The sequence below is a fragment of the Sturnus vulgaris genome, chromosome 17 (assembly GCF_052056855.1).
Source record: "Sturnus vulgaris isolate bStuVul1 chromosome 17, bStuVul1.hap1, whole genome shotgun sequence".
NCBI lineage: Eukaryota > Metazoa > Chordata > Aves > Passeriformes > Sturnidae > Sturnus > Sturnus vulgaris.
This window is the reverse complement of record NC_142259.1, coordinates 2,762,697-2,834,785: the sequence shown is the minus strand read 5'-3', so window position 1 is coordinate 2,834,785 and position 72,089 is coordinate 2,762,697. Positions and strand designations below refer to the sequence as shown.

The 72,089-nt window shown below is 43.7% G+C and overlaps 1 protein-coding gene across 1 annotated transcript; it reads left to right on the top strand.

Annotated features, from left to right (window-relative positions):
* The first annotated feature begins 19,815 nt into the window (after positions 1-19,815).
* Positions 19,816-58,714, top strand: BMP7 (bone morphogenetic protein 7). The gene is made up of 7 exons (XM_014873772.2): positions 19,816-20,329; positions 43,425-43,617; positions 53,469-53,617; positions 55,392-55,589; positions 56,798-56,874; positions 57,503-57,613; positions 58,118-58,714. Exons 1-7 carry the CDS (start codon positions 19,816-19,818, stop codon positions 58,265-58,267), a joined length of 1,392 nt encoding a protein of 463 aa, XP_014729258.1. The 3' UTR covers positions 58,268-58,714.
* Positions 58,715-72,089: the final 13,375 nt, after the last annotated feature.

The window sequence follows — 72,089 nt, the reverse complement described above, 5'->3', positions numbered from 1 at the left end:
ATCATGATGCAATTGATTAAGATCCTTTATTTAATTTACTAATGTAAGATATATTATTATAATTTACTATGATTACTTACATACTAAAAACATTTCTACATCTGCAAGGTTATGTCCATTACAGGATGTTGCATCAGTTTAACTAAATCATTAAAAAACCCCCTCATTTCTAATTAAGTCAGTGCAAAAATATTAACAAAATTACTTGTCGTAGTCTCTGATTGCTGGGTCTCACATCTCATTCATCAGTCTTGTGGTAACATTATACACATTGTTAGAAATATACAACAGTTCTGTGCTTCTGCAAAATCCAGGCTTTTTTGGTGTTAGCACATTCATTTTAATAAACAATAAATTAACAAGAAACAGCCATTTGCTGCCAGCAGTACCTTTGCTAGGCTAAGAATTCCTGTTTGTGCCTTAGGAACAGATGGATGACAAGTGGGTCTAGCACTTGTTAACAGAGTTCCTTTCTAAAAATCTGATGCAGTGTTAATTTATTATTTCAACATTTTTCTGCGTGTCCTCTACTCTGTAATGTTACAGGGTCTCTCATGCATTGTACTGGATTGCTTCCATGTTTGGATCCATTCATGAGGAGCTCTGAGTGCCAGGAATGCAAGATTGGGACCCTAATATGTCAAGAAGAAATAAAAAATATAGAAATGACATTGCTGAAGATACCATCAACCATCCATTAGTCCTAAGAAAAGAGTATCTAAAGCTTTCTTTATAAATTAAACTGAAAGTTATCTTTCAGCCCTTGAGTGAAGTTTGATACTTCATCAGAAGGGAAATTAACATGCTCATCAACCAGCCCAGATTCTTAGGTGGTGTGGAGAGCTGGATGAGATCATATCCTCGGCAAAATTATGGAATGCTAGGAAGCAAATCAGGAGAGCCAATTCCTAACTCGCATTTTAACGATGGGGTGCCTCATATTAGTCATGAAATGTAAGCAAATAATAGGTGTTGCTGGACAGCTGTTTTACACTATACTGGCTCTTCCCTCGGAAAGATTCAAGCAGGAGAGAATCATTCCTTTAAGTCTTAAATATATTGATTTTCTAGGTATTTCAGCTGTTTTGTGATGGCAAATACATAAAAATCTTCATTTTTCGATTGTATTTTGAAGAAAAAGGGCATAACCTTCAAATTCAGAGACTGGAGAAGGATGACTGACCAGGTTTTGGTAACACTCTGCTCCCATCTTTTCATCTCAATAGCATCCATCTCTCAGAAATTTGTTTCACCTTCATATTTCACTTACTCTCCTTGTGCGGAGAGGAAAACACCACAACACAAACCAAAGAGGTCACTGTGCTCCTATAAGGGTGTTTAGTCACTGAGAATGTAGAATAAATTTTTTAAATTATGCAAAACCCAAGATTTATGGAGATTTAAACTGATTTCCAATCCTAGTGGAAAACTTTTCATAACCTCTATAGTGTCTGCTTTATAAGAAATGTTCTTGCAGAATATTCAGTCATTATTCTCACTCATATTAATTTTCTGCTACTATGGGGTAACAACAACAGTCTTGATTTTTTTCCTGTGTTGCAGACCATTCAATTTTCTGTTTGAGAGCTAAACTGAAAGTGAGCTTTTACTCTGAAATTATACACTTCTGTGTTTTATATGACACACTTGTAATAAACTTATTAAATTATATACTGTGGTGCTAAAGCACTGTAATAAAAGTACTTGCTACTGAGTGCTTGAGAAATTATGAAACAATTATTTTCAAATTTTCATAAAATCCCCATATGGACTCGATGTTTGAGAGACATATCTGTGCAGCACAAATGCATACTTTTCAAAAAAAACCCTGTAAGTTTTGCCAGCTGACCTCCTAGGTAGAGCCTTGCCCATAAATGCAGCGAGGCAGATTGGTGCTAACGATATGTAAAGTTCATCTTTGTACTCCATTCATTCTCACTTCATTACTGGCAAGATTAGTAATAGCCAATTTGCATTGATTTATACCAGCTATTTACAGTCCCCAGGGCACAGAAGTTATTCATCCATGGAAAAACCTGTCATACTCTCCTTTTTTCTAGTCATGCCTCTATCTATGTGGTAATAGAGGGATGGAGTTTCTGCCTCTGGCGTGTCCTGCACAGAAGCCAATGTCTCCAAAGCCAAGTACAACAGAAAAACATGGCTTTGCCAATAGCTGGGGTGGTGACCTAAAGATTACAATGAGAAAAAGGCTGAAGTTCTCAAACCCTCTTTTACACTGATTTGAACAGGCACAAGCAGCTCCCAGACGCTTCTGTGCACCAATTTGGCGAGGAAAAAGGCAGTGATGGAGCAGAGCAGGGACTGGCAGTGAAGCTGGACAAACTCAGATAGATGGGGCTGGCAATGCTGTGCCCAGTTTTGGCTCCCCCAGTCCAAGAGCAGTGTGGAGAATCAACAGGAGGTTCAGCAGAAGGTGCTGGGATACTCTGGGTCAAGAGCTCAGGATAGAAATGGAGGGACTGAGGGTGCTGGGCTTGCTTGTCCTGGCAAAACAGAGGCCAGCAACTGGTCTGTGCCTGCACAGCAGTTGACAGCCAAGTTCAGGGTACGTAGTGTCATAACACAGAACAAGGAGCAGTGGCCATAAATCACAGCGTGGGAGGTTCCGTTGAAAATTAGGAAAAAATGTTACTCATTTTTCAGGCATTCTTTGAAAAGCAAAAACAAAACCCCCTCAAAAACTATGAAAACAACACCCAAGTATGAGTACAGCTGAAAAAGCCAATAGAAAACAAAAAATTGCCATCCTCTGGTTTCTTATTGTTTCAAATATCTCCTGCCTTTAATATTACACAAATTACGGTATTACACACATTTAATTATACAGGCACGTTACATACATATGTTACCTGGTTTTGTTTAAAATTCTTTGTATGCAATTAGTAGTTGATAGAATGCCATTTTTTGTTAGGGAATGAATTGTTTTTCTACAAGCAAACCCCAATAGTGCTTAATTTGCAATGCAATATTGACTAGTATCTCTGAATCAAAAATCAGTTCTTCACAGTGAATTCATTCAATTGTTTGAGCACTGTTGCATCACTCTGTCCAATGGGATTAAAAAGAAAAGTTGGAAAAAAACTCAGTTGAAAGGAAACTGCAAAACTCCATTGGCCTAAAAACTATGAGCGTGCTAATTAACCAGAAGCAGTTACTTGAATAATCAAGACAGGTTTTTTCTTGTATTTATTACCTTCACTTCCAGGTATTTGTTACCTCAGCTGTGGTATTTATCTAAGCATTGGTTTAGAACACCACATGTGTGCAGGAGTAAAGGGGTTAATTTTGATCACTCAAACTGCAGATATTCCATTTAATGCACTTTGTGACACCAGCAAGTTTTCACCTTTCCCTCAGGATTTTAGGACTTTTCAGATGGCTTATAGCAATTTTAGAGCTTCCCAAATACAGTTCCAACCATTCAGCTGTTCAGTACCCACTGAGAAAATTGGTTTCCTTTCCTTTGCAACTTTTCAGTTCCCACAGACCAGTAGTTAATATTTTCAATACAGACTCTCTATTCAAGAAACACAAAATGCTTACAACATGGGTGACATAATTATCTCTACAGTGTTAAAACCAAGACATGGATTTGCCTACAGGCAAACTAAGGCTTTCTTCACAGAAAATTTGTAATAGTAAAGCTAATGTCTGGAGATACATAAATATAGATTTCTGCTTTATTACATTGACTAGTGTTTGAAACTTTTCTTTTTTTAAACCCATTCCTGAGACTTTACCCCTGTTGTACTGAGTCCATCAGTTTGGATCTGATTTAACAATGTCTCTGTGCTACAACATACTGCTGCAAGGACTCATGAGCCCTCACATAAATTTTCTTGATGAGAGAAGCTTTTGTATGAACTTCTTAAAACAGCTGGCAACAAAATATAAGAAACATCTACCACACTTCACTGGCTTGGATTAAGGGATGAAAAGGAGGAGAGCAAACACCACAACACTTTGTAGTCCTGTTTGACAACTAAGGGATAAATTGCATCCTGCCTTCTATTCTTAATAAAAAGCATAAGACCTATTATACTTGTTAATCCAAAGTCCACCTAGACTAATATTCTCCTTCTGACAGCAAGAAATACTGGACATCATGAGAAAAGTACAAAACCAGTGTTTAGTGATATATTCCCAGCATGTTTATGACTCAAAGACTACTGGAATAACTGGTGGGACTTTGTATTCAAGAACTTCTGGTGGTGTTTTGGATTCATCAGGTTTATTTCAATGCACATTTTTAGTATAACACATCCTGTGACAGGGAGTTCTACAGATTAACTACTCATTCTCAAAGATGTGTGTTCTGCCATCTCCAAATTAGTTATGATGCTCCTCACTTATAATGTTGAACAAGACAGTGAATAATTAGCCTTTTCCACCTTTGCCATGCCACTAGGTTGAGGTTTTGTTTTGTTTTTTTTTCCCTCGGAATTTTAACCTATTTCCACACTGCTTCCCCTGACTCCTATTGTCATGGACTAGGGAAAGAAGAAAAGAAAAAGAAAAAAAAAAAAAAAAAAAGAGGGTGAAAATGGGAAAAAAGACACAACCACTTTGGAGTCTAAGATGAAGGGAATTCAGTGCTCAGATGTTTGTATCTCTGTCTGGGGCAGAGAGTGAGAGCAGGAAAATAGGCTGGGTCCAAACACAGAGGAAGGAGAGTGGAAATCCCCAAACGACAGGAACAGGTGACAACTTCAGGCAAAACCCTTTGTCTTGTTTTGATGATACAGGTATTGAGATTCAGAAGGAATTTTGGCCATCAGAAATCAGAACTTGGCTGGAAGCTACACATTCCTTATTCCTTCCTTTCCTCCATATTTTTCAGGTCTGCAATCAAATGAAAAAACATCCAGTTTTAAATTCCTTAACATCTGGGAGTTTCCTTAACACAGGCAGGTTTTACCTCCTTTATATCCCTACAGTCCTGCTAATATTTCAGCCCATGAGAACCTGAGATCATAGTTTGGCTTCAAGGAAATCCAGTGTACTGAAGTACACTAAGGAAATACACCATCTTCTCTCACCACTGGAGGGAACATTTTTGCCCTAGCTTGACAAAGAACTTGGGTGTCATTAAGATAAAATAGATTATGGAGAATTTGATATATGTGCAAATGCTTCCAGATACTTAATCAATGGGGAAGCAGTGGAACAGGTTTAGGCAGCCTACAGGTTGATGACCTGTTCTGATAAAACCTGCCTGGACTATTGAAGTCATTCAATATCCATCCTGCTGCAGTTTCTCATGGCCAGCTACTTACATGGAGCACAGATTCCTGATTTTATTACCTTTTAACTTGCTACCCTCATACAAGTTAATGGAATAGGATATAAGAAAGTAATCTGAAAGCAACATTGAAGTTTTACCTATACAAAAAGACCCCCACAAACCTCAACAATAAACAACCCCCTCCGAAAATGCTCAAAAACCCCCAAGAACATAACCAAACTATTATACATATATCCAGATTGGGATGGAAAGGAGGAAACTGGAGGAAATACTGGCTATGAGTCCTACTATATGCATAGACACGAAATCTTGGCTGCCCACTCTATGAGCTAAAAGGTTGGATAGTAACAGTGCTCTAGAAAAGATTGAGCCCTGGGGCTTACTGCGAGGCAGGGATGGATTTAATGAGCTGGGTGTGTCTAGGGGGAATGAAGGAGATTCTTCTCAGGACGTGCCTGCACTTGAGACTGTGTGGAGTTTGTGCATCTGTGTTAAATGATTTGAAAAAGCTATTGTGTGATCAATGACACACACACATACCTCCTCACAACACTGCCCTGCATGCATGATATTCTTATTTCTGTCATTACAATTCCTCCTGTAATCACGACAGGCTTCTTTGGAGCTTAGTTCAATTTCTCATCTTGTTTAAACTCCTTTAGTGCTTTGTCTTATTTACCACATGTTCAGCTGTGAACCATTTCACCCCTTCCCTGTTACAAATAGAAAGAAACCTGGCAGATTAGCATGCAACTAAAACAAAAATGCCCAGTGAAAAGGCTAATGGTATGGTTTATGGTTCTGAGCAGCAGTCTGCATTAAAAAGCACATTTCCATTTACGCAACAGAAGATTTTGTTAGTCAATAAATCCCTGCAATCTCAGAGGAAAGAATTAATCTTACATAATTGGAGTTTTGTTTCAGGAAATGAATTTATACTAAGAGATTCAATCTCTTAATTAAAAAGATTTAGTGTGTTTGTGTTCCACTTAGCAGTTTTATTTGTTCTTTAATTTGCAGGAGTCCATACTGGGAAATAATTGAATGAAAATGCCAAGAGGAAAGGGATGTGCATACCAGGTCTGTGTGCAGACAAGAACCAGGATCTCTTGAGCTCTGCTACTAGTTTTGACTTTTAAAAACCTCAGAAAATCTCTGCACATGTCAGCTCTCTGTCTGTAGAATGAAATTCAGCAGAGGGTTATCTCACAAGGCTGCTGTTAGTGCTGGAATCTGAAGAAGGAGCAGTTGGTAAATGCACTACTGGTATTACCAATGTAACAAAATAAAAGAGAGCAGGATAAGATTTCACGGATAGGAAACACTGCCTTAACAAGAGTCTTTTTCAAATGTCTTCCTTTCCTGACAAAAGATGAGGAAATTACTTGTAAATGCATTAAATTGTATTATATGAGGGAAAAAAAAACGAGCTGCCAACTTTATATTCTACTAGGAGGAGAAAACATTGAGCTGTACTAGGCACAAAAATGTTTGTTGAGAGTGATCCTGTGTAGAGTTTGTGTCTCAGTGTGGGAATTTTGTTTGCAAAAGAACTGCTGGGATTGTTTTGCAAAGAGCATCCAAGTCCCCGGATCCCCCTGGCCTTCCCAGGAACTCTGGCTGCTTGGCTTACTCTTTGTGGCTGGGAAGTCTGAAAAGAGTTCACAAAGGAGCAACAGGATCAGAATTCCCCTCTCACCTTTTGCTGCAGAAAAAGAAAAGGGTTTGATCCAGTCCTCTAAAAACTGAACCCTGAACACAAACAAACCCGTTACACTCACAAAGCCATTGCCTTCCTAACTACCGGAATAAAAATGTTTAAACTTGCTGTTTTCAACCAAATATCTTCTAGACCTAAGTAAAAATTACTCTGGAACTATCATTTGTTATGACTTAAGTAAGTATTCCACAGGTTTGACTTTAGCTTCCGTTGAAAACTGATGTAAGGAACCCTAACCCATGGACACAGGCACATATTTCATCCAAACCACCACTACCAGTTCCAGGTCATACTGATTAATGATTTTCACATAAACACACTTCTTATTTCAAATGTTAATGCCTTCTTAGTGCAAGGTGAAAGTCTATCCAACGATAGAATCCCTTAAGAGTGTTAATTAAACAGGACAATAATAATCCACTGGTGATTTATAGTGAGGTGGATTACTAGAGCATAGTGGTTGGTCTGATAGGCATTTATTGCCTACTTAACCATTTAAGTATAACAAAAAAAAATCATTGTGGGACAAAAGGTGATGAATGTTTCTGCTAAAACAGTCCATTAAGATGATTCATTAACATTACAAAGAGGTCTGCAGCCTGCGTGCCACTTGGAGCCTTTAAAAGTCTGGGAAAGTGAGAGGCATTACCATAGGAAATGCTTTATGCTAAATGTGAGCTGATAGAATCTAAAGTCCACTTTCTGCAGATAACATCACTTTTTACATTTTGCACTACAAGGTCTGAGGACGCTTTGTACTTCTCAATTCCTCGAGAATGTATCTTCCTAACAGAGGAGAGCAGCAATAAAAGTCCCAAAGCTCTGGCATACATTCGCGTCCCTCGCACTTCCCTTTGAACTGATGGGCCTGGAATGCTGACTCGCTGGTTGCACCACTGCGGAATGACATGGGAGCCATGAGTTATAGTCACAACAGCTACGGCTTTATTAAATGCACACCAAATAAAGCTCCTATAATGATCTTTTCAGGTCAAATAACAGCAGATGCCTGCTGTGTAACAGCGAGGCTGTGTACCAGCCCTGACTGCTACAGGAGTTCTAGGAGGGTTAAATCAGCGTGTAAATGTATCCAAAACAGCAAAACAAAGTCTTCGGTATTTTCCTAACAAATTATTCCCTGAAAGTGGAGCTAATGAAGCTTGGTTCTTCATGGATTTATGTTGCAGCTCTTACACCTCCCTCCTGGAATAACCCCAGTTGTCCTGCACCATATTCCACTCCAATCCCTCCAGCCCCCTTCATTCCCCACCTCCCCCCGTAAGAACATATGCAGGCTCCCTTATTCCCCGGGGAATACCGTAGCATGCCTTGGCATCTTCTCCCAGCCATTCCTTGACTTTTGTTTTTTATTTGGCAGCTGAATGAAGCAGTGTTTTCACCAAGGAATATCAGAGCAATGTGCAAATCAGTCGAGAGTCTTGCTGCTGTCAAACACAATGAACAATTGCTGAACTCTCCCTTCTCCCTCAGTGGGAGAATTAATAAGGATTCCTTCCTCTCCTTAGATGCTAATTCTTGTAAAACTGGTAAGGACAACTGGTAAGTGTCTCCAAATCATCTACATAACCTGTGACAAATGTGTCACCATCTTGGAAACTGGGTCAGACAAATAATTAGATTGTGTAAGTGATTTCCCTAGGGAACCAGACTAAGAGGTGTGATAAGATCTGCGCTGACCAGAAGTCAGTAGAATCTTGTTTATAGTGTGTGCAGCACCTGCCCAGACTACCTGCGTGGTCTCAAAAACAAGCTGGACCAGGTTCTAGGAGCACAACAAGGAACTTGCACCAGAACTAATAAATTCTGCCTCTCAGTGGATAATTACCCCGGTTTATTTCTCAGTCAGCGAATTAGCACAGCTACACCAAATCCTGGGCTGGAGATGACTGAGATAGATTTGTTGTCCCTCCATGGCACGAATTTTCACTTCTAGATACTTCAGTTAAAAGTGAAACACTACAGATGCTGAATCTGGACAAGGGAATGGTGCTGGGGAACTCGTGACACTACAAACACATCAAAAATATCTCCCCCCAATACTGTTCAATATCTTCCAACTGCCTGGGGATTTGGGCAAGCAACATTTCCTGTCTAGTGCCAAGTATATTTCCCCTTGGTTCTTCTAAGAAACAAGGCACTGACTGCAATCATGATCTGTGACCAGACTTTATTACAAAGTGTCCTGTAGTGCACCGCCCTCACCTGCAGAAATGGGATAACTGTTTCCAAGCAGGGCCATTAACCCAGTAATCCAAAAACCAGTCTCAGACGTGGTAAACATCTCTCAGATGAGCTCTGCTGATTAATGAATGGAGAGTGCTGAGGCGTGGAGCTGTGTGCTGGTGAAACACTTGCTCCCCACCTCTGCAAACATCTTTAGAGTCCCCTGGGACATTGCAAGTCTCAGTTCTCAGTCAATAATGCCCAAGGGTGCCCAGCACTGGGGAAGAGCCTTTGTGGGAGGATCAGGCCTGGGTGTCAGACAGACGCAGGAAGGAAGGAATACAAAATAGTGGGAGGCTGGCAGGAGCACAGGCTAAACCAGAAAGAGAAGCTGAACATGTGTGCCCAGTGACTTGATGAGACTCAGAGTGGGAACAAGGATGAAAAGATTGGATTGAAAGATCCCTGTTTGCAAAGCAAAGGAGAAGGGTTGAAATTTCAACCTTTCAGTGCATTTTCTGATTTTTTCGCTCTACATACTGAATTTAACCTAATTTCAGTAACAGCTGAGAGACAGTCACCAACATCTTTTTATATTTTGCTCTAGATATTCCTTACAAAGTTTCCATAAATTTAACCACCAGATTTTGTCACCCCAGACTGCACTTCACTTACAATCTCTTCTTCAACCTACAAAAATACCGAAGATAAACATCTCACATTTGTCAAATACAGAGAAAGATCTCACCTCAGAAAACCTTTTTGGACAAAGTGCTTTTTTCCATCAGAAAATGCTAACTTGCAAAAACATTTATATTTTTGCTGATTTCCATGGAAATATAGTTAAGTAGGTTCAGATATTTCCATGAGAAAAATCTGTTCTGAATGAGAATGGACTAGAAATGTGGGGGGTGATTTATTAGACTCCCAAAGTCAGAAGTATACCCAAATATATGCTAGCACCCTACCAAGCACAACAGAATAACTGTCTATTCTCCATGCACCTACTTTATTTTATTAAAAAAAATAAATAAATAAAATTCTCCAGGCTGAAGAGAAACTGCCTGATGAAACAGCTGGTGACTAAGTCTCACCTACAAAGCACAGGACTCCAAGCAAGCTCTTTTTCAACCCACTACAGAGCCCAGATTTCAGTCTGACAAAAATAATGTTGAAAACATTATGTCAAATGTCTGCTCCAAATCCCATAAAGCACTCCTTGGACAGGGCCCAAGTAAATACCCTAGCCACTGGATGTTGGCTATTCTGGGATGTCTCATTCTTTCTATTCATGTTTTGTTTTTTAAATCATTCTGTGACAAATCTAAAACAAATGTCAAAACCGTTAATTTTTTTATACGCTAGATTTTTTTTCTGTTTCTGGTCAACTCTAATTCTCAGTGCACCACCCTTAACTCTTCAGTTCATTTCTTCTCTTAAAACTTGGTCCAACTTGCTGGCCTTTAGAAGAGTGAGAGATACTTAGCTCTTGCATAGGGAAAATTAATTTGATTTGTGCATTCTGTATTGTCCTATATCACTGATTTTTAAAATTACTTCACAGGCCTTTGGGGCCCATGAGCTGCATTTAAAGGGATCCAAGAAGGTAAATAAGACACATTGCTTTGGCATGACACAAAGAATTGGCTGCCACCATAGTCTGCAAATTAGAAAACATCAAAGATCACTGCTTTATACAAATATACCTGTGTCCTACTGCTGTTAGGATAGACTGAAAGCTTGCAATAAGCTTTTATTTGCACTGGGATAAAAAAACTATTAACAATATTAAAAACTAAGTGAATCACAACATTTTTTGGAAGAGAGTAAGAAGAATGCTTTGGCTCAGGAGATGCATTTATAACCAGATCCATCACTTTCAAGAGAAAGCAATTTTACAGCAGTCAAAGTTAATATAAAGTTCACATTATTATTTTTTACTCATGTACCCACATGAAAACTGGAGAAAATCATCATTTAACACACTTGTTTTTCATGATTTAAAGTTATTACATCTCTAATGTTATCCCTAAGCATGAGAGTGGCTAATCAAAACAATAAATAAAATCTGCTTTACATGGCATTAAACAGTTAAAAATCCATTTAAATTTTCTTCTGATTGATTAATTAATTCCCATAAACTTCAGATAGATTGAAAAAAATCTTTTTTTTTCTTTCGTCTATCCACTTTGACTTCTCCGAGGCAGCAAATTTTAGTCAGATACAGTTAATATCTTGTTCCTAGAAATTTTCAGCAAAAACTGTCTTCAAATGTGTGTTTTTGAGAAAAGATGTGACAAAATGAATACTGTACCTTCATGCTATCACATTGCACTTACCATATTTAATCCTGAAAACTAGAGCTACCACACTCTGGATCATGCCTACATGCATACAAATAAGAAAAATAAAATCAGATTCATGGAAACACGGGCATGAGCTGCTGTGAAAACAGCATTTTCACAAAAGGCAGAGTCAAGTCTCAGCTTGAGAGGCTTCTCTTCCTCAGAGCTGTCCTTTACCAGGAGCATTTTCTCCACTCCCAGCACAACAAGGCAGTCAAAAGACAATGAGGCTCTGCAGTTTATGAGCTCCCTTGATGGCCGAATGCTCTTCCATACCTACCAAATATAGTAAACACTAAATGCTCCGCTTTCTGTTCTTGCCTCAAGGCTTAGAAACAACTTGCAAATCCTCTCAATTCGCTTTGCGTCCCCCATTCCTTCCATTAGACTTGCTAACAGTATCTTTCACAAAGATTCTTTTGTTTCTACTGAAAATCTCTTAAAGATTTCTTTGACGTTTCTCTTTCTCTCAGTATCCTGTCACAGGGCGCTGGACCTTCATCCTGGGACTTACCCAAATCCTTCCTTTTTCCAAGACGCGCTGAAACCTTCCATCCCCCTCTTTTACAAAGGAAGAATGTAGGCACTAGCGCTAACCAAAAAACAAATCCTTAGAGCTATGAACTGCTGGACTCCTCCCAAAAATGGCAGAGTTTCCTCAGACCTGGGAAAACTTTTTCACATCGTGAAAGTTGTAAGATGTTCTGAATATTGTTACTTTTCTCCATGATTTAGCCTTTACTTAATTTCTACTTCCTGTCTCCATGGATGCTCTTTCTTCTCCTTCCTTGATCTCTCCCTGTTTCCAAATAAAGCAATAGCCTGTACTTTAAGTTACAAATACCCTTATTAAATCCAATATTAGAACAGAAACCCCGACTTCTTTCAAAAGAAACTGACATTTCTAGTTGCAAATATAGCCAGAGTAATTCCCAAATTGTCCAAATTAGGGACTTTTGCTGTGTGACTTGTCATCATTTCCCAATTACAGACAGTAAGATGCTCCGTAAACAGGTTTTTGTTGAAGTGGAAGTTCTCCTGTGCTGCTCTCCTCATGTATTCAGGACATGGAAATAGGGACAGGAATAATCAGGAAGTGATTCAAAATCTCCATAGCCCTCATCTGTGTGAGGACACACTGCCTGTGCTGCACGTATCCTGCAGTTACCCAGCTGGAAGAGCAGGAGTTTGGTCCTGTGGGGTTTCAGTTTATCAACATAAATTCAATTTCTGTAGACTTTAAACAACTGAAACCTTTCCCCTGCTCATGATAAACATGTTATTCATGAAGAGGGTTTCTATCCCCAAAATAAATGTCAGGATCTTTCTGGAAAGCAAAAATCTTAACTTCTCTGGATTTTATATTCTCATGAGCTTAACAGACAGCAACTTACCCCAAGGAAATAAGTTAAAATTGTATATGAAACTCCAATAATCTATTTTATAGCTCCGTGATTTAAATAAACAAACAAACAAACATACAAACTGCTTCCTTCTGCTCTTTTCCCGACAATCCAAATATTTAGTTCTCTTTATAGGATGCTAACTGTGGAAATCCATGCTTTTAAATTATGCTTTTTGGGTGCCTCGAACAACAAAAACAACAGATTCTCTCTTGCGGTCAGACCACCAGAGCGGAGTAAAGTGCAGCAACTCTGAGAGTTTCTGCCCCATGTTCTGCTCTGCTTGTCCTTTTGAAAGGGGGCTCAATGAAGAGCCTTGTTGAGACCTCCGCTGGTGCCACTGTTTATAGAGGGGGTCATTAGGAACAGTTTAGTCAGAACAAAAGGGGTTTTGTTTCTATTGTCCCGCTTGCAGTTTGACGATGTCTTAACTGAAAAATTATCTTAATAGTCTAACAGTATATATTCGCCTATGGGGCTCAGACAACTGCAGAAAAGGCTTTGGATGAATGCTGAAAAGATGCACTTGACAAAGCCAACTCAGTGCACGCTGAGCACCATTTAGGAAGCGCATTTTTTCTGACTGAAAACTTAGAAGTGCCAGTCTCGGAGAGATAAACTCCTACAGCACAGCACTTACAGCTAAAGCCCCTCCACAAAAGGGGCAGCAGTGACACCAAGCACTGCACACTCAGGGGAGCTCCTGGCTGGGTGTAAGCACGCACACCTCCTGCTCACACACGCCAGCAGAGGAAACTGGCTCTTCAGATTATTTTAAAATCCTCCTGATTCATGATTTTGTGCTGCTGAAGGTCTGGGAGATTGCTTCACGCAGCCACTTGTAATGTGGCAAACCTCCTCCTCTCTCGGGAGCTGGAGCCTCCCCCCAGCCCGGAGAACTGGGGCCAAGCCCTGCTACCCTGCTCTACTTGGGAGGAGATTTTTGTGGCCAGGGCTTTAGAGAGTCAAATGAATCTCCAGCTTCCATCTTCTTTCAGACTGGTTCAGAAACGCTGCTATAAATCACCGCAGATATAAAGAAAGTTATTTTAGAGGCAGAACCAGAGACGAAAAAAATGCACATTGTGTCTCTGCAGCCCCATGCAGCTTGGAATTGGCAGCTCAAAACTTCCAATTGGAGTGGCCCTAATGTGTATTCAAAGTAAACTGAGAATATAATTGTTCCTATGGAAATGAAATATAAATAAAAGTAGGAGCTGAGACCATATAAGATAATGTTGGACCAAATTCTATTTCCTTCTTATTGAAATGCACAAGATAAGCCTCAACAGGAGAGAAGCTGCGGGGTGCAGCTGTTGTATATAATCCTGCTTCCTACAGACCCGTAAAACCAGCAGTCTCCAAAGATCTCTCTGCTCCAGCAACACGAGTTTTATGATTCAGGGGCATGGTACATATGGTTTAGCATACACACCCCAATTTTCCATGCAACCTCCCCTGTTAGGATTACTAATACTTGTGGCATGAGTAGTTTGTACAGCAGCTGTGCAAGGGTTATGCAAGCATTTATGTACACATTGGAATAAAGGCACAAAATAATGGTTCTTTTGAGGTATTACTCTGCACCTGCCTGGAGACAAAATGCAAAGCCATCCAAATTCGTCCCATTGCATTTACAGGTCAGGATCAGTTATTTTGTTCCCTTTGAAAAAAAATGAATATGTTTTCTATGCTTTTTGTTCAGTATGAAAGTATCAAACATCTCTGCCTTTAGTGAATGCACACAGCAGAAAACTGGAAAATACATAAATATATGTTAATAAGAAGAATCCTGAATGTCTGCAGGAGCAAAGATCACCAATTTTTGTAAGAAAATGTAACAACTAAGCAGATTTTCAGGGGCACATTTCCAAGGTGCTGCAGCACGACTCAAATCCTCTCCCAGCAGTGACGTCCGAGCCCGTGCCCAGCAGAGCTTTTCACAAATATAAGCCTGAGATCTCAGACGTTCAGATTACAATGCTACCCACGAAGGAAACACCTGGGCTTGTGCCAAAAGCGTCAACCAAATCAAGTGTGCACACAATAATTTAATAGTACAAAATTCAATTCAGTTTTCTTCAAGCTGCTTTGGTGATGTTGGAGTCTACATTAAACAACGCTCCCGTGCCTGTATCTCTGCTGCAGAAATATGTTGGTTACATAAAGTTTAAAGAGATTATTGAGGTACTCTGGTGTATGTAGGCATGCTCATACTAATATATAAACATATATAGAAAATATAGCACAGGCCAATATTCAAATTGTATATCAGTGTACCATAAATGTAACACTGCAAAAGTTTCAGTGATATGAATTAATTTCTAATGTTCTCTGGAGTCAATAGCAATAAAAGGATCCCTGTGGTGATCCATTTTTATGAAGTGATGGCTGGACCACGAAGGACTGAACTCTGTCCACCTTCCTCAGTTGACGAACATTAAATTCAGTGCCACAGCCCCATTTCATAAATCCTAAAATTCTATTTTAGCTTTCACTGGCATCCTCAGAAGTAATAATGCCTTTTTCACCCCCGAAAACGCAGGTTTCATTTCTGACTCTCCTCTGATCAGTAGCACTGAGAATCAACGCTTAACTTTTATAATACGATCAGTATTGTCCAACAGAGCACAGCTCAACCCAGATCTGTTCAAATTCCTGGATTAGAGCTAATATAATGGCTTTATCCATAATGTGATTAACTTCATGTAGGTGAATATGTTCTCAGTAATAAAGCTGGAGAGACGACTAGAAACTTTCGATAAGAATTATCCAATACAGCATAAAAAATTGCATGAGCTAATTATCCGTTCTTATACAAATAATCATGCTATTAGTTTTTGCTGTATAAATGTTTTTCATGCAAATGGCATAGACAAACAGTTCAAAATTCTCCAAACACATGCTATTTGAGAGGGACTATTTGGAAGGAGAAAAAAGTTTGCTATAATTTAGGACTTGCACTTTGTTCAAGACAAATGAGAGAAGATGCAAAACAGAATGGAAAAGAACCATGGTTAAAGTTAAAAAGAGGACATCAAAGTAGGAAGACAAGGAGCTTGAAACTGAATCAGCAGAAAAGAGGACAAAATGCTTTGTGTCTAATTTTTGAAAATTCATTAAATGAGTTTCTGAGCATAACCCACACTTTTTACTGCCCTTTTGGTAAAACTGAATGCAAATGGCCAAATTCTGCCCCTGGCATATGCCTCAGATGGGCACACGAGGGTGGCAAATTCACCAAGCACAAAACTGAACATTTCTGTGCATTTCATGTTTTTAAAACAGCCCCTTTATTTATCTCCTAAATACATACTTCCAAATATACTGACTTCCACACAAACTAAAAAATGGCAGCAGCTGGTACTAAACTCCAGTAAGATCATGTACACAAAGCTCACAGAGATCAAAAAGTTGTTCAGTTGGTAATGTGGCTTGTGCAGAACCCCAGAAACATTGGGAATTTGTTTTTATAGAAATTATTTGAAGCAGCAAGTGCCAACAAACAGGGATTACTTCATCACAAGCATTTAGTTTTCCTTCTCAAGAAGAGGAGGATACACAAAAGAGGTAGAGAAGACTAAGAGGAAAAACTGGTTCCTTAATTGATCCAGGAAGGAGGAGGAAAAAGACAGTGACATGAAGGGGCCAATATTTCAGCAACCTGTGTGGAACTGATCCTACAGGAAGCAGGATAGGGTTTACAGAGCAGGCAGGAAAGGAGGGAAGAGAAAGACGTTGTCCATGAGAAGAGGTACAAACTGGATTGCCTTTCTGTTTGAAAGGTATTTGAAATTCAAGCTCAGATCTGAGGGCTGAAGCACTGCAGTTTGACCTGCATCATCCTTTATTGTATCCAGCAGAATAAATGCTGCCCTTTGTTGTGTCCCGAAGCAAGATGAAGGCAAGAGCTGAGGACTTCAGATCAAAAATTGATTCTTTAACGAATTCACTTTCTGTTATGCTGTTTTAAGTGCCCCCGTTTCAAACTATCATGCATTTATTAAAAGGTGTAGGGGTGCAGCAGGATCATAGACAATACTGTATAAAAGAGAAAACTTTCCCAATTGTTTCTATAAAAGCACAGGATATAGTTGCAACATTGCCCCTCTTTTAGGAGCATATCCTGCATTAAATCAGAATACAGCTAAACGTGGCCTAACCCAGACCACTTGGACAAAACAAGAAGGAAACTTTTTCAAACATCACTTTTTCAAGAAATTTGTCAAATCAAGGTTTAGGTTTTGTCCTCTGCTCTTTCTCCAATGACACCTACAAATCCAAGAGCAGTTACCTAAGGTGCTGACCAGTGAGCAGAGAAACCTCCCACACTTTTCCTTCTCTCAGAGCATTCCAGAACGCAACACTGGCATGAAGTTTTGAAAGTTTTTGAAAGGGAGCTACAAGCAATTCAAGTACAAGCAATTTAGGTAGCAGAGACACCTGCTCTCCAGCCCACTGTTCCATCCCTGCAGACCTTTTAATCTCATTTCCATGCCAAAGGCAAGGCTCCTGTCCTACTGCTGCTTGATGAAAGGCCAACACTCACAACTCTGGAAAAACAGTCTACAAGGAACAGAAAAGGAAGAGAAATCAATTTGTCTGCAGCTGAAAGGGAGAGCAGAGAGATCCCAAATTATCTGTCTGCTCTTCCTACTGCAGCCCGACCCAGACACCCTCTCCTTGCCCCCAGCTGTGCATTCCTGTGGCCTCCCTCGTTCCACCACAACATGGAGTCAGTCAGAACAAGAAGCTGATCCAGCAGAAAATTATTTCAGAAAAAAAAAATACACAAATGGTTAAAAAAAAAATTTTAAACCAGAATCAGCTTCCTGAGCTGCGTGTAAGTGTTGGTACCAGCATCGAGAGGGGTGAGGCTGCACAGCTGAAGGTCCAAGCTGGGGTGGGATGAGAAAACAAAGATCTTTCTCAGGGGGAGCCTGGCTTTAAATCAGCTTAAATTGATCTAGAAACCACACCCTCGGCAAGGAAGAAATTTAGGCAAATATATGCGTGGTGAAGAGCAGGTTAGTGCTGCTCCTCAGGAAGTACAAAAGATGCTGGAGAGTTTGATCTTAACTGGGCAGCCAAAATTCAACTGCTCGGGTGTTTCCATCAGTGGGGAGTACTGGGAAAGCAGCTACAGGGGGGATTTTTAAGCAGTCCCACAAGCACCAGTGGGTGTAGCAAGTGCTCTCATGTTACCTAAGGTGGGTGTAGCTCCACAACCTCTCTGCCTGCTCCATCCTCCCACAGCTTGAGCCATTCCTAAACATGTGCTAGCTCTGAGCTGAGGGTTAAATGCTGGTTCCACCACTATTTCAATAGTGCCGTGAGTCATTTCTATGTGATGCCTCAGTTCCCCTGTTATTAAGAGGTGCAGATGCATGCATACAAACACATTAAATCATTCATCATGATTCCCATGCAGTTTTTTGACTGGCTACCTGCTGTTCACGTCAAGATTTGAAACATAAAAACTAAAATAAGTGATAAATAATAGTTTCCAAAAGAGTTGCAGGATCTGGTGCTGGATACTATCAGATACTGCTCGTATGAAAATATTAAATGAGCAATCTATCAGAAAACACCCCCAAAACTGCTGACCTCCTTTATCCTCCACCCTCTTCTTCCTCCTTTGCCCAAGGAATTCATCTTAATGTCAGCATAAACTCAATGTATGGTGTCTGATGTTACCTCAGGCTGGATTTAGTGACCCAAATCGACCATCCTGGCTTCTCCTTCTTTCCAAGTAAGATTTGGGAAGCATTAGTTTACATTTGTTATCTGATATAATAATTATTATTATTAATTACTGTTGTAGCAGACATGTACCTGGGCTAATTGGCACTGTGACTCCATTACTGTAGATGTTGCACCACCGAGTTAAAAAACTCACTGCTTTAAGAAGCTGACAATCCATTTCAAGGCAGTATCCCAAAAATGGCATGTAGCAGGAGCAGAAGGAAATGGGAAGGCAAGGGCGCAGGGTAATGGAATGGCATAAACCACCCGTGTGCACAGGTTGATGGTTTCATTTCAAGTAAATGTTCCTGGTTTTACCATTCTTAGAGAATATCTCCTTCGAATTTCTAATGCTTCTCCATTAACTCTCCCCACCGCCAGCTGGAAAAAGTGACCCGGGGCTCTGTGCACAGAGACACACTGACATGTCTATGTACGTGAATATACAATCATCACTTTTTAAATTATTTAATGGAGTTACTTTTGTCACGGACAGCCTCTTCTAATCTGTACTTCTTTAAAAAAAAAAAGAGTAGGCAGGGAAAAAAAGTGTGTACGCGTGCTTGTGCAGACAGCCGATGCACTCGCATCCATAAAGTCTGTGGGAGTTTGGGCCCCTTCCTTGTACATAAACCGCCCTCCCTCCCGGGGTGTCTTCTCCTTAATGACGTTCACGGTAATTTAGGCGCTCGGGACCGGCTCAGCCTCTCGCCGAGCCCGCAGCCTCCACAAACATCCTGAAAAGCAACCTGAGCAGACGTCCCTCCTCGAGGCAGTTCCAGGGATTTTTCTCTCCCAAGCGGTTTGGAGCGGGCGAGCGAGAGAGAGCGCTTGGCTTTAGCTGTGCCTGCTCCTCCCACCAGAGACACCCTCCCGCCGCTCCCCGCCGAGCCGAGCCGAGCCGAGCCGCGCCGCGCCGCTCACACCGCGGCGTGCGGGACGCGGGCACAGCGCTCCGCCGCACGGGGAAGCTCCTCCGGCCGCCGCCGCCGCCCCGTCCATGGGCCGGTGCCGCTGATCAGCCCCCGCCGCCGCCGCCGCCGCCGCCGCCGCCGCCGCCGCCTCCTCGGGCCATGAGCGGGCTGCGGCGCCTCCGCGGGGGCTGAGCGCGGGGCCGTCCGTCGGTCCGTCCGTCCGCGCCCCCCGCGCATGCCGGTGGCGGGGCGCGTCCCGCGGCGGGGCAGCCCCGCGCCCCCCGCGCCGCCCCGCAGCCGCCGCCGCCGCGCCGCGATGCCGGTGGCGGGGCGAGGGCAGCCCGCCTCCTGGCTGCTGGTGCTGGGCGCCGCCGCTCCCGCCCTCTGGCTGCGCTGCGTGCTCGCCGACTTCACGGTGGACAACGAGGTGCACTCCAGCTTCATCCACCGGCGGCTGCGCGGCCCCGAGCGCCGCGAGATGCAGCGGGAGATCCTCTCCATCCTCGGCCTGCCGCACCGCCCGCGGCCGCACCTCCACGGCAAGCACAACTCGGCCCCCATGTTCATGCTGGACCTCTACAATGCCATGTCCGTGGAGGAGGGGGCGGCGGGGGCCGCCGCCGAGGACGGCGAGGGCTTCTCTTACCCCTACAAGCCCATCTTCAGCACCCAGGGGCCGCCTCTGGCCAGCCTGCAGGACAGCAACTTCCTCACCGAGGCTGACATGGTCATGAGCTTCGTCAACTTGGGTGAGTGCCGGGCTCGGCGGGGCTGGGTCCGGGGCGACCGGGCAGGGAACGATACCGGGGGGAGGCTGGAGCGGGGACCTGGCCAGCGACAGGAGGACAGGGGCTGGTGGCGCAGGTGGCCCCGGCTGGGAGCTGTTTCCCAGCGGGTCAGGTGAGTGACAGCCCACCCGGGCAAGGAAGGGCAGGTAGCGGCTCTCGGAAAGGGTGGCCGCTTTGCCAGGCGGTAATTGAGTGGCATCGACGGGGAGAGGGCTCTGACGTCCCGTCACAGCATTTGGACAGCACGAGCTCTCCCCACGCTCCACACACGCCGGCACACCGAGGTCTTTGTCGTCTTCTCCCTTTGATAGTTGCCGCACGTCAGAAATGGGATTTGCAGGTAGGAGTTAAACAGGACGATTAGCAGGTCTGCTCCACGTCGCACACCGCCAAGGGAGGCACGAAAGCCAGGCAGGGGCACGGCACGGGTCCCGCACAGCTGCCGGGGCAGGGCTGCTGCCCGTGCGGGATGCGGAGCCAGCGGGGCTGCGGGGACGGACGGCTGGGATGGTTCCCTGCGGCATCCCAGCGCCGCGCTCCCTCGGCAGAGGGGCTGAGCTGCTCGCACATGTTTTCCTAATGGCTTGGGAGGGATTCCACAGTAAATCCTTATTTACTCCTGCAGCTTTTCCTGTTGACCCCAGTTTATGCCGCTCACTCGCCTCTTTTCACAAGCACATGTGGATGGGTTTATGCAAACGATACGAGAGTTGGCACGCTTTGTATGCGCCTCACTAGGCCTCTCTAATTGGATGCCACGGCCCAATCTGATTTCTATTTGCTCGCTGTCGATTGCACACCCGTATGGACTGACTTGGCCGGATTTGAGTAAAACATTGTCAGGGTGCGCATTCTATTTTAAATATATAATTATAGACCTGGCTCGCTCTATCCGTTTTTAGACCTCATCATGTGCGGCTCTTAAACCACACACGTACAGATCGGGTGCCTGCAAGTTCAAGGCAGAATCTGAATTATATTTCCAAAACAAGATCAGCTCAGGCTTTGTCCCAAACAAAGGAAAACGCCAAGTGCAAGAGGAGCACACCTCTGTCACAAAGCCTGCCAGGAATTACAGACCCCCATCTCCAATAAATCCATTAACACCTTTATGGATGTCACTGTTCTGGACACATCCACTGTCTGGAACTTCAGAGGCAGAAAAGATTAAATCACCACCTAAACCATCACCTCTAATCCCACCACTTTGACTAACGTGAAAAGATCAGCAGCTGTAAAGGCTCTGTGACACACGTTAATAATTATTAGACACAGTAGCCATCCCGGCACAATTCTTGCATGATAAGGAGCCACGGGACGCTGTGGGAGAGCTCCAGTTTGCATGAGCTGTGCCTCCTTATTAACTGCCATAAGCTTCCCTGTGGGAAGCTGGGAATTACATCTGGCCCGGGGGCTGTGCTCTATGAGGGCTGGTGCTTTCCATGTGGAATTACAGTGTTTGTCTAGTCACTGCTGGATACTTAAGCTGATGAGCAACGATACATTTAAAATCAAATATTTGAGCAGTCAAAAGTACCAATGGCAGTCAAATATTTGACTTTAAAGATAAGGGTGACCTTGCTAACACTCATCTTTGTGGTTCTCGGGTCCCACACCGAGTGCAAGGAGAGCCCTGAACAGAAGACAAAAGATGTTGAAATAACAAGAGCGAAATTCACTCTTTGCTTTCCATTTCAGTAAAGAACCTTATGAAACATGTAAGTACATAATGGGAGGGAGTTTAGCTCTGCTCCTCAGGTGCAGTAATTTACTGAATCATCAGTGAAACTGCAGTGTTCCAGTCGCACATTGCCAGTGTAAGGAAGAGTCTCCTTGTCAGCTCATCTAAGAGTTATAAGAAAGAATTAATGTTTAGGCCATGGATGATTTTGAATACAAAGGAGTGGAATCGATCCATAAATGTGAAATAAAAGTTACAATTTGGATATGTCTGTGTCTATGTGAGAATTTTGTATGGAGCAGGTTTCACCTGTATAAGCCATAACCCCCAATAACCAACATCCTGATGCAGTTTGATGACTGCAGTGGATTTATTCATTCATTTCGACCTGCTTGGGTTTGTTGCCAGCTTAGAAATCCAAGAGTGTTCTTTATGCAAAATCCTAAATGGTAGCTTTATTTCATTGCTGTCAGCATGGTCAGGGAGTAGTAAGAGCACAAGCAAAACCCAGTAGTTTTAAGGACAGGTGGAATTACGACCAGCAAGGCACATTTCGAAGGTTTATCTGTGCTGTTTTGTTCCCTTGTCAACAGTGCATGCCAGGACGAGTTTAAAAAGGACACAGATCTATAATAGCTTTCTTCATCGCTGTGCACACCTTTCATCCCATTGTAGTCATTGCTCTTTCATCTTCATAGGACAAAGGCAGGCTTGTTTATGGAGGTTTGAATGAATTAGAGCAGCCACTCACTCCATATATAATCAAACACAACACCTGCTTTGAGACGTACAGTTTTCTATGACATTCAGGGAAAATTAGAAGATCTATTGTAGAACTGAATTTTTTTGGAGACTTTCTACAATGATGCCTTTTGAAGCAGAGCTGAATTCCTAAATGCAGACTGTAGTAAACTGTGTCCTACTTTTGTAAGAGATACTCTGTGAGCATTGCATTTCACAGGTAGGCTTTTATTACTATACCAGAGCCATCACAATGAGGAAGTGTCACAGCATAATAAAGTTTCATTTTAGCATGGAGGAAGTAAAATCGAGTAAAGAAATAATACTTTGAAATTTCAGTCAATAAAAAACGTTAATTACAGGCTTCCTACAAAAGCACATTTTTTGCCTTATTCATAGTCTTCATCCATCTAGTTGTACAACTTTGGAGGGAATAATACTTTTTTAAAAACTACATTTCAAGATTTACTGGGCTACATAGTAAAAACCCCAACATCAAACCCCACACACATTGATTTCTATGGAGATACTGTGTATATTTAGTCCAGAGAATTTATGCTGAGTATTGGTAGGGAGGAACCAGAATACAGGTGCTCAGTTTTAGGGAGCTTTGTACTAAGCAAAATTTTACTTACTGTAAAATCCTGACAACTAATTAGATTTAGATTTATAACCAGTTAATTTGCAGGCTATATTTTGTCTTAGCTTACACCTGTGCTAAGATGAATGGGGAATGGAGTTGTGTCAAGAATGAAGTTATATGTAAATTAAAAGAGAATTTAGCCACAGTGGTCTGACTAAGTTAGCCAGTTAATTACTGGCTAATTTTGCAAAATTTATTGCTGTAATTTTAGCATTGAGAATTTAATTTCGGATCCTGTCCAATACAATTTACAAATGGGTCCATTTTAGGAACTGAAAAAATGCAAAGCATTTTCTGCACAAGTTTAATTTCAAGTTTATAAACAGCAGCTAAGGAGTAAACATCCTCTACATGCCTTGGACCTTCTTTTCTAAAAATAATTGTGTTGTCCTTATGCTGGTAAACTTGCCTTGGTAAACAGACTTGCTTAGAATATTTTTAAAAGAGTCGGCACAAGTGATATGCAATTTGTTAATTTGTCTCGTGGTTGATTATAAAATGAACAACATTGTTTAATCCTGGCAAAAAAGAAGGGGGGGTGGAATTAGTCATTCTTGGAAGGAGCACTTGAAAGTGGCTTTTGTTAATATAAATCAAGAAGCTGAAGAGCCCCCAAGTTTCCTTTTATTTCATACCATCTGGCCATCCTTTTTGTTGACAAGTGTTTGGCATACAGAACCATCTCTTTGCCCTTTAATAACAGGCTTTAACACTGTAGGGTATTAGAAAAAGATTCTATAACAGTTAAAAAATTTCCTTCGGGGAATACTTTATAAAGTGAGCACGGGCTGCAGGCATTTGCAGCTGTAACCTGGCTTGTGTTAAAATTTGGAAGGGGCTGCCTTGCATTCCAGCTCACTACAGGCCTTCATTGGTGTACAGCCAAAGGTTAATATAGATGTCACACAGTTTTTCTTTGGAGAGCCTCAGATATAAGAGTATGCGTACAGCTGTGTTTTTAGTAACCCTTTCATAATCACTTCTTTTAAACCTCATTTTCCTGCTTATATAAATCAAAGATTTTCAAGGATATTTGACCTGGATTTGAACTTATTTGATCTTCACATATTTCCCACTTGAAACAAAGCAGATTAAAAGTTAGCCCTGGATGCCTGGTCCCGATCACATGGTTTGTCCATACATTAGCCCAAGCCCTTGTTTTTTTTTTCTTCTCTTCCACCTAACACTGTTAAAATCTCTCAAGCCTGAACAGGTACATCCCATAATTGTTTTGGGCAGCATGGATATGTGCAGCACTTGGTGGTGTAACACTGGCTAAGGCAGAAAGCTCGCAGCCCAGTAAAGACTGACCGTGCAGCGAGTGTCCAGCAGGCATTCTTTGAATGTACAGACCCATCCCAGAGAGAACTTTATTAATTTTCTAATTCCCAGGTGTAAAACAGCAGAGCAGGACAGGAATTATTTACCTCTGCCATGTGGGTGTGCTGATAGCAGAGAAAGGAGCAGCCAAGGACAGATGTCCTTATGCAAGGAAAAGGAGCTGGAAATTGTCCCCATCCACTTGCACACAGCAGATTTATCCCAGAGCAGGGTCTTTCCTCTGTTCCCACACAGGCTGTCTTGGGGGGGGGGGGGGGGGGAGTGAATCCCCCTCTGTGAGCTGCAGTTTAGAAGCCAAAACACAACAGCTCTTAGAGGGCTTTGAAGGAGACAAGCCTTGATGGCCGGGTCTTGTGATGCTGGTAACAGGAGCTGGGCACCAGTGGAGCGTGCAGGACCTGCTCCCAGTGCCCCCAGCTGTGCCATGCCTGTGCCTCTGGCTGTGTGTGTGTGTGTCCCAGCACTCCCCCTGCAAAGCAGCTTTAATGGCCTCTGGACAGGCAGCACAAAACCAGGCACTACATTCCCTGGAAATAAGCCTGAAACACATTTTCGGGTCGGCGGGGAGAGACGTGTGAGAGAAGGTTACACAAGTGGTTGGAAACATTAATTAAAAAAAAGATTATAACTATTAAAGCCCAGTCAGAGCCGTTGACAGGCTCCTTTTAAATAGGACACTGTGATGTTTTAGTTTAATACATTCTGGCAGTGTCACCGGGGTTAAGGCTAATACTGGGATGTGTGGATCCTGTCATGTTATTGTCAGGAGGAATGCAGGGATTAGGTCTGAGAGTGGCGGTGGGTGAGTGCTGCAGCTGTGTACACTTATTATAAAAGATTTAAGTCCCACTGGTAAAATCAATATATTAAATTGCGAGAGCCCCTGTTTTTAATTAGTTTAAATCAAATATACGGTTAGTGCCATTAGGGCTGCTATCCTTGAACCAAGTGAGGAAATGCTAATATTTATATGGAAACTGTTAATTCGTGGTTAAAATGATAACACATTTAGTTTTATGCCTCTAAATTGTCCTAACTGGATGAATAACAGTGAGAAGTTGCAATGATGGATGAAGTCGTCTGAGCAAGAACACAAGTAAGCAAATTTTGATGGCATGCCAGATAAAGAGATTACCTGTTGATATACAGCATTAAGAGACCACGATGCTTTAAACCCTTTCCAGTCCTCCTCTCTAGGGTCTACATCAAAGAACTTTTGTGAATTAACTACATTTATATATCAAAAATGCATACCATTACTATATATAAATAAAATATGCTATTTTATATATGCTTATTTGTTCTCTAAATGGAAGAAACTTCTAAAGAAATGAGAGTGCTGTTTAAATTAGTTTCAGGATGAAGATTTTTCCTTCACAAGTGTTCAAAATAAACGAGACTACACACAAGGACTAATCACATGGATAAAGTTCTGCCCATGCTTAAGTCTGGAAAAATGGAAACCCAAGAGAAAATTCTTGGCTAGGCCTTCATTGGTGTAAATTGTCAAATTTCTACTGAAGCTGGCCCTGTGGTCTCATTTATACAACTCTACGTCCAAAGTAATTCCCATAAACTCCCTCTTGTTTTACACGAGCACCACTGAGAGCAGAACTGGGCCAAAGAAGTGCCCCTGTGTTGAAATAATGAGCAAGCAGTAGTTTCTGCTAGAGCTTCACAGAGTTTTCTCTCTTAATCTTGAAATTGTTTCTGAGGGAAGTTTCCTTTGCTGCAAACAATCAAAACATGAACCAGCTCCTATTAGTCACTGCTTATCATTATTAGCCTGATCCATGTTGTTGAACTACAGCTGAATTCCCATCCTTGCAACAAACAGAATTTAGCAAATAATGTTTGACAAAAATGTGAAACTGATATTTCTTAATACAAGACATATTTCATATGGAGAAACTTCAGTGCTGAAAGATTCCTGGTATCAAAATATCTGAATCATAGTACAAATAAACAGCGCCTTGTAAAGGCTGCGGGGCCAAATTCCGTGCTGGAGTAATTCCACTGAAGTGAGTGGAATTGTGCCAGGAGATAAACTGCCATCTAGATTTTTTTGGTGTTGAAGATTTTGTCAGTAAAAATCTTTGCTACAAAAAAGGTTGCAGGTAGCAAAGATTGAACTGATTCTGATTCAAAATTTTGGAAATCCTTGTTTTATTGATGAGGACCACGAAGTCTGCTGAGCCCCCCTTTATTTGGGTATATGTTCTACAATTCCATTATTTATACATAAATATACCTGATTGACAGCAGGTAACAGAGAAGCCATCGTGGGTGCAATCCCCACCACACTGTGCCTCATCCCTTCTTTTAAACATTTGTGTCATCTACATCTCAGAATCGCTGAAAATCCTTCAGTGATCCAGACTGAGTGGATTGAATTAATGGCAACTTTGAGACGACAAGTTTTAGTGTAATTGCTTTATTGTTTTGGAACCAAGATGCTTACAATCCAGTTCCTGTGCAAACATGTTTAACGTGTGTTAATGTGTTTCAAAACCAGACCCTCTCCACAAAATTCTGCTTTTCATTAATTGACATCAGTAGCATGGTACAGTATTTCAAAGCACTGGCCAAATATAAACTGTGTTTCTAATTTCCTTACTTTCCTGTGTTTGGAATGCCAATGTTAATTTGTTCCCATGGAAGAGTGAGAGCTGCCAACCACAGTTTTATATAAATGGCTTTACAGTGCAGGGCTGCCAACATTAAATGATACTTAGGAATTTTCATGACATTTTGTATTTAATGCTGTGTGTGTGAGAGAGAGAAATTGAGGGAGATGTGTGGCATGTTGAACAGCACAAGCTCTGATGATCAAGGCAAATGTTTGAAGAAGTTTATCCTTTGAGGAACTGTTACTTAATGCTTCTTTTTATTTAGGATTTTTAAATAGTCTGTCAGATATTATACAGCATATTTCTTGTGCCTAGAAAAAAGCTGTTTTGCAGGGAACTTTGTTGCTAACGATCTAAACAATTCCCCCCCCCCACCCCCCAATAATTTTAGTTATTTATTAATAGATGAGCAGGTGGACTTTAGTTTATGTTGTTGTTCTGATCATTCTGAGCTAGATTGTAAGAATGTGATATTACTCAACATGAGAAAATGCAAAAGCAAAAAAAGCTGCCACAACTAAGGAAAAAGGGAATTAACTGATTCTGGTTAAACTGCCAACAGGTAATTTTTCTTTAGAAGAGCAGCTAGATAAAATCTGTGCCTTTCTTAAAGAAAAGAAAGCATTATCATAGTTTCTTTAGTGGTATGTCTGCCTTTGTATGTAAACCAAATGTGAAGTTCCTTTTAAACAAAGTTTATTTTAAACTGATAATGCTAAAAACAAAGTCTGTTTATGTATTTCTCCTTTTATTCCTGGAAGATATTCAAAATACAAATTGTTATGTTCCAGTAGATTCCCCTTAATGAGTGCTATGGTTTATCTCTCCATTTCTCCAGTTTATTGGAACAGGTGCAGTGTCTGCCATCTGTGCCAGCCCCGTGCTATACCAAACAAACAAAGTGTTGTTTTGGTTCGCTGGATTTAAAAGTCTCCTGAGAGTAAAGAAATGAAAGAGAAAGAATTTAGAAAGTGCCTAGCGAAGGAAAGGCACTTCAAGTAATGTGCTTTGTCACTCAAGTCTTCCCATAAATTACCTTAAACTATTTCTAAACTGTTTGAAAAATATTATCCGTGGGGGATTAAGTTTCTGTTGCATCTCGGAGGGTCCACACTATTCTTTATCATCCTTTATCCTACCACAGTAGCTTCCAAGTTAGAGTCTTTTGTTGTCAGGTTGAATTAAATTTTACAGGAGTAAAAACTCTGTTTTCCTTCTTTTAAAGTGGAAGAGCTGCGAATTTTCTTTTTTTTCCCCTCCCCAGTGTTTCTGCTTCCACCTCATTTAAGAGATACTGCAAATAACCATCCAAGTTTAAACAAGATTATGTTGTAATTAGACAGACAAACTCATAATTATTTAAGGGCTAAACCAACAACAACAACCCTTTCAGGTTCATTTTGACAGTGTTTATCCAGTGTATCTGGAAAGGCTTACAATTAAAGTGCCTGAAGGGTGGGGATGAGATTTTTCAGCATGCAGTCAGTGCTATCGGGTCCACCTGGCCTGGGAAACTATGCAGGCTTTGTAGTGGAGAAAATCCCTTAACTTAGATCTTCATGGCAAGCTCTTAAAAGCTACCTTCCTTTAAAAAAGAAAAAAAAAAAAGCAAAAAAAAAAAGCAAAAAAACAACAGAAAACACAAGGAAAAGGAGGGGAGAGGGAAGGCAGCATCCCCCCAAGCAATAATTAAAGCGAGCAGGAGCTCTGTGGTGGGGGATGAGCTGATAATGGTGCAGAGCATCCTCTGGAAGGTTTTCCCTGTCGCACACAAGCGCCTTTCAAATGAGCACAGAGTTTCCTCTGGTTGTCGCAGCGCTGAGTGATGCTGGGCTGAATCACCCCTCTGCACAGCCCCACTGATGTCACCCCTACATCCTCCACTCCTCCTGGCCCCAGGCCACCCAGGGGTGAAGTCACCAGCCCTGACACCACCCCAGGAGCTGGCACTGAGTGCTGTGCCCAGCCTGGGGGCTGTAAATCAGCCTGAGCTTTGGCTCTCGCACTGGAGCCCCTGGGCCAAGCCCTGCCTTGCCTGGCTTTACCAATTGTTCTTCCCACGCCTCAGCGGCTGTCAAACTTTTTAAAAGAGACCAGAAGAGCTCTGGGAGAAGTACTAAAAAATTGTCATTAAATAATGCAGTATCAGTAGCTGGGAGTTTTAATTCTGCTGGAGAGAAGAGTTTCTTCCTGGGTGAGGACTGGGCATAGGGCTGCTTGCATTTCCCATTGACTGCAGTGAGTCCTTTGGCACCACAAGAGAAAGCAAACTTAGGTCTGTCATTTAAATGGAAGATTAAAAATTACTGTAATTTAGAAATTCCAAATTCTGGTGCTTACATTTGAGTACTGCTCTTTTGTATCCATATTTTAACAATTTATTTACACAAGACAATTTTCTGTAATGCCATGAATGATTACCAGTCATCACTAAGAGGAATCCATTCTTAATTGTATTTGTTCTACCCACAAGCTGCTCTTCCCTTGGTTCTCAAGGTTAAAACTTATTGCTTCTTCCATCACTAAAAATATTCTGAACAATTTAATCTTGCTACTTTTATTTGTTTATTACTCTGCAGTCATTATAATCCCACAGGGACTTTTTAGATGTTAATAAAGAGTACTGCACATCACTTTTCCTGAAGCTTGTGTGGCACTATAAACATCATGCTGAGTTTAAGTTCCCCTTTCTGACCATATCCTTAAAAAATCCAGCATTTGTTAAGAGTATGGAGGGGGATTTTTTTTTTCTTTTCTTTTTAACAAAAAGAAATAAAAGGGGGGGGAAGAAGTAACTTTAGCTCAATCTGCTAGCTACATAAAACAGTAAATGTTCAGTTGAGGCAGGGAAAAACCAGAACTGCTAGAGACTGGTTGTTTCCTTTTGGAGGAAACAATAAATGTGCCCACTTGTATTTTAACAACATTACTACTGGGCCCCCTAATTACACAAATATACTTGTAATAAACTCCAGGAGAGAAAAACTGGAAGAGAATCATTCATCACAGATCTTTCTCCTCAGCTCAAAAAGAAACTTTTGGGTAACCACTCTTAAATCTTGGCCCAAATCAGGAGAAGAAGATATTTCAGCGCTACGTGATGAATCATTTGTCTCCTGAGACAGGTGAAAAGGAGCAGCAAATCAGACATGTGGTGTAAAACTTCTCTCATTGGTGTGGACACAACTTTGACCTCTGAATACAACAGTTCCTGCAATCCATGGCATGCACTGTAATCAAATTACCAGAATATTAGAGTCCATACCCACGGAAATCTCTGACTGTTCTGCAACATTAAAACCTGACACAGGGAACGCAGAAATACACGAAAGAATCCACAGCCGTGCAGAAATGCATTCAAGCAATCCCCAAATATTTCTTCAGCAAACAGTGACTGTCACTCTGCTCGTTAGTCCACAGCTGTGGCATGAGAGCTGCCTCACTGAAATCCTGCAAGGAGGGAGGCAAATCTCAGCCTAGAGCTAAGCCAGCGTGTCTGATACACTGAGAGCCTTTCCTCCCTGGGTTGGCAGCTGCAGTCCAACAAGTGAGCAGTGCCTGGTAGGTAGAGAAGAGTGCTCTGTGCTCCAGAGATGCTTTCACAAACCCCACACTCTCCTTTCTGTGCTATTTTTGCCGTTTGCACACAGCAGGACGAGAGCTGCTCTCCATTCATAGCAGACCCATGCGAGGACACCAGGGTGTATTTCAACAGCTGATCTTTTACCCCAGAACTGCAATTGCAAAATTGCGTTTGAAGACACACAAAAACCAAAACAAAACAGAAAATGCTGTTGTTAGGGGCTGACTCAGGGGCTGGATGGCCCAGCCCTAGTGAGAGGCTCAGAGTCAGGAATTCAGCAGGGCTATGGTATGCAGGGCTAGGTGCTGCTGATGTCACTGATGGGTTTATCTTGTACCAAAAGAAAATTCCTCTTGTATAATAGGGATCGTGGGTGGGAATTAAACTGCAAATAAATCTTTGCCTCACCTTCAGATGCCGTTATGCCTGGGGCATGGGCCACCAACGTTTAGAGTGTAAAGGGGACAGACACATGCACATGCTCTGTACATGAATATATCATGTTTATCTTCCCGAGGACATTCCTGAAATAGCAGTTTAAACTTGCCATCACTGTGAGACACTAACATTTTACATCTGCAAACAGGAGTGTATGTGGATGTCAGCAGCTCACAGGTCTTTAATACTCACGGCTCTCAGGGCTGTATAGAGGTAATAAAAAACAAACGGCCGCCTGCCTATTTCTCAATAAAATAAATGTGTTGCACAGCCAATATTCCTAGAAAGCAAAAAGCTCCTATGCATAAGCTCTGAGTCCCATCACAGGCTGAAAGACAGTGAGAGGACGTGTGGTGCTGGCAGGGAGGGTCATTCCAGGCAGTGACCTCCTCTCCAGGTCCCTTGTCCCAAAGCCAGTGCCCCACCTGAGCTCGCCTCTCTTGGCAGCACAGAGGAAACATGATGATCTCAAAGAAAAATGTGAACTAGGTCACCAAGGCACACTTGCATGAGGAAGGGCACTCCACAGTGTCTTTGTAAGCAGTAACTGGAGTTTCAAATGGTTATTTTCCAAAACATCCCTCCAAATACTTCATTTCTGTCTAATAATTATAAACTGTGATAATACTACTAGACCTCCCACATACAGAACACCTGAGAGAGAGGCAATGGCTGTAACAGCCTGGGTGCAAGGAGAGCACTGCTCTGGCAGGGATTTCCCCTCTGGGGCAGCAGGACCTTTCCCCTCAATAGTTTGTTGTCCCCTAATCTCCCAGCCTGGCCCAGAGCTGCAGATGTTTGTTAGAGCACAGCCAAGCTCGAAAGGCCCAGCTGGTCGTGGTCTTGGGGCACAGCTCAGTGTGTACATTCCAAGCTGAGATTTTGCTGATCACCATCAAAGGCTGAGATCCTTATCTGATGGCCTCGTGCCTGATATTGGCTGCTTATTTTGTAATATCCCACAAACTGCTCTCTCAACAGCACCAGAATCTGGGATTTCAGCTGAGAAATCCAGCAAGTCGTATGGCTTCAGACCTGGGAAACTGGTTTTTAATTATTTTCCTTTTATCCCAGTAAACCACAAGAAAGGCTGGATTCCCTGCCATGTTCCTCCCAGGGAGCCTGTGCAGGTGTAGGCTCACACTCCTGCAGGATTTGGGGGGATGCTGGAACTGTTGTGGCAATACAATATTAAAGGAGGATTAATTAGATTGATGCCATTTATTTGGGCAGCTGTTCAGTAGATGAAAGGAAGTCTAATGCAAATGAGATGAATAAGCCTTAAGAGGCCAATGCCCAGTCACTTCTCCACTCGTGTCCCTCAGCACAGCTGGTGCAGAAATGGGCACATTCCCTTGGCAAAAATGAAGCATTTGAAGATTCCATCAGCTGAGTTTTCTCTTTCAAGTGTTGCCAGTAGATGCACAATATATACATGTGCTTCTAAAAGACTTTTATTTTGAACTCAAGATGTGAATCTATGGCATTAAGAAAAGCAGAACAATCCTTTATTTAGCTGCACCTGCACCTTAATGCCTAATGAGTTTAGTCTGATGGAATCCAGACCTCAGGAAGGATTATAAATTCTCATTTGATTTCATTTACTTCTAAAATACCTTAAACCAGCTGTACCAGTCCAGAATCCAGTCCTTTCTCTATCAGTTTTCCAAGTGTTGAATCTTTTGCTGTCTTAAGTAACTTTATGCTATATAATGATACTGCAGTAGTAATAAAAAACAGAGAGCAGCTTGAGAAAAGTCATGTAGTAGAAGATAATTAGCATATAAGCTTAAAAGCATCAGATTATGAGCACGACTTTCATAAAGTCCTTTTGGCCCTGGAGGGAAGATTTGGGGCTCCTTCTCCAGGCACCAGAGGTACCTTTAGCCATTTCTGTCTGTTTTGTACAAACACATCAGAGATGCTCAGGCAGTGACTCTCCAAAAATTACTGACTTACACCATTTATTATGAATAGTATCGAATTTATCAAATACATTTAAAGACTTATTACTTTGCCCCAGTGTAGGTACTGGAATGCAAGGGAAAAAATTGATCCTGTCACATCTCTGAATGATCAGATCATGGCATTGAAGAGTTAGAATAACATGATTTGATTTTAATTTGCATGTCCTCTGCACATGCCAGCTGCAGACTGAGGTGCCTGTGCTCCCAGCAGGCTCCCATCTTCCTGCAAGTCCTTCCCTTGTGGACTTTCTCCCCCATTTTAGGTTTGCCTGTAGCAGTCTCTCACACTGACTCTTATCTCCCCTGGCTGAATACTCTTTATTTCTGACCAGATCTGCTCAGCCACTTCTCTCTCCTTCCTTGGGCCTGGGGATGTTTCCATTTGCTCAGTGTGTACAAGCACTCAGGGCAGGCTGCTGGTTTTTGCATCAGTGATATTTTGAGACCTGCTCAGTCTCAGAGCAGGTTGCAGGAAGCACCTTGGGCCCCATTTGTCGAGTGTCTGGACTGGGGGATTATTTTTCTCAATAAAACTTATTGCCACTTAACTTTTCTCCCTCTCTGTGCTCTGCAACCTCTTCCCCCTTGAGACACTCATCACCTTCCTGCTTTCCCCTCCTCCAGACCTGCCCTTTTCTGTGCTGTGGCTGCCACCTCGGCCTGATCCTCATCATGATTCCTCCCCTGACTGCCACTATCTCCCTGACCCTTGGATGCCCTGGCAAAATGTGTGACTTGCAATTCACACCTAACGCTGGCACAGCTTTCCTGGGAAGTTGGCTTGGCCAGACACAGCTCCCTGATTCCACAGCCTCAGGGAAGCAGCCTGGCTGTCCCCTGAGTTACAAAGAGCCAGTGAGCAGTGTGATACAGGGGGAAATGAAAAATGTACTCCTGCATCTCCACATACCTCCCCCAGCTGCACCCAGAGGACTTAGGGGATGTGTTAGACAGCAGCATGCCTCTGCTCTCTGCTATTCCACTCTGTGCAGACAGAGACAAAGAAAGCAGGGACAATGATGAGCTTCTGCCTGTCATTTTGCTCGGTGCTCATTTTGGAGCAGAGCTGAGGCTGCCTTTGGGTGCTGTGCACTCCCTCAGCCTGCCCTGTGCACCCACAGTCCCTGCAGGGAGCCCCTGGCTTGGAGCTGCTGTCCAGGTGCTTTCCAACTTTCAGGTACACAGAGAGACACAACAACCCTGGTCTGTCAGGGGTAAATACCAGCCTTGGTATTTACCCTGCTCCCAGTGCCAGCATGAGAGCTTGAGACATCTGTGATGGCCACAACACTGGCCAGCTGGGAGGACACAGAAGGAGCCACGATTTGCAGCATCACCACAGTCCCCAGCTTGCCTCTCTGGAAAACAGCCACCCCCAAGGTTTTGGGAATGGGAGAGCTGGTGGGGTGAAAGCCCAGGTCAGCACCGTCCTGGGTTCCCCCTTTGCTGTGAAAGGAGGAAGAGGAACAAGATCTGAGAGCCTGGAGAGGGAGGCCCTGCAGGAGATTTCCTTATAGTGGATTCCAGGAGGATGAAGGTAGAAACAGAAGGTGTCTGTCAAAAGGAACAACTTCATGAACTCCCATTTTTTTTCTTTTCCCTGTCACCCTCCCCGAATTCTCCATTCCCTCACACCACTCAAATCCCACAGCAATCCTCAGTGCCTTACAGCAGCTGCAGATGGATTGCAGCTCCATGTGCTGCTGTGTTTCACGTGACAGGGCTGTGAATAAGGTATTCTGCAGAAACACAACTCTTCCCTGCTTATTTAACTTTGCTTTCCCCAGATACACATGCAGACACAGCGAGCAGCACCAGCAGTCACACCACTGTTGGTCTGTTTACTATTAGGAGGGTTTGGTGTTCACAGAGCAGTCCCACGTGTAAATTTTTCACAATACCTTTCATCTCGTCTGGCTCTGCTTTCAGCAGAGAAACCACAGCCTGAGCGGGTACCCATCAGGGTACACTGGGGAAGGAAAATGGATTACCTGTGCATAACCTGCCCAGATACTTCATGGAGGTTCTTTAAAAAGAAATGGTTTTACCATCCAGCATTGCCTTAAAGTGTCTGCAGAGAAATCCCAGCAGGGAATGTCTCTGAATTCAGACAGCAGCACGCACGATTCTCTCTGTCCTTTCCTTCCCAATGACTGTTTCCCCTTTTGCCATCTACCATACTTGGGAATTTTAACATGAAAGGCTCCTGGGTGACACATGGGGTGAGAGGATGTGGTGACTCACAGCATCCTGTGGTCCCCACAGCACATTCCATGGTGGCACGTGGCTCCTGGGGAAGCAGGTGGCTCCTGCACTGAGCTCCGAAGCATTGCCTGACCTGGGTACAACACTGTCCCCAACACTGAGAGAACACCAACTTGGGAACACCAGGAAGGGAGAAACACCAACTTCTGTCCTGAGCAGCCCTTGCTAGCTGAAGTTTGACTTAGTCAGGAAGAGCTTGCTGCTGTTGGGGAGATAATTAAACCCATCTTCCCTCGCCCGGCTGTTTGCACACGCACAATGATACCATTGTTCAGAGTCATGCAACACATATGCTGACATTAAAGTGTTTAATCTTGTAGTACAGTATTCCATTATTTTTTGGACATCTGTACATGATAGAAAGGCTACGTATTAAGGGATTTGTTGACAAAGAAATGGCTAATGCTGATACATGTGTGGACTGAAAGGATCTTTCCAAGTTGTGCTCTGCAGTAGGGAGGCTGCTGCTTCCCAGGCCTGAAGCCTGGCACAGATGTGATATGCACTGTTGCTATTACCACTTTTCAATTTATAACAAGGAGTCAGTGTTTAGAAGAATTTTGGAAGCTCCCTGCTGGGTTTGTGGCTAGGTGGTCTTGCTGGCAATACCAGCTCCATGCTGAAAGCTGAAAAAATGAAGTGATGGCTAAAGGGAGAATATTAACTCCAGAGGGGCTTTTTTCCCCTTTCGAAGCAAAAATGCTTAGCCCGGATCACTTTGCAGAGTGAGCACTAAAGAATTTCCAACCTCTGGGTTTGGGAATCAGGATTTATGGGGCCTGGTTTTCATCTTTGAAATTAGTGCATTAGTCCTGCTCTCCACCCATGGATGGGGCAGGACTTTGCCCTGGCACACACTGAATTTACCATGCAAGAAGCAGTTTTATCACCTTCTCCTCCCTCTACCTGGCTGTAAAATGGGTCCATGAGCAGGGAGCAGCTGGGTGCAGGTTCCCTTCTGCTGAGCTCTGCCTTGGCTCAGAGCAGCCCCTTCAGCCAAGGGCACATGGGGACAAGGCATCAGGCCAGGGCTTGGGCAGATGAGCCCAGAGCCCCCCAAATATCTGGGGGTGCTGAGCCTGTGGCTCAAGGACAGGCTGTGTTTTTAGAAGTGGCAGGATGGCAGCAATCCCCAGTGATGGGGTGCATTAATGAGTTATAGAAAAACCACAGGCTATTTTTCTAGTAAGCTCATCTCACAGATCAAAATCTAGGCTGTATTTGTTTTTCCTTAGGTTTCTCCAAAAATCTTCACTAGCTTCTAGATGACTTGGAGAGCTGCAGCTATTCCGTGTAAGAGGCCCTCCAAATACTGTTTTTATCATTCTTTAAAAAAAAATCAAAAATATATCCCATCACACACCCCAGGACATTTGCTCTACTCCATTTATAGAACTCCCAATTTATATTCTTCAAATATTTCTTCAAATATTTCTGTAACTGCTGCTTTAGCTGCAGCATGTAAATCATGAAACCGAGAGAATGAAACAAATGAAAACCAATCACAGAACTTTGCATTCCCAAATTCTTGCCATTATAAATTTCCTGCCACTGCCCCTGTAACTCTTGCTGTCAAGCACAATGAGGAGGGAAACATGTGCCTTCGCAGACTGTGGCCTGGCATGACATTATTGCAATAATCTTTATTATGGTCCCCCTTTTCCTCAGAAAAATATAAGGACTGACCTCGCATTTCTTGCTCAATCAGGCGTCCTGCTGAGCCCAGTAGGCTCTTTCAGCTGCAGAGACCGCTGGATCCTTCCCCTAATTGGTTTCCTCCTTCTTGAACCTCAGCAACATAAGGAGAAAAGGCCTATATTTCATAAGTGCCATGGTTTTATCCACCAATTTAGAGACAAAGAAGTGCGATTTATAGAGGGAACTTTTAATGCCTGCTAATTAGAAGCCCATCAAGAGGTCTCGAATTTGGCATCCCGAAAATTTACAGCTCAATTTCACAACCACCACAAGCCCTGAGCCCAAGGGGTGGCCCTGGCCTCCCTCCTGCCCTGCTGGGAGGTCCCTGCTCCTCCTGCCACGCTGCTCTGGGGAGCTGGGAGAGGACAGCATCCACCCAAAAACTCATCTGAAAAAGGGAAAATGTTCTTCCAGTTGCATACACTTCCCAAGGGAGACAGGAGAGCAGATTCCCTTTGAGAGCAGTGGGAGACAAGGGCTGGTGGGGCCAGGTGCTGCTGGTCCCAGCTGGATCCTGGGAATCTCGTGCTCTGCACTGAAATGATGCAACAGAGTTTCTGAAGCTTTGGCTTCCATCTCATGGGGTGATGATGGAGGGAAATAAAGGTGAATTCTCTTGGAAAACTCTAATAAGAATTTTGCACTGCTGGATGCAAATGTGACAGTCAGAGTTTAGTTTGCTTTCTCACGGAAAAATTGGGGCTGAGATCAATCCACTGATCTCAGGACAATCCTGAGAGAGGCAGCCCTTGGCCACCTCTGGAGAAACTGCCCATTTTCTACAGCTCTGCAGCGGGTGGAGAGAAAGCAGATAAAGACTTTCCTGCCCTCTAAACTCACCACACAGGTAGACTCTAAAAACCTGTGAGAACTTACTGCCAGAGTGTGGCAGAATTTTTTTGGAATCTCTGAGAGGTTTCTCAGGCAAGTGCTGATGGCTCAGCAGCAGCCTGGCTGAGAGGCTGAGGCAGGGGGTGTTGTCTTTTGGAATCCATTTTCCTTTGACTTATCTTTCAGTCTCAGGAATTCAGGACCTTTAATCTATTAGAGATTAAAGTCCTTCACAAATCCCTTCTGGCCTTTTTTGGGAGCGAAGAAGTTACAGACACCCTACTGCACATTCCTTCTGGTGCCTTTTTCCATTGTAAATGAGAAACAAGTAGCTCTAATTGTTCTAAGCACTGCAATAAATGAGACAACTGCTCTCAAAGTGCCTTATAAAAACAATTAACATATTATCAGGTGAAAGCGTTAACAAGAAAATTTAAGTTTTTACTTGTTTATATATTCAAAGTATATTCTAAGTGCATCACCCAAACGTGCCAAGGGAGGAAGAGGTGTGGAATTACCAAAGCTTTCCCAGTTTGGCAACCTGAGAATGGAGTCTATTCATCTGATGTTGAATTTCTTTCTGAAAAGCAGTTTTTTGCATCTTCAGAAAACAAGAGAGTAAAAATACCTAAGCAGGGAGATTAGCCTCTCGTGAAATCCATTGAAATTAGTGAAAATATTTCTGTTGACTTCCCTGGCATTTAGATAAGCTCTTTAATGCTTCAATAATAATTATTTTTTAGCACAGTCATTCTTGGGAAAAAAAAAAATCTTACTAACAATACTGCAAGCTGTGCCTCACCAGAATCCTTGCTGTCATGTGTCAGACCTTGCCCACCAGCAATCCCTGACCCAAACCCAGAGTTCCAACCAGTGCTGGCAGATTTAGCTCAGCTTGGCTTTGCACTTGCCAGCAGAGATTTACAAAGGAGCTGCAAACAGTTGGGGTGCTTATTTCTAATCTCAGAATACTTTGCTGTGAAAATGACCAAATGTGGGATCAGTGTAAGTTTCCAGCTTTTTGCTGATGTGTCATTTGCTTTGGGAAGTTTGGGCACCTGGGGTGCTAAATCAGGACCACGAGGTTTTCTGTCCAACATTATTTTTTTTTGGTACTGGCTTTACCTGTATTGTTCCAAGTTCTAAATATCAACAGCTGCATTTTTTCATCCCTGCCTGCTAATGTTTTTAAGTTCTGTATCTTCAGCACATGTCAGAACAAGCGCCCATTATTTGTTGACTTTTTATCTCCAGCTTTCCCATATTTTTGGATCTGATACGTGGCTACTTCACACCTGAGCACATGTATCCATCCTGTTTTCTTTTAACCATCCCTGCCAGTTGCACAACCGTGTCCTGCCCCCTCTTGCATCACCATCAGGCCACAACAGAGGCTTGGAGAGACAAAGGACTTCAGAGAGCTGGGAGCCCTCTCTGTATCAGATAGAGCAGCCTCAGATCCTGCTCAGATAGCAAGGCCAGACTTTCAAAGGTGCTGATCTGACTTGCATATTTGTGACAGGTGTGGCCAAGTCACTGATAACCACCAGCCTGAGATATTCCTTGTTTTGGCTGCATCACCTTAATTGTCTCCCCACGATTTTTGGTGTCCTGCTTGTTCTCTCACGCATCTGATGTCCTCGTCCATCCCACAGCTCTCAGCTCTCCACCTTTCCCAAGGACTGTGCCAGAGGGAGTGTCTGATGATCCTCATCCACCACAGCTCCAATTAACTGCCACACTCGCCATGCCAAGGGTTATTTTACACCGGCAAATTTTGAGCCCTGTGTTAAATTAGGCCAGAATTTGTCTGCAGTGGTTGTGCCTCCGAAATACAACACTGCTTCTAAGAAAGAGGAGAGGCTCATGTTTACACATGCTTCACCTGTGAGTGGCTTTGGATTGTTTTTTAAGGAGAGGAAATGCACTGTTTTCCCACAGTCAAGGCACACAGTCTGTTTCATAGCAGAATTATTTTTCAAGGGTGTTCTTCCTTTTCCTATTTTACAACCTTTGATTGCACATCCAGAGCTTTGGCTTCCTCTCCAAGCAGCTGCCTTGCCAAGGCATTTGAATTGTGAGCTGGAATTTCCAATGTTTGAAATTAGCATCTGGGCTAAAACCATTCACCAAAGCCTTTGGGTAGTAGATTTGTGAGAACTATGAGCCTGGGACAAAGATGAGTTGAAGTTCTGTGGGCAGAAGGGCTATGAAGCATATCCAGTAAATGTTCAAAATGCTTGATGTCTTTTAAGGGAGCCTCTAACATTAATGGCTAAAGAACAGCTGAGACTAAGCCCTTCAAGAATGACCAAAAATTTCTTCTTATGGTCATTGTGTCAATAGGGATCATGGATTTCAATGGAGAAACTGCAGTCACACCCAAAGAGCTGCAGCAATTCTCGACTGTTTCAGCGAACATTTAAAATACCACTATTCCCCCTTGCCTTTTTTTTTAAGCTCTCCCCCCCTTCTCCCCCTTCCAGCTCCTCAGGTAATTAACTGGAAATGACCCAGTTGCAGCGTTGTCAAAGGTCTAACACCCATCAAACCCAGGAAACTCAGGCTCCTTGAATGCTCCCCTGCTTACCCCGTGCTGCTGTGCTCAAGGTATTACAGGGCTCTACAAAAAGTGCTTGATCAGATATACTGTACCATATGTTCCCAAATACCAACACACAGCAGCAGGACTTAGGGATAGGATTTCAGCCTTCATAATGAAGAGTCTTGCTTTTATGAGTTCGAGTCAGACCCTTAACGTTATTTTAACATAGATTTTGGTGTTTAATTATGTAATAAGATTTACTGCAGTCATCTAACAGATGTTGATTCAGGGTCAGTGTTTCTCATAAATTAGTTCTGAAAGGATTTGTTACTTCTGGGTCAGCAGATAGGTCCAGAGTGCAAAGAAAAAGGGGAAAAACAATAAACACTGAGTTGAAGGGTTTCTTGGGATTCTTTCTTCAGTTACATATCCACATATTTTCATGATCTTAATGACTATAGCCACAGGAATGTTTGCTTTAACACTAAAGATGGCTCAGGCCAAAACCCTATATCCAAACATCTGCAAAGCATGGGAAAGTTCAAACTTTGGGGCTCTTTATTTTATGACCCTGGCCGTTAATTTTTCATACTAACATGACACATTTTTTCTAGGGCTCAGCAGTGGGAATTGCTGTGAACTTTAGCAGCACCCCAAAAAGTTTCCTCGTCATGTGCTTGTTGTCAGACCTTGTGTATAAAGTGCAGCTAAAGGCCAGTGTTAGTTGATGTAGTTGTCATCACACACGTACTGAAAAACTGCACCCACCTTCCTCTGGAAATTCAGCCTTCCCATGTCTTTGGAAGCAAATCATATTTGTGCATCCTACTGCTAACAGCTGCAGCTAAACCCACCCAGCTTTATACTCATTCTTCTACATTTGCGGTTAAAGGACTGATTCCATATTAAAGTATTTTTTTCATTCCCTTTTAATTTAGGTGCAGATAAATTCCTTTAAAACTGAAATTACGGTCTTTATATCTTATTCTATTAGGAGTACTTTGGAGGAAAGGGATTGAGGCACGTTTTATAGTGTTGCTAGCACGTCCAGGGCAGTTGTAGCCTGCCAAGTCTTTTACAAACACTGTTGAATATTCACAATATTCCTCCACATCAGGGTATGAGACAGTAAATGAGATGTTTTAGTAGAGGTGCAACAGAGACTGCTCAACATACAAAACCATTTTATAAAGTTAATCACCTTTGTCTTGGAAAGTTTAGAGGTTTCATACCTAAAAAACTCCTCTAAGATGAATCCCAGCTATGAGTAAGAGCTCTGAAGCTTTTCCCTGAGCAGCAATCACACAGTGGCAAACTGGACTCCTCACAGAAGGGATGTGAGAGAGGAGGAAGAGTCCATGGCCAGCGGCTGAGCCTCGGCCAGCAAAGCTTTCCTGGACACAGCCCTGCTCCCAGCACCTCCCCACGCTCTGTCCCTGCCATGGGACACCCTGGCCAGGGCTCATCTGTGTTTGTACCACGCAGGGCTGTAAATTTACACTGCACTTCCCAGACCCGGGCTTGGAACTCCTCTTTTTCAGGAGTAATTCCCTTTAAGTCAATGGATTTACACAATGGATTTGCTGCTGCCAGAAGAAAATCAGGCCTGTAGAAAGACACACATTCTTTGCCAAGGAAATCTCAGAGCTAACTACTTGAATTGTGCAGTCAAGCTGCAGAGAGGTCAAGTGGACAGACGACAGGACTGGGATGTATAGGAAGTCCCTGGTTCAAACCTCAGCTCTTAAAATGTCATGTGTTGTGACCTTGGGCGAGTCAGTTCATCCCCTTATACCTCCTTTCCCCCCTTCTCCTTTGTCTGACTTGTCTGTTTAATTTGGAATTTGTCCCAAGAAGGGTGCCTTGCCTCATGTGTTGGGCTGGGGCACTGACACCTCTCCTCCCCCTTGCTGGAGGACTGGCTTGAAGTCTTTGTTTCCTCCCAGCACTGACCCCCTGCTTCCGTGCCCACAAGCAGGGTTACACGGGACCACCAGCTGTCCATCAGGGGACAGGCAGACCTGTCACCCCCTGGGATAACACATGTCCCAACACTGGCCTGGGAGGATCTGGCACTTGTTATTTCACAGTCAGGGTTGGGAGGTGGAAGGAAGTCCTCACTTTGAACAGTTGCTTCACAGCCCTGATCACTAAAGATCCTTTAAAATGAAAGCTTTGACCCTATGGAGAGGAGCCACGAGCTTGTGATGAGTTCAGCTGGCACCAAATGTGGGTCACTGGCATGAAAGGCCTCAAGGGCTGGAATTTGTGTCTATAGTGTGTGGGTATGTGTGTGTGTGATTGTCAGAAGCAGAGCCAGGCCAAGAACCAGCACTCCTGAAAAGCCCCATCTGTTTGTCTCAGCTCCTTCCCACAGCAGCTCGGTCGTTATCGGTGGCAAATGTCCAGAGTCACTTGTCAAGCACAAAGCTGCCAAAAACCATTAAAACACAATGGCCCCCTGTACCAGCCAACTGTAAAACTGTTCCAAAGGGAGCCTGATAAACACATATATGCCTATAATAGCCCAGATAGAGGCAGGCATTTCCTATGTGCTTTAATGATCTGAGCAGCCCGGGAGATGCTGCAATCAGATATTCCTGCCCTTTTCTGTTGTGGCAACTCACGAGCGTGTTTGATGGCGAGGGGAAGGGGAACAAAGCAGGTGGCTAATGGGCTGTTTTCTGTTTCAGTGGAGCATGACAGAGAGTTCCACCATCAGCGCTGCCACTACCGAGAGTTCAGGTTTGATCTGTCCCGGATCCCGGAGGGGGAGGCGGTGACGGCGGCCGAGTTCAGGATTTACAAGGATTACATCCGCGAGCGCTTCGACAACGAGACCTTCCAGATCAGCGTCTACCAGGTCCTGCAGGAGCACCCAGGAAGGTGAGGAACCTGCAGGAAAGCCCACACGTGGTTTGTTCCTCCAGGGAGTCACACCCAGCACTTCCAGAGGTCCTGGTGCCACCATTAGCGGTGGCTGGGTTTGACACTGGGGCTGTGCAGGGAATCTCAGCTGATGCTGCTGCAGCAGGCACACAGCTCCTGTGTGCTGTGACATGGGGAGAGGTGTCCTGGGAGCCTCCCAGGGAGCATCCCCAGCACTCCTGCTCTGGCCTCTGGGAGCACTCAGTAGCCTGGCCTTGTGCTAGAGCACAAAAACTATCATAAACCAGGAATATTTCAAGATTTCTAGAAGTACTCCCCCCTTCCTCCTGCCTCTGATGGATTCTGATGTGGCAAACCCAAGTGGTTCCTTTGGAATTGTAGCTTAATTACTAGCCCTTATTATCAAAGGCATTCGAGCTCCCTAATTAACAAAGACAGATGACACCATGCTTTTTATATTGACTGATTGTTTTGCATGTGCAAAACTACAAGATGAGCTATTAAATCCTTTCCAAGCAATTATTAATGTATGCCAAGCTCCCTAACAAATCCTCCAGGGAACTTGAATAAGAACATATGTTCAATTTTCTCATCTGGTTTTAGTTCCAATTAATCAGCAATCCCAAACCACTTATCAAAGGCACTTAGTTTCATTTGCACATGTTTCTTTCGCATATAAATCCTACCAAAAGTGAGATTGCATTTATTTACATGAAAAGTATTTACAATCATATTCTAGTCAGAAGTTATTCTTCAGTACTACTAAATATGGGCTAATAATACTACAGTCCTAATTTAGGTTTATGAAAAAAGAAACACTAGGGATTTAAAAAGTGAAAAGTCCAAAAGGGTAAGAAAAAAAGTACAGTCAGGACTCTGGCTTTATAGTTTTATAAGAGCTAATAAAAATGCAGAAAAAAATGAAATATGTCAACTTTTTTTTTAATGGTGAGAATTTCTACTGGCTTTGCTGGATGGTAGAAATATTTAACTACTAGTGTGTTTCTTCCACATCTGAAATTCTGATTTTATAGCTTAAAACTCACAGTTCTCCTGGCATTTCTGGCAATTATTTTGCAGTGTTTGGGGACTGTGCTAAAATTAATCTATTTTTATCATACAGTGGTAATTCAAGCTGTGCATTTTAACCAGGTCTTCCTTAAAGGAGAAAGCAACAAGCCAGAACTGTGCACAGGACCATTAGATGTCCTGTTTACCCTAATCTTTTCAGTTTATTCCCTCTTAGGCCATTCCATGGGCAGCAGCCTCCCTTTGCTGTATTTCTCGAGTAGATTATTTAGGTTCAATCCTGCAGGGATGACTTTCTGCTCTTGGGAAGAGCAGAAACTGTAGATATGCTGGCAGAGGGAGAGGCACCAAGCTGTGTGCCAGGGCACTGGGGAATTGCCAGGAACCTGTGCTTGAATAAATGACCTTCCTCATCAGATGCCAGGGAAGTTCTCCCTCAGGTCCTGATGAGTGAGGTGCCCACCAGGAATCTTACTGACAGAGTCAGAATGAGATCTGATATCTTAATTTTACAGTGGTGCATCCAGAAGTTTGTTACAGCTTTGTTTAGAGAGAATGGGAAGGTACTACTGGGGATAGTTGTGTGTGGAGCAGCAAATGCTTCTGCAAACTCCTCCACTAATTCCTATTCCTAAAGGGAAAAAAAATGTATGTGAAGGGCAAGCATATACATCAACCACTAGAAGAGGTGAAGAATCTTGCTAATTATACAGATGTTCCAGCCACAAGATTAGATGCAATTTTACTGTATCATATTCACCACAGGAACACTATTTTTAATGAGTGTTCATGTATATTCCCCTTTTGCATACATTTTGGCACAGGCTATGGCGAGTTTTGAACAGTTTGTCCTGAAAAAATATTCCTGTTGGTTTGGATTGACCAAAGGTAAAAATATTGTCACTAACGTTTGTAAAAATATTTGCTCTTTTTCTGCATTTTTCCACTGACATTTTCCACCCGGCTCTGTCACAGCCCAGTCATCCAAGTCAGTGTGTCATTGGGCAAGTGGAGAAAGAAAACAAACTCTGTGCAGTGTTGATCAAAAAACACCCATTCACTTTGATGCTTCCTTGGCTGTTTGTCTCATCCTGAGCCGCTGGAAATTCAGCCCCATCTGACGTTGTTAGCAACAAGAGCAAAACAAAGCCAAACCCTCCCCCCCCACGCAGGCAGGGGAACCTCTGCTGCCTTTGGGTTTCCTTCTCCCAGGGCTCTTCTGCTGACACAGGAGCACAGAAGGCTGGAATTGCCTTTGCAGACCTGAAACTCGAGGGATTCTCCAGGCTGGGGCTGCTCCTGTGCAGTGCCCGGGGCACAGCAGCTCCTGCCAGGCTGCAGGGGCAGCTCAGCATCATCTGAGAGCAGAGAGCAGCACAGGGAGAGCTGGAAAGCTCCAGCTGAGGGTGACTGGAGAGATTTTCCTCTGTGGGATGTGCTGAAGGCAGGATTTTCAGTTAAAGCACAGAGCAGGGAGTGATGGTGCCCTCAGTTCACATGGAGCAGAGGTATGAGCAGTTCAGCACTTAATGACTTCACGAGTTCAGACAGGTTGGAGGTATCTAACCAGCAACACATCTTGTGTGCACTTCATTGTCAGTGAAAAATACAGACTCAGGTGCTTGCAGAGCAAGAGCTGCACCCCCAGCAGACCATTCCTGAAATCCTCAACAGTACAAAAGTTTGCAGGGTAGAAACTCTCCCCCATCCACCGACTCACTCTAAAAACCCTGGCAGTAAAAATGAGAGCCCAGCCCTGTCCTTTGCAGCAGAGGAGATGCCAGCTGACTTCGGACTACTGGAAATTCTATCTCTGTCAGACTGGAGGTATTATTACAGGTGTTTGTAGGAAATCAGGCTAAATGATCAAATATTCTTTCTGACTTTTCCAAATGTTTCGTTGCAAGGCAAGCCCTTCAAAACTGCCAACATCTCCTTGATAAAATGGCATGCACAGCATTCTTTAGGCACACAGCATCAGTTATTCACTTAAGGCAAACATGTACATTCATGAACAAAAATGTCCCAAATATCACAAATACTGATGATGTTTTAACTGGTATAACATGCCTCAAAGCTTTTAGGTGCATAGCTCAAAGTCCAGTGACTCATGTCCAACTTCTATTTGGACTTTGTGGCTCACTCACCCAAAAGCCTGGGAAGGGGTTTTACAAAGCCAGTGACTGACCTGAGAAGGGTGAGAGCAGCAGGACATCCCATCCGTGTTTGTGGTGACAAACCCTTCTCAGTGGGAGCTGAAGGTGGCCTTTGGGGAGCCAGGTGCTGCTCAAGTCTCCTCCCTCTGGAAAAGGAGGGAGAGCAAAGCAGATCCCAGTGCTCAGCCAGAGCATCCCCCTCAGTTTATTAACCTGAAGCTGCAGAAAGAAATGCAGAATGTAGAGCTGCCCTAAAGCTCAGAGCTCGATCCTGCTTTTCTGTCTGCACCTTTTGAAGCTGAAATACCTCATCCCAAAGTTACATCTCCTATTTCCTCAGATCCAGCACTTGCACTGCAGAGTGAATCCCAATCCCTTTGAAGTCGATGGGAGTTTTATTACTAGAGAGAATAAAACCAGGTACTTGACCAGCCTTTGGAAATTGAAATGTAGTTGTTACATGTTCACCTTGTGGCCATTATGGATTTCACGGGCTTCAAAGGCAGTGATTTGAATGCTCATGTTACCAGCCCTACAGAAAAATCAGATCTTGCAGGATGCATTCCTGGGTTTGACTTGCAGCTGGAACACTTTAGCTTGAGCTTCAAACTACAGCACTGCTGCAGCAGATCAAACCTGAGCCCCTCTCCAGACCCCTTTCTGCTCTTCATTGGAGTCTGGTTCCATGTTGTGGGTTGAAACATGTAATTCTAGTACCCAAGAAAGGCTTAGGCCCACCCAACCCATGAAGCAGATGTGCCTCCTTTCTGGAGCTTTTTTGTGTGATCGTTCTGAGGATGGTGCAGCACAGCACAGTTTGATTTAATGATGTGCCCCAGCACCATGACAGTATCTACAAATACTGACTATAACTTTGATTATAATTTTTTGATGACTTATCTGCAACTCATTTGATAACTACATTTATCTCTCAGCAGGTAGCAAGGGAACTTGAGCATAGACATCCTGCAGCTCTCCAAGGATAGAGCTGTATCTGGTTTTCTCCATCAGACCATTCCTAAAAGCCACTGCAGCTTGCAAAACCTCTGACAAATCTCGAACTTAGCAAGGCACAGCTCTCCACAGGCACTTGAGGAGCTGCAGGAGGCATTTTGCATACCCCAGTGGGTCCTTGCTGGGTAAGAGATGCACTAATGAACAGCCCTTCAATGCAGAGCAGAAACAGCTGTATAGAAAGTGTCAGAGATGTGTGTACAACCTCATTCCTCTCAGCACTGTTTTTACAAGAGGCTTCATGTTTAGGAAACGTGTTGCATCTCAGTAACAAACTCCCATTGCCACTTTTAATCAGCCTTTGAGATCTAGATCTTACCCTTCTCCAACACTGTATAAGAAAGGAAACCCAGCTACTAAAAGCACACTAAGCAGAATTAAGGATCTGCTGCAATTTTAAAGTGAATTTCATTTTCCCTTGGATTCAACAGAATTTACACAAATCTGTTTCACTACCAGTACAGCAGTTTTCAGGCCAATCCTTGGGAAACACCTCTAGCAAACTGAATTCCTGCTGTGGCCATCCCTTCACCTGGCAGAGCCCCTGGGCTGTGTTTGGCTGGGGGCTCCTGCCCGAGGGCATGGGGAGAGCTCTTTTATCAGTGGGGAGAGCTCTTTTATCAGTGGGGAGGGAGAGGGAAGCATAAGCAGGGGATCCCAGGCACAGGCAAGGGAAGGTGTGGGAGGAGGGCTGCATCAGGTCTGTGTACAGAGGGTGTTGCAAACGTGCCAGGGAGAGGCCCAGGGAGATCCTGGGGCCCTCTCAAAGTAGGAAAGTCTGAAAAATATTTTCCTAAGCTTGTCTTTGGACAGCTGCAGCTGACTTTAAGCAATGACACCAAGCAAACTGGAATCTGGATACGGCAGGTTTTTAATCCAAACAGATGTCTCCTAACCCCACATCTCCTCTCACCCTCCCAGGATGCCCTTTTTGCCTTCTCCTCCCTCCACCTGCTCAAACCTGGACGTGAAAAACCCCCTTCTCTCCATGCCAGCTCTGTCCTTGGGCTGCCTGCTGGAAAATTAGCACTGTGCCTGTGACCCAAACAGCCCCTCTAGGGTTAGAGCATGAGTCAAGAGGAGAGGATTGTGCTCCTGGCTTAGACACTCTGGTTCACATGCTGAATCAATAAGAATTCAACATATCCATGCCTCAAGTGTTTCCTACTTTAAAACAGAAGCAGAAGGGTTTACCCACATTTGTAAAGCCATTCAAAGGCTGTTGCAAGGTGCCACTGTGTGGTTACTGTTTAAAACACTGATAGGTTTGTGATTCCTGCAGGTAGCAGGGAGGGATCAGGGCAGCCCAGCTGCCAGGTGTGCCCTTGGGGCTGAGGGATTACCTGTCCCTGTGCAGGCAGGGGACAGCAGGACCTGCTGCTGTCAGGACAGAGCCCAGGGGCTCTGGGGCTGCTCCCAGCACAGAGTGCTGGCTGGTCACCAAAATCACCTTTTCTTACAGTGTAATGGAAATTGCCAAGAGTAACCCTCACTGCTGCTGCCTGTCCTTTTGCCCATGTATTTTTATCCCACTTGGAAGTGCTCATTAGTGTTTACTACCACTTGTCAACCAGCAGCTTGAAATAACAGGGCTGACGAGAGGGATGGGGACAGTGAGTGAAGAAAACAGACATAAAAGCAGGGATTGTTTGGCAAGAGGACTGTCCTAAAATAGTGTAGACCTTACAGCACTATAGTAAATAAATTCAGAGTTTTATCTCCTGTTCTCTTGCTAATGCAGAATTTCTGTCTCTCATGTTTTCACCCATGTTCTCCTTGTGCCCCAGCTCACCAGGCAGGTGACTGGGGCAGAGGCAGCACTTCCCATTTTCGTATATATTTCCAGTGTTTATGGCTTCAAACCAAACTGCATCTCAGGGACTGAAACAGTACCCCAGCAAAAAGCAAATAAGCCATACATACTATTTTCATGAAGCTTCATGGTTGTTAATCCTTATTTTAGAATTGTCATGTTGCAACAATTTCCTTTATCCCACACCCTCCCTTCCCTGCCTTTTCTGTGCTTGTGTTCTCTTATTTCTGTGCTCATCTCTGCAATCCTCACTTCTTCCAGCCCTTTTCTCTTTCACTAAATATTTGTGATCCCTTTCCTTACCACCATCTGCCCTTTGGCAGGTCAGCCCTTCCACCTCCAAAGCTCCAGCTGCTTCCCAGACACGATCTCACATACATCCTGCCCAGCCACCCTCACGCTGCAGAACTTGTTACTCAGCCCTGAGCCCAGAACACAAGTTCACTAAGGGAGTTCCACAGACCACACAGCACTTCCGTGACCTGTAGACAAATTTTTGGGAGTGCTTTCTAACGGGAGGCGACTCTCCTGTCTGGCATCCAGTGCCACACACTACCAAAGACATCAGCAGGCAGATGCCAACCTCCTGTCTTCATCTCAGGCTCCACTGAGGGCCTGCTGCTTGAGAAAACCGAGCAGAAAGCCCCAAATTTTATCATTGCTAAAAGCTCTGACACTCCCGCTGATGTCAGTTCTTTGAAGGCTGAGCCATTTTGATGTGGTCTCAACAGAACATACTTGTGGTCTGGATCCAGACTTCATAATTTATGCAACTCTAATCTAGACATTAACATTTCCATGTCCCAGCTTAATTTTTTTGTAAAAGGAGGATCATGTGCCTTTCCTATCTCTTGCTCTGGAAAAAGGCACTGCACAGTTTCTTGCATGCACTAAAAGGAACTGAATGCAGGGCCAAGGAACCAAAGGATATTTTTGCCTCCTTGCTGCAGAGCCATCATTCACATGGCTCCAGGAACATGCTCTGTGAGTGCACAGGTGGAAGGTGAGGTGCAGGAGTGAGATGTGCACTAGAAACCTTTTCTCTTTGGGCTCAGATCAGTGTCTCAAAACCCAAAGCAGCCACATGGGTTAGATTTCACCAGCACTACCTTCTGTGAGAAGTCATTAGATGGGAGCCCTCAGAATAAATGTTTAAGTCTTAGCAGAACAACATTTCTTTGCTGTGTTTACTGTGTCCTGTCCAACAAGGATATCTCAAGGGCTGGCTGCCTATTAGCTGGTGATTTAATACTGCTTGCCTGTCTTTGGAGAGCAGGACATTCCACTTAAAGGAGGCTGCTCTTTTTGAAAAGAACGAGAGTTTTCATCAGAACAGGAGCCACAATCTCAGGAGCCTCTGCTTGCAACACCAGTGAGGTTTTACATCCCACCCCTGGCCACTGCTGGTGGGCCAGGGCGGAAAGGGCTAATCCAGGAGTGCTTGAACTCCTCCAGAGAGCATCTGATATGGGGCTTTTTTGGGGTCCAAATGTTCCAAGTGTGTGTGGGAAGGACATTTCCCTTCAGTGGGTCCCTTTGATCTCTCTCACTTCGGGCTTCCCCTCCAGGCCTATTGTTTGCACATTGCTGTAACTACAGGAAAACAAACGCATTATACAATTTCCCAGACTGACTCACCCTGGTACTTGATGCCTCATGTTGTCTGCTTACCCCGATTGCATCATGTCAGCATGGGAAGCTTAAAGGCTGGGTTTTTCTGAGTAATAATACTGCAGCTGAGCAGGAGCTAAAACAACAAAAAAAAAATATCACGATTGCTACTATCATCAACCTGCAAACTACAAGGGGAGAAAACCAAGCAAGCCAAGTGCCTGTTAACTAAACCTTGTGTGAATCATGAGTTCCAGTCGGGGGCCATGCTTAAATAATGTACTATGTGAATATAAAACCCCTTTACTCCTGGAAACTTGGCCTCAGCCACTGGAATGGGCCAATCCATGCAAGTCCCTCGTCCCTGGCTCCTCTGGGATGTGTTTGGTTCAGTGTGCTGTAAGCAGGGAAGGGTGGGAGGTGTCTGAGCTGTGGGAACAGGACCATTGCTCCTGGGTGGGGATGAAACCCCAGGAAACTTGTCCCCTGGTTGGAGTTCAAGCATCTTGCATTGCTGTGACTAAGGTGAGAGGGGTTACCCATCCTGTTTAAGTCCAGTTTTCCTCGGAGCACTCAGCAAAGCTGAGCTCCCAACACCTGCACTGAGCCTCTGCATTGCTGCACCACAGCCCCTTCCTGAGGCACCCACTTGGGCTACCAAACACCCACTGGAATATTGCCATGGGATCCCCTCTGCCTGAGCAAGCAGGGCTGCAGCACTTCTGATGCAGGGCTTCTTCCACAAGCCAGAACTTTGCTTAAGAGCAAGCACTAATTGCACCTTCAGCAGCACCAGCTGCATATTGGGCCATGGGGTATCCAAACCTCTCCTGCTTTAGGGAGGAAACACAGAAAACACACTTTAGGAAACACAGACACCCTGGGCTGTGTGCTCACATGCTGGGCAGGAACTCATTTCAGAAATTTAATTTCATGTAAGCCAGAGGTGGGTGTTAGCTCACAGAGGAAAGATCATCTCTTACACACTCTGGCTCACTAAGGTTGAAAGGAAAGCTGCATAGTAAAAGCATTGCAAAAACCTCTCCATTCCTGTTCTGTGTGGGACAAAAGCATCTAATTTCTTGGTATGTCAAAGGGAAAAGAATCACTAAAAGCTGTGAGTCAAAAGCCCTTATGCCAACAGCTCTCTTCAGATTAATTTCTGACCACTTGATGTTTCATGCAAACAAAAGGCACTGTGGAAACTAAGCTAAATATGTATATTTGCACTGACAAATCCATAGTGACAAAATTTATAAGGCCTTTTAAAGCTTTGGGGATGTGATTAAAGAGTTTTTCAAGGATAGTTCTTCATTCAAAAGGATATAATTACACTTGAGCAAATTATGTTTGTTCACTGTAGGTACAAAAGCAGCTCTTACAGGACTTGTCTAGACACTTCCACCATGTGTCTTTGTTCTTCTTTTAAAGTAATTTTTTATAAAAGAACTGCTACTGCATCCATTTTTAAAATCTGAGTTTTATCTCGTTTTCTGACAGGAGTCTTTCCTTTACAGAACCTCTGTTTCCTCAAATTTTAATTTTTCAGAAATTTGCCAGGAAACATCTTGTAAATCTGAAATAATTTCACCTTTTCCAAAAGAACAGAATCTCTCTATTTAAGATAGTTTTCATTTTCTGATATTATTTCTTCAGCTAGAATAACCCAGCAGTGGCCTTTAAAAAAAACCCCAAGCAACAAATTGAAAAAAGATTGTGACCCACAGTAGTGCAGACCTGTGCAGAGGGTTATTGCCTCAATCAGTTATCTGTAACCTCAGATGAGCAAATTTTTAAAAAAACCTATTACACATGTTAATGTATGCACACCAGTGTTCCAGCTGGCTTGCACCAACACTACAGTTATGCATAAAAGTCAGGAAATTATGTGTGGAAAGGCTAATGAGCAGCATTGTCTGCCCAATTACGGGGTTTACATATGCAAACAGTAATTCTGCAAATCTGTGCCTGGCAAGCAGTTTTTGGGAGTTGCACCAGGAGCTCAAGGTAAACTGTAAGAGTGAAATAACCCCAAACCACCTCAGCCCTGCTTCAACCCATCCTCCCTTTTTTGAGGAGAATCTTCCTCTGAGGGTGATTAGAGGTGAGCACACACCCAGCTCTGCCTATTGCTGAAATCCCAACCCATGGCACAGCCTGAAGGATGTTTGTGGACACTCCAGTGGGAATCCTGGCTAACTGGGAATTCTGCTCCTTTGTTCCAGGGATTCAGATTTGTTCCTGCTGGACTCCAGGACGATCTGGGCTGCAGAGGAAGGGTGGCTGGTGTTTGACATTACTGCCACCAGTAACCACTGGGTGGTGAATCCCCAGCACAACCTTGGCCTGCAGCTCTCGGTGGAAGGTGTTGATGGTGAGTAGAGCAGAGAGAAAAAAGAAAAAGAGCAGGAATCAGGGAATCTCTGTTCCAGGTACATGATTCCCAGCCAGGGCAAGCACTGAAAGCACTAAGCATGCAGCAATCTTATGCTGTAAACACAGCAGGATGTTGATGCAACACTTTATGCTTGGGAAATCCTCAAGGATTTAAGATAAATCAACCTCTAATCTTTTTTTGTAGCTGCTGTTACATGGTTCTGTAATCATGAAGCAAATGCAGTCTATTAAAAAAAATTCATACAAAATAAGTGAATTGAGAGCTCTTTTCCCACTTTCCCTGGCCAGGCTGCCTTGCAGGCCTTCTCCAGGAAAGTGTCAGCTGTCCTTCAGCAAATTTGATTTGTGGCTGACAAGGAACAGCTCTGCCCTTAGCAAAAGGATCACAAAGCCATTAACATAACTTGGATTTAGCAGCAGCACTCAGTAGCTTGGGACAGAATAATCCTGAATAGAACCTCTGCATTTCACAACAGCACCCAGACAGCCTTTGACAGCAACAGGGAGAAATAGTAAATTTCCCACTCCTTACCTTTTTTGCAAATAATTGATTTAATTCTACAGAGAAACTAATTGTCTTTTCACAAAAATCAAATGATTCTAAAGCCCAAAATGAAGGACACATGGATGATAATCGAAGTTTTCTAGAAAGTTATCAGGTATGGTGGTGGCAAGATGCAGCAATAAGCAAAATGTCCCTAAACATTTGTTTCTCTCAGCTAAGGTATATCTGGAACTCTGTCAGCATTTCATACAAGGCATTTTTATTTTAAGCTAATAACCTTCCAGTGGGAATTTAGTGTTCCTATGGGCTGAGTTTTATGGTTCCTTTTATAGGATCACTTCAAATTATAGGTTGGTGAACTTGAAGAAACCCCTCTAAAGAATGCAGGAAAAGTTAATGCTAAGCGGATTTGGGGTAAAATAATTATATGTAGGACAATTTAATGTAACTTTTACACAAAGATATAAAATGAAGTTAGCTGTGCTGAGCTGCTCTGGTCAGAAGCAGCTTTGCCCATTAAGCCCAGGTCTTTGGAGGGTTGGAGTGACCCTGACCAGCAGCAGCTCTGCCCCATTGTGGGGGTGTGTGCTGGGCTTTGCACCCCTTGTTAGTGCTTTGTCATCAGTCTTGTTTTCCCTCAGAGCCAGGATTAATAGAAACACGATTGAGGTGATTCTCGTGTTGGGGCTTGGATGTTTATTGTATCTTATCAGAAATTACAGAAAGTGTGACAGCACCTCCAGCTCCTTGCTAGAAGTAGGAAAAAATGGCCCCAGCTGAGCCTGCTTCAAGGCCTTTTAAAGCCAAACAAACCAATAAAAGTTTAACACCTACATTGTTTATCCTTTTGACCCAATAATAGATTCCCACGACCTTTAGAGTGACATTGACCAACCAAAGGTCACTGCCTGAGTTCTGTGAAGGAGATGGAAGAAGAAGATGAACAAAGAAAAAGACACCACCCCAAATTCTCCATCTTGTCCCATATCCACCACTACACTATAAAAACCTCAAATTTAAAACCCATCACCCAGTGAAAACACATCTAACCCACTACACATTTGTGATTTGTAACTCATTATTTATATTGCTAAGTCTTCTCCGAGGTTTCAGCTCCAGAGCAGTGTTTTCCAGGGGGATCTGTGCCTGGAAGCACAGAAATCTCCAAAACTCCACATTCCTGAGCTCCAGCAGCCTGTGTTGCAGAGCTGCTGCAGGCTGTCTCATCACTCTGTGGTGTTTGCAGGGCAGAGCATCAACCCCAAGCTGGCGGGGCTCATCGGGAGGCACGGCCCCCAGAACAAGCAGCCCTTCACCGTCGCCTTCTTCAAAGCCACCGAGGTTCACCTGCGCAGCATCCGCTCCACGGGGGGCAAGCAGAGGAGCCAGAACCGCTCCAAAACACCCAAGAACCAGGAGGCTTTCAGGGTGTCCAACATTGCAGGTGCACACAGGGGGCTGGGAATGGCTTTTCTCACGGTATCTGTTTGTTTTGTCCCCTTGGGCCGCAGTTTGAAGTTGTGGGGGGGGTTAAGGTTATAAAAAAAAATATATCAGGGGAAAGAATGTTCCTTTGAAGCACTGTTAAATTGAACTATTTCTTAATCCAAATTTTAAAAATACCCCAAGCACCTAACCAGAAAAACTCATTTTCTCCCATATGAAATAAATTCTCATTTTGGAATGGAAGATAATTACGTTAAAGCAATGAGGAAGTGATCAGTGGATCTGAATCCAAATGCTGTTCATTTTTAGGGCTTGTGATTTTAAGTTTAGCCCCTAAAAGCATAGTAGTCCCAAAATTCTTGCATAGAAGAGGAAAACCCATTTGTTCTCAGAATAACCACGGCTATTCTGGGGGGAGCTGTGCTTCCTAATTTGGAAGAAAACTCCATCAGGTATTTGAAATGGAAATGTGGCTTAATTATGTGATACCTCAGAGTAATGGGCCCTTGATGATGGTCCCAGCAGGAGCCACAGCTCAGGGCTGGCTCTGCTGAGGCAGCAGCAAATTCCAGCTGCTCCTGGGAGTGCCTCACTGAGTGGAAGGAGAGGTTGTGAGGAGCAGAAGGAAAACAGAGCTTCCAATCATATTTTTATAGAATCATTAAGGTTGGAAAAGACCTCCAAGATCACCAAGTCCAACCTTTGACCAATTGCCACCTTGTCAGCCAGCCCAGAGCACTGAGTACCACGTGCAGTCCCTTGAGCACCTCCAGAGATGGGGACCCCACTGCCTTCCTGGCAGCTCCTTCCAGTGCCTGACCACCCTTTCAGTGAAGAAATTCTTCCTGAGCCATTCTTTCTACTTGGGTCTTCAGCTCAGGTTACATGTCCAGGATGGACAAAACTTTAAAACTGCACTGATTCTCGTTTAAAGTATAGGCAATAATCAGAGTGATCTGTGTGTTGCTATTTGGAGGTCAGAGGAAGTCTAAGGGAAAGAAAAATAAAGATAAAAAACCCGACTTTCCCAGTAGTTTTTTGGTTTTGCACAAAAATTCAGAAATGCATTTAATATATGTTGAACCCAGTCATTATTATATGATTAAAATAACTAAAACCAAAAGCTGTAAGTGCACCAGATGAGCAGCAATGCCTCTCTCCCTGCTGGGGCAGCTCAGCCTCATGGTCACCATTGTCCCCTGACAGAGAACAGCAGCAGTGACCAGCGACAGGCCTGCAAGAAACACGAGCTCTACGTCAGCTTCAGGGACCTGGGGTGGCAGGTAAGGGCTGGGGTCATTTATTGAGTGCAGCAGTGAGATCCAGCCACTAACTGGATTTTTTTATTTTAAATCCTGAGGAGAAAGATGCTGTATACTGCCTTTAGCATGCTTAAGTGCTTCTGCAAACTTGGGTATACAAATATTTAATATACCCAAATATACTAAATATTTTTTTATGTCTGGAAGCTCAACACACTCAGGTCCTTTTGAGGGGCTGGGGCCCTGCAGGTCCTCTGGCACTGCTGAAGGCTCTCCATTTCCATCTGCCCATTCTTTTAGACCTGCTTAAAGACATTTTCCTTTCTGAAAGCTTGTGTCTGCATTGTGTTGCTGGGTGAAGTGATCCTTGTGGACAGCCAGGAGGACACTGCTGAATGGATAAACAACTGAACCCAGATGTTCAGCCACTCTGTGGGCAGATGTGCAATGTGGATGTGTACCTCCAGGAAGAGCAGGCACTTTGGAGCCTGTATGAGAACTTTAGAAAGCCAGGGGGCCAGATTTTTATTTTGCAGGCCACTGTAACTGTGCATGGATGTGTGGATGTTTAGATTTATGTGCTGGTTGGTTTTTTGTTTCGCTGCATTTCTGTCTTTCTCCACAATCTAATGGCTTCAATTTAATCAAGGACTGGATCATCGCTCCAGAGGGCTATGCTGCCTATTACTGTGAAGGAGAATGTGCTTTCCCCTTGAATTCCTACATGAATGCTACAAATCATGCCATTGTGCAGACACTGGTAGGTGCATCCTATCCCCTAACACAGCCTTACATCTGACAGGTGCTACTCAGAAATAAATTCATACACAAAAGGGTCTCCAAGCTAACGGGGGAAGGAAGATGTGCCTTAGCTCGCAAGGTGCCTGCAGCACCTGGCTCCACATGTGTGGCTGAGTACCTGGCCAGAAATGGCCCTGTCCTTGCTGCAGGCACTGGCAGGCTCTCCATGCTTTGAAAGGGCCCTGTGATGGACATGGTAATGGGGGTTTAGTCCCACTGCACGGGAAGGAAGGAGCAAGACACACCATCAGCATCCCTTGGGAAAACTCTGTAGGGATCCACTCCCTGACCCCAAAAGTGTGCTTGGGGTCAGGCTGAAGAAAGATCAGTGAATCCCAAAGTTACAGCTCAGCTCCTGTCTGAGTGAGGGTATGGGACAGGCAGGAGGTTGCCCAGGAAGGAAGAATATGGGGGAGGAGAGGGGAAAAGTAAATCTTAACATTCCTCTGCTTTCATTCCCCAGGTTCACTTTATAAACCCAGAGACTGTGCCGAAACCCTGCTGTGCTCCCACACAACTCAATGCCATCTCAGTGCTCTATTTTGATGACAGCTCCAATGTCATCTTAAAAAAATACAGGAACATGGTGGTACGAGCATGTGGCTGCCACTAGGTTTGGAGGAAAGAGAAAGAAGAAAGAAAAAGAAGTTATTTGTGAAGAGTGGGTTTGTGTGGCTGCGTGGGGGAGGGGGAAAGGTTGGTGCTCCAGCCATGGGTTTGAAAAAGTCCCAAACCATTTTAGGACCAGGCCTCTGAAAGTTCAGACAATGGAACAGTTTCTGGATCTAAGGAGGCATTTGAACACATTTTGTTTTAGTTTATTACAGACAATGAGCTTGTAAACTGAAACAAGCCAGAGAAACCGTTTAAAACCAAATCTGCTTACAAAATTGGCTCCTACAGTACATACTTCTGCAAATGAGACTTTCTGGAGATTGCAAACTCACCAGTGCTGATTGTGAGTAAAACAGTAATAATCTGTCCAAGGTGAGACTGTGCTGTGACTAATAAGTGTGTGTAGTTCCTGTAACACGGTTTGCAATAAAATAAGTGAACAAAATATACCTGGAGTGAACAGGTATTTTGTTAGAGAATTATTGCTTCCATCCCTCTGCTTCAATTTCATAAGCAAAACCAAGGATGAGTTAAATGCCACTTCCAGTTTTTAACTACAGTAGCAAAAGCTGGATGTGGATTGACACAAATTCAAAGGACAGATTAGGCTAAGAAAAAAAAAATCAGTTGGCAAGCAAAAGAACAGAAGAAAAGTGCTTCAAAGAATGAGAATTTTGGGGTGTACTTTTTTCTGTCAACGAGGAAGGAAATTTCCTCTTGCAGCCAGAAAGTATTTCAATTCACTATGAACTTGAAAGAGGAAAGCAGCAAAATGCTGAGAAACAGGGATTAAACCTGACGTTTAGCTGGGGTGTCCTGAGCAGTTACAGAGCTGTAACTAAAGATCCTGCTGCTGTGTGGAAAATGTCCATGGATTTCCCTGAGGGAACAAGTTCCAGCACTTTTCCAAGAACATGGAGACTCAAGTGCAGAAGGTGCTGTGAGCTGAGATGTACACTCAGCACCAGACTGGGAACAAGCTAGGAAATCTTCCTTCCTGGGGCCAGTGCTTCTGATAAACCCCCTGCTCTCTTGGCTTCACCTCAAAAAACCCCAGAACAATCCCCTTCAAGGGCCACCAAGAAGCTGGAACCAGAAGCAAGAAAATGTCCCTCAAGGCCTTTTTTCCCCCCCTTCTTTTAAAGTCACAGGTTACACAAACATTACACTTAAGTAATCAAGGCTTAATTAAAGCTGTTGCAAAGAAGAATACAGAGTTGCAGTAACCAATCACAAACCAATTCCCCACTTTGGCACACACCAAAGTAGGCTTGGCATAAATTTCACCAGGCAGATAAAAAGAGAATAATGCCCAATAAAACACCATGTCCAGCACACCCAGCTCTAAATCTCCAAACTTCAAAAAGCTAAACCTCCAACAGATGGGTCCAGGACATTACAAATCCCTGGAGATGGGTCTCTGCTCAGTGAGCTGATGGGGCCTTGCAGCTGCAGTGGGGACTTGGCTCCATGTCTTGCCTTAGAGGAGAGTTAGAGAAAGAAGATAAATGAAATCCTGGACTTCACTCACTGCTCTTCTCCCTTTAAGTCACAGATCAAATCCAGACCAGATGCCTCACTTTAAAAAGAATAAGCAAAGGAAGGAAAAAAAACCCCTACTGTCTATGAAATAAATTGGAAACTTGTTTCTGATGGCATAATTCTCATCTCATTGAAGTCAATTGGTGTTTTCCCAGCAGTTTTCTCAGTACCAGGATTAGTCTGATGGGAAAGGGGAATTCCATCCAGGACATTGGTAGGTTTTGGATGGGGGCCTTGGTGAGCAGCTGCCACGTTGCCAGATGTGCTTGGCATCCCCCCAGGCCACTCCAACATCTGCAGGGGCAGCCTGGCTGCAGCAGGCACAGTCCACAGGCAGGACTCCAGCAAAGCTCTCCACGGGGAGATTTTGGGCAAACACAGCCAGCCCCAGGGCAGGACAACAGCTGAAGCCAAAAGCCCACCTGTCCTGGAGCCTGCAGCCAGCACCACCCACCACAAACAGCCAAAAGTGCCCTCGGTACATCCCTGGCTTAGGGTGAGGAACTGAAATCACACAGAGAGGGAGCATCTTGTGAGACTGTGTACATATAGCCACCAGTGCTTCTGGCAACCTCCTAAAGGAAGTCAAGGTGCTGCCTAGAAACTCAAAAGCTAATCATGCCTGAACTTCCACTATTTAGTAGTCAAGGATTAGTTTTCTCTTGTGGGTGTTTCAGTGTCGGTGGTCACTGCGTTGGTGTATTGCATTTTTAACTTGGACCATGGTATCTTGCTGTATAGGATTCATATATTAAATATAATGTGGGGATTGTTTCTGTTTTGGTTTTTTGTTGTTGTTTTTAAGCATAATAACAAGATTTCTGTTGCTAGGCTCAACATCAGCTTCACTGTTTGTACATTTTTGTGTAAATAGTTGTCACAAGCGGAAGAAGAATTATTTATTTCCATCTCTGAATTCCTTTTCAATCACATGCAGGAAAAATGATTCTGGGTTCCTAAACACATTTGTTTCCTTATTTAAGAAGATATTTATTAACAGTTGGCAAAAATGCATACACATTTCTGGTTCTTTTCATAGAGCAGTTGTCAGAAGCCTTTTTGTACAAACTAGTAAAATAAATCATTGCGACTTTACAAAAGATATCCCGATGACATTGTGTATCTGTGTGGTTATTCTCCCTTTGTTCAGAGAACCTTTTTGGCTGGACAATATTTCATCTTGAGCCTCTGTTTTCATGCAGCTCAGTCTCTATGTACGGGCAAAACTGTCACATGTCATTATTTGGTGCAGCTCCTTCGGTCCAAATACAACAGGGAGGGAAGAATAGCAAAAATATGGATGTGTTTTGCAGTCTGTGCTGCAAAGATCCATGATTGAATTATAGTGCAGCTGTCAGCAGCTGTTTCAAAGAAGCAGGGGGTAAATTAGTTCTGTTTACTGCTAACATAGTTCAGAGATTTAGTCATCCCAATAAAATTATAGAGGCACAAGAAAGGAAGAAAGAAACTCCAAAGAAACATCAGCCAAGAAGCTGACATTTTCTAATTTAGATTGTTTTAGCATATTTGAGAGATGCTGCTGGCATGAGGTTTCCTACTGTGGATACCACACTGCATTGCTATGGAGGCAGCTGAAAAAAATAGTAGTCTAAATCCCTCTATTAACTGAGCATTATATCTTCAGGGCACAATGGCAATTTTGGGGTTCTTGTTTACTTTGGACTGTGAGCAGAGTTATGCCAGTTTACATAGATATATTTGCTGGCCCAGAGGATTAAATCATCAGCATTTGGAAGTTAATCTGCCGTCTTCCACGAGCAATTACAAATTCATAAGTCAATTTGCTTTGTGCACTGCTCTGACGGTCCAGTAAAGCATCAGTGGAAAGACCTTTATTGATGTAAAACAAGACCTACTCAGCTTCCGTAGGCCTGGACTAATTTTAGAAGGAGGATCCTCTGGTATTTCCCATTTCTCTTCATTTACGTGTAAGGCAGGGATGGTGGCAGCAAGGGGAGAAAGAATAAAATAAATATTTTTGCTTTGCAGGGCCAGTCCTGCAGCCAACAGCAGCTTTACCACTGACTTCAACACATCCAGCCTTATATCATGAAATATCTGCTGGTTTCCAGCTCTGCCACAAAGACACACAACTTGCTGGATGTGCTTTGGAGCAGCTTTCCCAGCCTAGGAGCCAAAACTCCATTCCCAAGCTGGTTGCAGCCTCCCCTTGGTCTGCAGCCCTCCTGTGGCTTTGTCTCCTCATCTACTGTTCTGGAAGAGGAATTTTTGACATGAATACATCCACTGCCATAAACTGGCAGGGCCATAAAACGCTGGAGAACAAGCTTCCAAACAGCCAGATTTATCTGAGTAATGACATTTTAAAGCACATTTAAAACATTTTATAGAACAGTTATTTTAACTTCCTTTCAGGCCAAACTTTGAGGATGTTATGTTTGTTTAATTGAGCTGTTTCAGATCTGTTCCAGTACTGACAATAAGATCCTTTTGTCTCTATGCAGGAAACTGCTTCCATTGCTGCCAGTGTTCGTATAATAAAAAATAATGATTTAAATAAGCCTTAGAGCAATTTTAAGATTCCTGATTGTTATGGAAGTGTCAGCTGTAAAGCCTAAAGCCAGAGAGGGACAGCAGAGCTTGCACCAGCACAGCTCAGGGCATGGCCAGGGCTGCAGGACTCAGCCCCTCAGCTCTGCCTGCAATGGGAACAGATACTTCTGCTTAAAAACCCCCAAAGACTCATCTTTTGAGTTCAGAATTCACATCCTCTGCACGCTTCCATCCAAATACCCTGCCTGCTGACTTCCACTGCTGCCACAAACACATTCTCTGTGTTCAACCTTCCTTCTGAGAGAAATCCTGCCCAATTAAGCTAAAAGGAGCCAGCTTGAAGTTTTTATTTATCAGGTAATGATTGACAAGACCTCGAGGCAAAAACTAGAAGCACTTTATACTACAGTCATTCATTACCCAAGTACAAAAGCAACACAAATGGGTTATTATGGCCACTTTGATTTACTCTGTTTTAAATAAAAATATCTATTCCCTTTTCCTGCTTAATGGCGTGGAATTTGTATTCCTAAATCAGCAGCTAAGAAAGACCAGAAGTTTAGGATAACAGGTTTAACACACTGATTTGTTTCCTAGTTGGTTTTCCAAGGGTCCATTTAGCAGGCAATAGGAATAGATTCTTAATTTTAATACTTGGAAAGTTATTTCTTGGTGTTGTGAGGTTTACCACTTTGGGATAAATCTGCTGTTTTCTCCAACAGAATCCTCATGTATGAATTAATTCCATAAGTGAAGACAGCACGATCTTAGAACAGCTTAAGTTTGGCTTTGCATTTAAAAGGAAAACAGGACAAGCCATAGACAGATTCATCAGCCTCACAATTTTTTCCCCCAGTGAAAGGTACTGGGGAATGTTGGGGGAAAAAGGGGACTCAGCCTCAGCCCCACAAACCCTTGGAAAGACAACTTTGCACTTGACCAGTTTTTGCAGGCATGGTTAAGCATTTAACCATTTGCAGGCTAAAGCTCTACACGGGGCTGCTTGAATTAACCTCACCCTCAAAGAATTGGCTTGCTTGTCTGCAATAAAACCCAATCCCAGGCCAGTCAGCAGTAATTTGGGGAATGGAGCATTTGTGTCTGGGGCTGGGGAGAGTGGCTGTATCCACTGCAGCCTGTGTGCCTGTAATTAAAACCACGCTCAGCCCTTTCCCCAGGAGCTGGAGTGACTCCTGAGAGAGCAGCTCTGTGCTGCTGATAACTTGGGGCTAATGGTCTTATTTTAAGAAGCTCTTAAGGAGAAAGGAAGGGATGCCAGGAGCTCAGTGGATCTGTTGTGCTTTAGTGTGTCAGCACCTGGGGCTCCAGCCCAGCACTTGGAGGTTGTGCTGAATTTCCAGAGCAGCACGGCAGGTTTGGGATGGCACTGTGGTTGTGCAGTGTAAAAAGAGCCACAGGGGCATTTCTGACCTGGTTGCCCACCTCCCCTTCCATTGCATGATCTCTCCACTAAGGTCCAGAGTGGACACTAACCCCAGCAGTGGTCAGACACTGATGGTGACACCAGCAGGGTGACCTTTGGCTTGGCTAATGAAGGAGAACTGCTGGATTTATTCCCATGCTATTTGTTGCTGCTGTGTCAGGTGCTTCATATAAAATATGTGGAAGCAGAGACATTGAGTGTCTGGATTCAGTTATGAAGGGTCAGAGCTCAAAGATATCATTTCTCAGGTCCCAACCATTTAAGCCATTTTGTTCAATGTTTAAAACAAGCTGTAGACAAGAGCAGAGCAGTCAGTGGCTCTACATCTCTCTGCCTCAGGCAGCAGCACGACTCAGATTCTTTCAAGAGAGAGATTTGGGCAGTTGCTTAATGAGAATAAATTATTCATTTTAGCTTCTATCTTAGGCTACACAATAAGCACACAAGAAGGGAGAACAAACCAACATACCAGCTGATCCAAAACTGACATGTGAGGAGTTTTGCTCCCAATTTGTTTAACATTTCTCACAGTGATCTACTGCCACTGCTGACCTATATTTGGCTCCTGAAGTGAGAAACCAGCTCTTAAATCCACTGAAACGAGTTGTTCTTCCTTAACAAGGAATGACCTGGCTGAACTGCAGTTTTAGGAGTTGGTTAATTACTCTAAAGATGTATTTCATGACACTTCAGGGCTAAATTGTAGAGGAGAGCGAGCAGAGGTAGTGCCAGGCCTTTGTGAGAAGAAAGAATGCAGCTACTGCCTTTGCAATTGTACAACCAAGTTCTGAAATCCATCTTGCAGGGTTCCCTGGAAACTCTTTGAGTGGTTTTGGGGAGGAGGAACACGACACTCACAGAGGTTGAGCCACCATCAACTTGGAGCAACTTAAATCAGGAGATCCTTTTCCCCAAACACCAAGGCAGGCTTTTTTCATTCTAAATCAGAAAAATGCACGAGTGATTCCAAGTTCAGCCCATCAGTTGTTTTGGTTTCACATGACTACTGAGAAATCAACTGTAAAAGCTGGTGCAGTTCTATCCACACATACCATGCACAGAATGTGAACTGTAAATACTGGCAGGGAGTGTGGTTTAAGAAGCTGCAGTTAATGTTGTGTCAGAAGAGCCCTTGGAACCCCCATTTCCAGAGACTTATAGTGCAGGGGGTGAGAAGGGAATAAATCTGATTTTGCTGGAGTTTTGCCTACAACTTCTCAGCCATAAAGCCTTTATTTATGGCTGTTACACAGCATGAAGGATTCAATTTGTCCTTTGTTATGAATTTCAGTGGATCATGTAACTGTTTATTTCCAGATATTTAAAAAAAAAAGTTGGTATTTTTGGCTTGCAGGAAAAAACAAAGCTCCTCACAGTCTACATTAGTGGGGACGTGCTTAGACCACACTTGATAGAGACAGGGGGTCCCAAAGCCCTGAAATTTCTCCCTTGGCCAGGAATGACAGCAGCCCCCTCTGAGACCTGCTGGAGGCAATTCTTCGTGGGAGTAGGTGGAAAAGCACAACCAACTCAAGGCACAAACTGGATCAGCTCTTCACAGCTTTGAGAGATTTCCTGCTTCTAGTAGCAGCTGAGAACAAGATGCTCAATAAAGAAAAATCACAGCCAAAAAGAGAAGTGTGTCCCAGTGACTCACTTTGCAGTGGCAATGTGGAGTCACAATGACAGTCCTATTAATTAACACTTGCTAAGCATTCCCTCTTCAAAGAGTTTTTATTGATGACAGTTAAAAAGGAAGATGCTTGTATTTTGCATTCATTCATTTCATGTTTCTCATCTGGCTCCAGAACAAGCCTTGAGAAACCTGTTTTTTGGGCAAGAGGCAACAGCCTCAAGTTAAAAAGAGATGGAGGCTCCTTCCTGGGAGCTGTGGGAGATTGACAGCAAATTAAGCCCACGGGTCAAATATTATGTTCTCCAGATGGGAGTGACAGTCTTTGAGGAAGCAGATCTGGTTTTCTGCTGCAGCACCTCTCAGAAAATGAAAAGAAAAACATCTCTGTTGGCACTGCAGGATACTGGAGTGGCTTTTGCTTCATTTCCAGACCACGTGTCAGATATACCCTGGTGTCTCCTCGTTCCCTTTATCAACAGAGGCAGGAGAAAGGGATACACCAAGTCTGTGATTCACCTGCCTCCTCCTGAAATGCTCTCAGCAAATGGAGAGGTGGGACAGTTCACAAGGATTGTCACCTTCTAGGTCAGACCCTGGCAAATCAGAGACTGCTTTTACTGCTCCTACAGCTTAAAAACCAAATTATTTGGGGTGGTTTATTGCCAGTATGAGAACAGTGACCTCAAGGGCTTGTTCTAGGCTCAGGATCCCCCAGTTTTGTCAGCCTCTGGTTGAAAATACACAGGTTAATTGGACAGAGGCATGGCAAACCCTCCCCAGCTCAATTCCCTGCCTCTGAAGGGAGTGTAAATGAAAAACATGCCAGAGGTCACACACACGTTTGCAGAGAAGTTTACATTTAATCAACATCTGTCCCTCCCACCCAGCACATATGAGATCTTCTGGGAAAAATAACATTTAATCAATTCACAAAAATATTGAGCTACAGCTCTTCCCCCCTCAGTCAAATTAAAGACCTATTCTGTGCAGGGACAGCTGATAAACACTCTGCCCTGTATTTTAGGTCCTCATTGCTGGTGTCTACCTTAATTGCTGCTTCCCATTTGCTTTGGCCCCTTCTCAAAGGAGGCAGCACATCTAATTGCACATGGAAGGAGATGTCTGCCTCTGATCTGTCTGAGCAGTTTCTCCCTCAAGTCATTTAGAAGCGTCTCTGTTACTCTAAACCAGTGAATGTGAGCAGCTTTGGGATTCAGCCATCTTCCCCAAACTAAAGGATTTTCCCTGTTCAATAGGATGTTGTCACATTTGGCTGCCAAAAGTGCTTATTGTGCTGTGGGTTGTCAGCCAAAATGAAGCTCCACTGCTGCCTGAAGTTGTATTTGTTGAGGCCTCTTCATCTTTGAGAGGAAACTGCCATACCCCCCTCCCCACTCCATTTCCTTCTGCCATTTACTCAATTGCATTAACAGCAGCAGCAACATCAGAAAGTTTGTGGCCATGGGCCTGGAATTCCTCAGTGGAGTTTGCTTTCACACATCTAGAATACCAGATATCTACTGAGCTATATATAGACATAGGGCTACATCGCTGGAGAATTTAAAAAAAAAGGCCTATACTTCTGAAAGCCACAAGGCCACAAAGATAGATTATGTGAATTACTGTCATTACCAAAATTGCTGGTTAAAGAAGAACTTCTAAGCACCCTGCATTGCTCTAGCAGTTTGACTATAGGAACCACTGTAATTACAAAGTATTTTAAATCATGCCAGTACAAACACAATCTGGAAATGGAAAATACCGTGCTAGTCATTGCATCTGGAAATTAATGGTTGGCATGGAAATGCGTGGAACTGGTTACTCATGCTGAGCAGTGGGCACAGTGAAGTCATGTCCACCATCACTCCTGAGTACCTTTGACTGCAGGCAAAGGTTATTTCCAGTCTCACCCACTCTTGTGGCAGCCCCCAGATCCAAGGGCAGAGAGCTGGCATCGCTGATAGGGCACTGAGCTGTCAGCTCACAATGTCCCCAAGTGTCAAGAAAGGTGTGACACACAAAGGCCAAAGGGCTGCACAAGCCACATCAGCCTCTCTTGCAAGATTAAATCAACATTAAAGTCAAGGAATGCATTAAAAAGCATTTTTGTGAGTCTATTTGGAATAATAAATGCTAGGAAGTTCTTACTAAAAACCTGTGAGAGAGGGGTTTGTAACCAAGCAATTTCCACTAGAGATGGGGGGAAAAAACAACCAACCCACAAAAATCTTTACAGCAACTTCCAGATTCAGCTCATACATTTTACTGGCAAGAACAGCTTTTCTCCCCAGCCTCTGCACAAGGAAGGAGTTGTGGGTGGACAGAAGAGGAGGACAAAGCAGAAGCTCACCCATGTACATCACACCTGAGCCCTGTACTCAGCAGACAGGGCCCTTCCCTGACACTCTGTCCCAGCTGCAGGTGGAGACCTGGCCTGTTGCACAACATCCTGGGCACTAATCTCCAAACACCATCAGCCTGGGAGTGTCTGTCCTTATCCACTGCAGAGCAGCTGTTGTGGGCTTCTGTCTGCCAGATCAAAGGAGAGCTTGTTCCAATAAGCCAGCATTACTCAGAGCTGGAACCAGCCTGCTCCGGGCTGGAGTCACCCCAAGGGCTGGGGTGCAGAGCACCGGGATCCCTCCAGCCAGAGCTGCAGGCTGAGCTCTGCTGTCCTGAGAACGAGAGCAATCCAGCTTTCAAAGGCTGAGCACCTCCTCATCCTTTGTTTCTGCATCCCTGGTTCCAAGCAATGCTTTTGGTCCCCTACACAGATAGAGTGACAGCCACTCTTCCCTACAGATCAAGCCACAGCAGCAAAATTCACAATTTCAAGATAATTTTGTCTGCAAAGTGTGAAGAACTTGCAGGGACTGCCCCCAGCTCTGTGCTGTACTCACCCCTGTCAGTGAGTGGAGCAGGGTGGGAGGCAGAACAAGGCACAACACAAAGAGCCAGCAGACAAATTTTGCCATCTACAACAAGTGAGGCCACGGCCTAAATTGCTTCTGTCACATCCAGCCTCAGCCCTCATCCAGACCAAAAGGAAGGCAAAACCAGAGCAAATAAATCATTGGAATAATAATTGAAATAACAGCACTGTAATAACACTACACAGAATCTCCTCTACCAGGATTCACACACTATTTCAAGCTGCAGTCTGTTCAGTGATCAATCCAAGCACCTGTTTCTCAGTCACTGCAAGCTACTGCATCATTTTATTTAGGAGTACAAAATAGAAATCTTACCTCTCCAGTATCAGAGGTCACCTTTTCCATTTCCTGCATGCACTCTTCTCAAGAGAAGTAGGCTGTGGCATCAAGGTAGCTCCAGCATTTTGTCCTTCTAGGGAAAAGAGGAGTCACACCTTTCTGAAGTCACCAAAATACCAGAGACCTTTCCCCTCCTTTGGACAAGCTCTGACCTCTCTAACCAAGCCCCAGAACCAAGCTCCCAACTCAATATCTGGTTCAAAACCCTACAACTCAATTCTTTCTGGGAACTTCTGATTTTCACCTCATTTGGTGATAATTTACCCATCAGTTTTTTCAGTTAGGAGGCACTGTTGTCTCTCCCCCATGTGATAAGGGTTAAGAGTGGAGAAGCCTCTCTCTGCCCTTCTCCCAGGCTCCAACCCCAAAGACCTCACTAATTAAGCAATCACCCATGCTGGTAATCACCTTCACCCCACGGATTGTTCTCACACAGCCTCTCAGAGTCCTCTGCTGGCCACCCATGCACCTGGCCCCTCTGCAAGGGGACTTTCTACCCTACATCTCTGTGGGGACTAGGAAGAACCTGCCTCTGTCTGATCTCCCTCTCCCTGGGCTCCCACAGCCAGGCTGCCCCAGACAATCAGGATGTCCAAGCGAGATTTGGGCTGTTTTACACGTTCCTAGTGAAGTCACGGCTTCCCTGGGAAGCCTGGTGTAACAAAGGTAGATTTTTCACGTGTCATGGCTTATTTTAGCAAGGCTTGCTCCCAGCACAGTTCTGTCCCAAGCTGGTCTCGAAGGCTGGGGGGCCCCACATCTGCAGAGGGGTTGGGAGCCCTGCCCACGTGTGTGGGTGTACAGGCATGTCTCAGATGCCCAAGGCTGCACACAAGGAGGTTTGGTGGAGGCACGGGAACCTTTTCCCCCTCACATGTGCCTTGCCAAAGCGATTTCAGGCTGTGCTATCTGTCCCCAGCCCTGTGTCAGCCTCCCAGGCACTTCTGCATCTTCCTCAGAGCCACAGCTGGGCTGATCAGCACCACTTTCATGTGGCCTTTGTTCTTTCTGCATCTGGGTCCCACATTTAGGAATCCAGCCCTCAGCAATGCAGCAGGGATTGAGTGACAGTGCCCCAGCCACTTCACTGGTTGTTTACCAATTCCCCCATTCTCTGCAGAGATCTTCCCCCAGCTCAGATGGATGGGCAGCACCTCCCACACCTGCACAGGGCTGTGCTCTAACAGAGGGTTTGTGAGTCTAAGGATTGCAGCAAACCACACAAGGTCTTTACACAGCCCTTACTGTAACTGGAGTGATTTACACACCAGAGAATTTCAGCAAAGTGCCTATACTGAATATTGATAATTTCCATTCATGTCTGTCCTTTAACAAGATATAACTCAGCATGATATTCTGGACGTGGAGTCTTGATTTCTGTTTCACATCATCCACTGCATAACTCTGTGCAGGAGACCTCACCCATCAGTGCCACATTTTCCCCATCTGTAAAATCTGAGTTTTGCAGAATTTTGGAAGGAATGGCTATGATGGGATGGGCTGTAAAGGACATAAAACACTGCATGCAGGGGGTAGAGGTTGTGGTGAGGAGTCTGGAGTGACCACAGTGAGCAGACAGGAATGAGGGCAAGCACAGAGTGGCCACAGGTCCTGCCTGGAATGGGTCACTTCCAAAGCTGTAACTGGGAAATCACACAGCAAGTCAAAAATTTGGGGTGTGTTTGGTCCCCACCCCACCTGTCCTCATGCAGGCAATGCAGGAGCCTCTCTGGTACTGTGTTCAATGGAAAATTCATCCTCTCCAGATATTTGTGATGTGTCACATCTCTTAGCCTGGCAGATCTGCCAGCTGAGGGTTTCACAGGCCCTGCAGGGAGAGGAGCAGAGTGAGTTGATCCCATTGCCATGGAGAAATAATTAAGAGGTTTTGTTGAGTAAGGCTTGGAAAACAAAAAACTGGAAATGACTAAGGGTCTTAATTGAAATGTATTTCAGATTTACAGTTTTATCAATAATTTCCTTTTTTTCCGCTGAAAACCACCTCTGGAATAATAATTAAAAAACCTCTATGAAAAGAGGTGTTGTATAAATAATGTACAGATGTCAGACGTGGGGAAGAATTATTTTAGGTTTAAACTTGCAGCAGATTTTGAAGGAAAGCTGTGTGAAGAATTTTTAAAAATACATTCATTTTTATTAGAAGTTTATGTTTGCCATTTTTCAGCCTGTTCCTCATAAAAAAAGCAAATTTGAACTTCTCTAGAGCTGTGGTTTCCATAAGCCAGGTTTAAGTCTAGGCACAAGACAATCCCTACAAGGGGATTGGGAAAGGCACAGCACCTCTTGCAAGCTGGGGTCAGTATAAAACCAAAATGTGTATTTGGCTGACTTTAGGGATGGAAGAAGATTTTGGCTCTCTGTTTAAGGCATCCCTTCATCCACAGAAAATAGAGGATCTGCATGGCTCAGAGAGCTGGGAATTGTGGGGATCCCTGCTGGCTGAGGGCACAGCTCTGAAGATGGGGCTGGAGTAGTTGGAGTATCTGGCAAAATGAGGAGCAAGGGTGGCTAAAGAGGTTGTAGGTTCTGCTGGGACACCTGGGGATCCAAGGGGCTTCCCTGTCCCTCCTGTCTGTGTTTGCACACCAGGCACTGGGGACAGACCTCACCCATCCACGTGGAGTCCCTGCTCTGCAGGTCACGTTTCTCAAAGAAAGTCGAGGCTCCTTTGAAAGCTCATCTTGTTTTCCCTAATTCAATCCGGAAAAGAGTCATATTAATACCAACAGATACCGCCCACACACAAATCAGAAAAATTAAAGGGCATTGCAAAAGTGCCTGTTTCCAGTGGTCAGATTAGCTGCAGACGGAAGCAATTGGAGCTGCATTAAAACTAACAGGCTGTAATTGTCCAGAGGCATTGTCTCACAGTGCAACACTTCTCTTTGGCTCTTCACAGAGATTTCTTGGAATTTTTTCAATCGCTTTTCTGCTTGAAGTATATGCTGCATTTCAGATCTTTCCTTTCCATGTCACAAGAGAATGAGCTAAAAGTTCATCAACAGCCTATGGCAACATCTCAGTGGAGAAAGTTGAAGTCATGTCTTAATGCCATTTCTTATTAGCTATCATCATTGTGTAAATGCTGCGAGTACAAGAGCACAGGAGGTCTGCAGTTAATCATTATGAACCTTGGTTTCTCCCTGCCTAGCAGTTAAACCTTCAGAATCATTTCATTTCTTTAAAATATACAGAAAACTGGCTTCTCCCAGACCCTTGGGTGTTCTAGTGAATAATACCGTGGACTTAGTTCCCAACCAGCTTTCTGTAGTTAGTTAGTTAGATAGATCTTCTATTTAAAGATAAGTTCCATCCCACCCCTCTGCAATCTGGTTATGATTACTGGTTACTGCCACCCGCAGACTGATAA

What these genes read in the sequence shown, in the direction of transcription:
- BMP7 (XM_014873772.2), top strand. Translation starts at nt 19,816, where the DNA reads ATGCCGGTGGCGGGGCGCGTCCCGCGGCGGGGCAGCCCCGCGCCCCCC. An exon ending in CTGCAGGAGCACCCAGGAAG is followed by an intron (nt 43,618 to 53,468) that starts GTGAGGAACCTG and finishes CCTTTGTTCCAG; the next exon opens with GGATTCAGATTTGTTCCTGC. An exon ending in CAGGGTGTCCAACATTGCAG is followed by an intron (nt 55,590 to 56,797) that starts GTGCACACAGGG and finishes GTCCCCTGACAG; the next exon opens with AGAACAGCAGCAGTGACCAG.